Below are 72,089 nucleotides of genomic sequence, written 5' to 3'. Positions count from 1 at the left end.
TGGTGTTGATCATGCTTTGCCCGTGGAAGAGGTTTAGTCAGCGGGTCTGCTACATTCAGATCCGTGTGCACTTTGCATATATTTACGTCCTCCCCTTCGACGTAGTCGCGGATGAGGTTGAAGCGTCGCTTGATGTGTCTGGTCTTCTTGTGAAACCGTGGTTCCTTTGCTAAGGCAATGGCACCTGTGTTGTCACAGAACAAGGTTATTGGATTCAGTGCGCTTGGCACCACTCCAAGATCCGTCATGAACTGCTTCATCCAGACACCCTCCTTAGCCGCCTCCGAGGCAGCCATGTACTCCGCTTCACATGTAGAATCTGCTACGACGCTTTGCTTGGAACTGCACCAGCTTACCGCACCCCCATTAAGAATAAATACGTATCCGGTCTGTGACTTAGAGTCGTCTGGATCTGTGTCAAAGCTTGCATCGACGTAACCCTTTACGGTGAGCTCTTCGTCACCTCCATACACGAGAAACATCTCCTTAGTCCTTTTCAGGTCCTTCAGGATATTCTTGACCGCCGTCCAGTGATCCACTCCTGGATTACTCTGGAACCTGCCTGCCATACTTATGGCCAGGCTAACGTCCGGTCTAGTGCACATCATTGCATACATGATAGAACCTATGGCTGAAGCATAGGGGACGGTGCTCATATGCACGGAGTCTTACTCAATCTCGTACCTTGTAAAACTGGCAAGAACCCTTTCTTGGACTGTTCCATTTTGAACCTCTTCAAAACTTTATCAAGGTATGTGCTTTGTGAAAGTCCTATGAGGCGTTTCGATCTATCCCTGTAGATCTTAATGCCTAGAATGTAAGCAGCTTCTCCAGGTCCTTCATAGAGAAACTTTTATTCAAGTAATCCTTTATGCTCTCCAAAAACTCTACGTTGTTTCCAATCAGCAATAAGTCATCCACATATAATATTAGAAATGCCACAGAGCTCCCACTCAATTTCTTGTAAATACAAGATTCTCCAACCACTTGTATAAACCCAAATGCTTTGATCACCTCATCAAAGCGTTTGTTCCAACTCCGAAATGCTTGCACCAGTCCATAAATGGATCGCTGGAGCTTGCATACCTTGTTATTATTCTTAGGATCGACAAAACCTTCGGGTTGCATCATATACAACTATTCCTTAAGGAAACCGTTAAGGAACGCCGTTTTGACATCCATCTGCCAGATTTCATAATCGAAAAATGCAGCTATTGCTAACATGATTCTGACGGACTTAAGCATCGCTACGGGTGAGAATGTCTCATCGTAGTCAACTCCTTGAACTTGTGAAAAAACCCTTTGCCACAAGTCGAGCTTTATAAACGGTCACATTGCCGTCAACGTGTGTCTTCTTCTTAAAGATCCATTTGTTCTGAATAGCCTTGCGGCCCTCAGGTAGTACTTCCAAAGTCCACACTTTGTTTTCATACATGGATCCTATCTCGGACTTCATGGCCTCTAGCCAGTTGTTGGAATCTGGGCCCACCATTGCCTTCATAATTTGCAGGTTCATTGTTGTCTAACAACATGATTGACAAAACGGGATTACCGTACCACTCTGGAGAAGCACGTGGTCTCGTCGACCTGCGTGGTTCGACGGGAACTTGAACCGGAGTTTCATGATCATCATCATTAACTTCCTCCTCAAATGGTGTCACAACGACAGAGGTTTCCCCTTGCCCTGCGCCACCATCTAGAGGGATGAGAGGTTCGACAACCTCATCAAGTTCTATCTTCCTCCCACTCAATTCTCTCGAGAGAAACTCCTTCTCGAGAAAAGCTCCGTTTTTAGCAACAAACACTTTGCCCTCGGATTTGAGATAGAAGGTGTACCCAACTGTCTCTTTTGGGTAACCTATGAAGATGCACTTTTCCGCTTTGGGTTCCAGCTTTTCAGGCTGAAGCTTTTTGACATAAGCATCACATCCCCAAACTTTAAGAAACGGCAACTTTGGCATTTTTCCATACCACAGTTCGTATGGTGTCGTCTCAACGGACTTTGATGGTGCTCTATTTAAAGTGAATGCAGCTGTGTCTAATGCATAACCCCAAAACGATAACGGCAAATCGGTAAGAGACATCATAGATCGCACCATCTCTAATAAAGTACGATTACGACGTTCGGACACACCATTACGCTGTGGTCTTCCAGGCGGTGTCAACTGTGAAACAATTCCACATTGTCTTAAGTGAGCACCAAACTCGAAACTCAGATATTCACCCCCACGATCAGACCGTAGGAACTTGATCTTCTTGTTACGATGATTTTCAACTTCACTCTGAAATTGCTTGAACTTTTCAAATGTTTCATACTTGTGCTTCATTAAGTAGACATAACCATATCTACTCAAATCATCAGTGAAGGTGAGAAAATAACGATATCCGCCGCGTGCCTCTACGCTCATCGGACCGCACACATCGGTATGTATGATTTCCAACAAGTCACTGGCACGCTCCATTGTTCCGGGGAACGGAGTTTTAGTCATCTTGCCCATGAGGCATGGTTCGCACGTGTCAAGTGAATCAAAGTCAAGTGACTCCAAAAGTCCATCGGTATGGAGTTTCTTCATGCGTTTTACACCAATATGACTTAAGCGGCAGTGCCTCAAAAACATGGCGCTATCATTGTTAACTCTAACTGTTTCGGTCTCAATGTTATGTATATGTGTATCACTATCAAGATTCAATATGAACAATCCTCTCACATTGGGTGCATGACCATAAAAGATGTTACTCATAGAAATAGAACAACCATTATTCTCTGACTTAAAAGAGTAACCGTCTCGCAATAAACAAGATCCAGATATAATGTTCATGCTCAACGCAGGTACTAAATAACAATTATTCAAGTTCATAACTAATCCTGATGGTAACTGAAGTGAAACTGTGCCGATGGCGTTTGCATCAACCTTGGATCCATTTCCTACGCGCATCGTCACTTCATCTTTCGCCAGCCTTCGTCTATTCCGCAGTTCCTGTTTCGAGTTGCAAATATGAGCAACAGAACCGGTATCGAATACCCAGGCACTACTACGAGAGCCGGTTAAGTACACATCAATAACATGTATATCAAATATACCTGATTTTTCTTTGGCCGCCTTCTTATCAGCCAGATACTTGGGGCAGTTGCGCTTCCAGTGACCGATACCCTTGCAATAGTAGCACTCTGTTTTAGGCTTAGGTCCAGCTTTGGGTTTCTTCGTCGGATTGGCAATAGGCTTGCCGCTCTTCTTTGAATTACCCTTCTTGCCTTTGCCGTTTCTCTTGAAACTAGTGGTCTTATTCACCATCAACACTTGATGCTCTTTACGGAGTTCAGACTCTGCGACTTTTAGCATCGCAAACAACTCGCCGGGTGACTTGTTCATCCCTTGCATGTTGTAGTTCAACACAAAGCCCTTATAGCTTGGCGGCAGTGATTGAAGGATTCTGTCAGTGATAGCCTCTTGCGGGAGTTCAATCCCCAGCTCAGCTAGACGGTTTGAGTACCCAGACATTTTGAGCACATGTTCACTGACAGACGAATTCTCCTCCATCTTGCAAGCATAGAATTTATCGGAGGTCTCATACCTCTCGATCCGGGCGTTCTTCTGAAAGATAAACTTCAACTCCTGGAACATCTCATATGCTCCATGATGCTCAAAGCGACGTTGAAGTCCCGGTTCTAAGCCATACAAGACTGCACATTGAACTACTGAGTAGTCCTCCGTACGTGTTATCCAAGTGTTCTTAACATCCTGGTCAGCCGCAGCAGGTGGTTCATCTCCTAGCGCAGCATTAAGGACATAATCCTTCTTCCCAACTTGTAAGATTAGCTTAAGATTACGAGCCCAGTCTACAAAGTTGCTTCCATCATCTTTCAACTTAGCTTTCTCTAGGAACATATTAAAATTCAGGGTGACTGTTGCGTGAGCCATGATCTACAACACAAATATATTCAAAGTGGACTTAGAATATGTTCAAGATAATTAGAGTTTAACTTAATCAAATTACTTGCTAAACTCCCACTCAAAAAGTACATCTCTCTAGTCATTTGAGTGGTTCATGACCCACTTACACTAGCTCAAGTCCGATCATCACGTGAGTTGAGTATAGTTTCAGTGGTAAGCATCCCTATGCTAATCATATCATCTATATGATTCATGATCGACCTTTCGGTCTCATGTGTTCCGAGGCCATGTCTGCAGATGCTAGGCTCGTCAAGCTTAACCCGAGTGTTCCGCGTGTGCAACTGTTTTGCACCCGTTGTATGTGAACGTTGAGTCTATCACACCCGATCATCACGTGGTGTCTCGAAACAACGAACTGTAGCAACGGTGCACAGTTGGGGAGAACACAATTTCGTCTTGAAATTTTAGTGAGAGATCACCTCATAATGCTACCGTCGTTCTAAGCAAAATAAGGTGCATAAAAGGATTAACATCACATGCAATTCATAAGTGACATGATATGGCCATCATCACGTGCTCCTTGATCTCCATCACCAAAGCACCGGCACGATCTTCTTGTCACCGGCGCCACACCATGATCTCCATCAACGTGTCGCCATCGGGGTTGTCGTGCTACTCATGCTATTACTACTAAAGCTGCATCCTAGCAAAATAGTAAACGCATCTGCAAGCACAAACGTTAGTTATAAAGACAACCCTATGGCTCCTGCCGGTTGCCGTACCATCGACGTGCAAGTCGATATTATCTATTACAACATGATCATCTCATACATCCAATATATCACATCACATCGTTGGCCATATCACATCACAAGCATACCCTGCAAAAACAAGTTAGACGTCCTCTAATTTTGTTGTTGCATGTTTTACGTGGTGACCATGGGTATCTAGTAGGATCGCATCTTACTTACGCAAACACCACAACGGAGATATATGAATTGCTATTTAACCTCATCCAAGGACCTCCTCGGTCAATTCCGATTCAACTAAAGTTGGAGAAACTGACACACGCCGGTCATCTTTGAGCAACGGAGTTACTCGTAGCGATGAAACCAGTCTCTCGTAAGCGTACGAGTAATGTCGGTCTGAACCGCTTCGATCCAACAATACCGCGGAATCAAGAAAAGAATAAGGAGGGCAGCAAAACGCACATCACCGCCCACCAAAAACTTTTGTGTTCTACTCGAGAAGACATCTACGCATGAACCTAGCTCATGATGCCACTGTTGGGGAACGTCGCATGGGAAACAAAAATTTTCCTACGCGCACGAAGACCTATCATGGTGATGTCCATCTACGAGAGGGGATGTGTGATCTACGTACCCTTGTAGATCTACGTACCCGAGTGTTCCGCGTGTGCAACTGTTTTGCACCCGTTGTATGTGAACGTTGAGTCTATCACACCCGATCATCACGTGGTGTCTCGAAACGAAGAACTGTCGCAATGGTGCACAGTCGGGGAGAACACAATTTCGTCTTGAAATTTTAGTGAGAGATCACCTCATAATGGTACCGTCGTTCTAAGCAAGATAAGGTGCATAAAAGGATTAACATCACATGCAATTCATAAGTGACATGATATGGCCATCATCACGTGCTTCTAGATCTCCATCACCAAAGCACCGGCACAATCTTCTTGTCACCGGCGTCACACCATGATCTCCATCATCATGATCTCCATCAACGTGTCGCCATCGGGGTTGTCGTGCTACTCATGCTATTACTACTAAAGCTGCATCCTAGCAAAATAGTAAACGCATCTGCAAGCACAAATGTTAGTTATAAAGACAACCCTATGGCTCCTGCCGGTTGCCGTACCATCGACGTGCAAGTCGATATTATCTATTACAACATGATCATCTCATACATCCAATATATCACATCACATCGTTGGCCATATCACATCACAAGCATACCCTGCAAAAACAAGTTAGACGTCCTCTAATTTTGTTGTTGCATGTTTTACGTGGTGACCATGGGTATCTAGTAGGATCGCATCTTACTTACGCAAACACCACAACGAAGATATATGAATTTCTATTTAACCTTATACAAGGACCTCCTCGGTCAAATCCGATTCAACTAAAGTTGGAGAAACCGACACTTGCCAGTCATCTTTGAGCAACGGGGTTACTCGTAACGATGAAACCAGTCTCTCGTAAGCGTACGAGTAATGTCGGTCCAAGGCGCTTCAATCCAACAATACTGCGGAATCAAGAAAATACTAAGGAGGGCAGCAAAACGCACATCACCGCCCAGAAAAACTTTTGTGTTCTACTCGAGAAGACATCTACGCATGAACCTAGCTCATGATGCCACTGTTGGGGAACGTCGCATGGGAAACACAAATTTTCCTACGCGCACGAAGACCTATCATGGTGATGTCCATCCACGAGAGGGGATTTCCGATCTACGTACCCTTGTAGATCGCACAGCAGAAGCGTTAGTGAATGCGGTTGATGTAGTGGAACATCCTCACGTCCCTCGATCCGCCCCGCGAACCGTCCCGCGATCCGTCCCACGATCTAATGCCGAACGGACGGCACCTCCGCGTTCAGCACACGTACAGCTCGACGATGATCTCAGCCTTCTTGATCCAGCAAGAGAGACGGAGAGGTAGTTGAGTTCTCCGGCAGCGTGACGGCGCTCCGGAGGTTGGTGGTGATCTAATCTCAGCACGGCTCCGCCCGAGCTCCGCTGAAACGCGATCTAGAGGTAAAACCGTGGAGGTATGTGGTCGGGCTGCCATGGCAAAGTTGTCTCAAATCAACCCTAAAACCTCCGTATATATAGGTGGGAGAGGGGGGGACCTTGCCTTGAGGCTCAAGGAGCCCCAAGGGGGTCGGCCGAGCCAAGGGGGGAGTCCTCCCCTTCCAAACCGAATCCAACTAGGTTTGGAAGGAGGAGTCCTTCCCCTTTTTCCCACCTCCTCTTTTTTTTCTCTTTGATTTTTTTCCTATGGCGCATAGGGCCTTCTTGGGCTGTCCCACCAGCCCACCAAGGGCTGGTGCGCCACCCCCAAGGCCTATGGGCTTCCCCGGGGTGGGTTGCCCCCCCGGTGAACACCGGGAACCCATTCGTCATTCCCGGTACATTCCCGGCAACTCCAAAAACCTTCCGGTAATCAAATGAGGTCATCCTATATATCAATCTTCGTTTCCGGACCATTCCGGAAACCCTCGTGATGTCCGTGATCTCATTCGGGACTCCGAAAAACATTCGGTAACCAACCATATAACTCAAATACGCATAAAACAACGTCGAACCTTAAGTGTGCAGACCCTGCGGGTTCGAGAACTATGTAGACATGACCCGAGTGACTCCTCGGTCAATATCCAATAGCGGGACCTGGATGCCCATATTGGATCCCACATATTCTACGAAGATCTTATCGTTTGAACCTCAGTGCCAAGGATTCATATAATCCCGTACGTCATTCCCTTTGTCCTTCGGTATGTTACTTGCCCGAGATTCGATCGTCAGTATCCGCATACCTATTTCAATCTCGTTTACCGGCAAGTCTCTTTACTCGTTCCGTAATACAAGATCCCGCAACTTACATTAAGTCACATTGCTTGCAAGGCTTGTGTGTGATGTTGTATTACCGAGTGGGCCCCGAGATACCTCTCCGTCACACGGAGTGACAAATCCCAGTCTCGATCCATACTAACTCAACGAACACCTTCGGAGATATCTGTAGAGCATCTTTATAGTCACCCAGTTACGTTGCGACGTTTGATACACACAAAGCATTCCTCCGGTGTCAGTGAGTTATATGATCTCATGGTCATAGGAACAAATACTTGACACGCAGAAAACAGTAGCAACAAAATGACACGATCAACATGCTATGTCTATTAGTTTGGGTCTAGTTCATCACGTGATTCTCCTAATGACGTGATCCAGTTATCAAACAACAACACCTTGTATATAATCAGAAGACCCTGACTATCTTTGATCAACTGGCTAGCCAACTAGAGGCTTGCTAGGGACAGTGTTTTGTCTATGTATCCACACATGTATATAAGTCTTCATTCAATACAATTATAGCATGGATAATAAACGATTATCTTGATACAGGAATTATAATAATAACTATATTTATTATTGCCTCTAGGGCATAATTCCAACAAGATATAGGTTTTTGTAATCTGAAATTACAAAAACAGCAAGGTAACTAGTAACAAAAGTGAGCGCGAACGGTATTGCAATGCGTGGAAACAAGGCCTAGGGTTCATACTTTCACTAGTGAAGTTCTCTCAACAAAAATAACATAATTGGATCATATAACTAGCCCTCAACATGCAACAAAGAGTCACTCCAAAGTCACTAATAGCGGAGAACAAACGAACAGATTATTGTCGGGTACGAAACCACCACAAAGTTATTCTTTCTGATCGATCTATTCAAGAGTCCGTGGTAAAATAACACGAAGCTATTCTTTCCGTTCGATCCATCATAGAGTTCGTACAAGAATAACACCTTAAGATACATATCAACCAAGACCCTAATGTCACCTATATACTCCATTGTCACCTCAAATATCCGTGGGCTTGATTATACGATATGGATCACACAATCTCAGAATCATCTATTCAACCAACACATAGAACTTCAAAGAGTGCCCCGAAGTTTCTACCGGAGAGTCAAAACGTGTGCCAACCCCTATGCATAGGTTCCCAATGTCACGGACCCACAAGTTGATCACCAAAACATACATCGAGTACTCACATGAATCCACGTGTGCCAACCAATATGCATAGGTTCCCAATTGTCACAAACCCGCAAGTTGGTCACAACAGATAGACACGTGCAAGACATATATCAAGTGTTCTCAAAGACTCAATCCGATAAGATAACTTCAAAGGGGAAACTCAATTCATTACAAGAAGGTAGAGGGGGAAGAACATCATAAGATCCAACTATAGTAGCAAAGCCCACGGTACATCGAGATCAAGACATCTCTAGAACACGAGAGAGAGAGAGAGAGAGAGAGAGAGAGAGAGAGAGATCAAACACATAGCTACTGGTACATACCCTCAGCCCCGAGGGAGAACTACTCCCTCCTCATCATGGAGATCGCCGGGATGATGAAGATGGCCACCGGAGATGGATTCCCCCTCCGACAGGGTGCCAGAGCAGGCTCCAGATTGGTTTTTGGTGGCTACAGAGGCTTGCGGCAGTGGAACTCCCGATCTAGGTTTCTTTCTGAGGGTTTCTGAATTTATAGGAATTTATGGTGGTGGAATTGCGTCAGTTGGGCCAACAAGGAGGTCACAAGCCTGCATGGTGCGGCCTAGGGGGTGGTCGCGGCGTCAGGGCTTGTGACTCTCTCGTGGCTCTTCTGGCCTTCTTCCAAAGCTTCGGGGGTCTCTTTTGGTCAAAAAAATCATCGTAAAGTTTCATTCCATTTGGACTCCGTCTGAAAAAGGGTCAAAAACACGAAAAAAAACAAAAACTGGCACTTGGCACTGAGTTAATAGGTTAGTCCCAAAAAAGATATAAAATAGCAGATTCATGCATATAAAACATCCAAAGTTGACAAGATAACAACATGGAACCATAAAAAATTATAGATACGTTGGAGACGTATCAAGCATCCCCAAGCTTAACTCCTGCTCGTCCTCGAGTAGGGAAGTGAAAAAGAATGAATTTTTTATGTGGAATGCTACCTAGCATAGTTGTCCTTTGCAACTTCTTTCACGTGACATGAATGTTCAGATCCGTAAGATTCAAAGCAATAGTTTGCTATTGACGTGGAGACAATAATACTTCAAGCAAACTAGTAAGGTAATCATGAACTTTCAAAATAACAAGGCCAAAAGAAAGTTATCTCTACAAAATCATATAGTCTGGCTATGCTCTATCATCCTTGCACAACGAATTTAAATCATGCACAACCTCGGTATTGGCCAAGTAATTGTTTTCACACCTTTACTTTCTCAAACCTTTTCAACTCTCATGCAATACATGAGCGTGAGCCATGGTTATAGCACTATATGTGGAATGGAGTGGTGGAGGTTGTGAGACAAAAAAGGAGAAGATGGTCACATTGACTAGGCTTATCAATGAGCTATGGAGATGCTTATCAATAGATATCAATGTGAATGAGTAGGGATTTCCATGCAAGAGATGCACTAGAGCTATGAGTATGTGAAAGCTCTTAAGGAAAACTAGTGGGTGTGCATCCAACTTGCTTGCTCACGAAGACTGTTGGGGATATTATCTGCGGTGTGACCCGCCCTAGTTGGTCCGGGTCGCCAAGTGGGCGACTTATCCCTTGACGATTTAAGCTTTGGCCCAATAGGCCCGGGAGCTGGATGGCGGTTCAAGATCCTCGTGGAGAACCAATTATTGGGGAGTACTCCAGTCTTGGAAAGCATGACGACTTAGAGATAGAAAGAATCATGACTTGCGTGATGGCAAGGACTCTTGTAAACCCTAAGGGCTTGACCTATATATAAAGGCGAGTCCCAGGGAAGGAGGGGTAGGTTAGAAATCATTGAGTACTAGGTCTGCCGACTTACGCCCTCCTTGTAATCGAAACACCATCAATACAACACAAAGCAAGACGTAGGCTTTTACCTCCTCACGAGGGGCCGAACCTGGGTAAATCTCTGTCTCGCTCCCGTTCAACCCCTTTGAGTCACCACCAAGGTGCGATGGCTCCAACACTAAGTCCTTTCACGAGGACATCTGCCGTGACAAAACCACGACAGTTGGCGCCCACCATGGGGCCTGCGCACGGTGGAGTTGAGTTCTCAAAGGGATCCCTACCAGGGTCAGGGAGCTACGCAGCGGGGCTCATGACTCGAAGCCGCCGCGGGAAGTACTACATCAATAACTTGTTGTGGGGTCTCGAGGCCGATTCAATCGAATCCGGCTATAGAATCCCCTTCGGCAAGATCAACATCTTTGTCGGCCTGGCTGGATCGCCTATGCCTGAGCCGGACATCTTCACCGACATCGTCGAGCTGGCCAGGTATGTCTACCCTGTTGCGATGCCAAATCTAACCGCCCGGTCTTTGTTGGTTTCACACAGGGATCTGAGGAACCAGAACGATCGGCGACTCAAGAGACCACGCCGATCAATACTGATGACGAATCATCCATGGGCGACTCAGATTCAATTCAGTCTCTACATGGGGGCTGCCTCGGAGGCCCGTCATTAGCAATGGACCCCGAGATTCTCGACCGGACCAGCCGTCAGATCGCCATTTACATGGGAGGGGCGACTCAGCCGCTGCCAAACCCGACAAGTAACGACGGGACTGGCGAAACATCCAGGAGCCCAGCTGCAATCTTGGTGGATTTGGCGGCAGAGATAACAAGGCTCTTGGCGACCCCTGTAACAGCAGAAAACCAGGACACGCTAAATGCTGAGTTGACAAAGCTGAGAGATGGGGTGGCAAAGGCTCAGCAAGACGCTGAAATAGAAGCCGCCAGGATCGAGACCCGGCAAGCTGAAATCACCGTTGTGGCAACCCGCTTGAACACCGAAAACCGGCGGCTCGAGAGGCATCAGCGCGCATCTGGCGCTGTCCATCAGCGGAGGCACCAGGGGCGTTTACCCCCTGATCTCAACCCGACCCGCCTATTCGACATTCCATGTACTCCCGGGGAAGGAGACGCTCCGGGAGGAGGGCCGGGCCAGCCACCAAACCCGCTGCTTCAGCCATCTGTTGATCACGTCCCTCGATTCCACACACCTCGAGGTCACTTTTCCAACCCGGTGGACAACGTGCTCGCCGCAACTCGCCATCTAGAATCCCTTCCGATTCATGGCAACACTCTGGCCGAAATAGAAGCAAGGAACGCCATTGAGATGTTGAAGACGGCGGTGGTTCAAAACGCCCAGTTCTCGCACAGCCTCAATCGGCTGCACTCCACCCCCAGGCAAGCCGCACCAGGAGCCGGCCAGAGGACCAGCCCGCCATAACCAGCAAACCGCGACCCCCTCCCCAGGTTAACCCGCCTGATCATCGGGACCTGCCGGGTCGGGATCACCCGGACATCCAAACCGGCCCAGCACTGCTTGTTGGAGGCGGCAGGCAGGTAGGGGTGCCATGCTTGGCCCCCGCCCTTCGCAATGAGCGAATGCCGAAGGATTTTAAGGGACCAAGAAAGGTTCCTAACTACACCCCGGACCTTGAGCCGGCGACATGGTTGAGAGTTACGAAATCGCCATGGACATGCTCGATGTAAGTGAAGCAATCTGCGCCAGGTACTTCACAATGATGCTCGAGGGAATGACGCGTACTTGGTTGAAAAACCTGCCCCCCCCCCCAACTCTATCCAAACTTGGGCTGAATTGAAGAGCGTTTCATCAAAAACTTCCGGAGAACTTGCAAGCGCCCAATGACAATAGTCGATTTACAGCACTGCGTTCAGCGCCCTGATGAGTCGGCTCACCACTGGAGGCGGCAGGTCGCGGAAATCATTCACTCATCGGACGGTATCATGGCGGCTCGGGCTGTGCTGATCTTGGAGCAAAATTGCCACTATGAGCCCTTGGTACAGAAGTTGGGGCGACTCAAGCGAAAGGTCCAGGATATGGGGGAACTAATGGACACCCTCACTAGGTACACCGAGGCGGACGATACCAAAGATCCAGGAGAGGATGGCGGCAAGGCCAACTCGCCAAGGAAAGGCGGGTCATCCAAAACTCATACCCGGTTTCAGGGACGCTCCCACCATAATCACGGAGGGAACGACAAGAAAAGGCAACAGGAAGAATCCACGGACTTCATCGCCAACACCAATGCCAACAACGGCAACCAGCGCCAGAAGAAGAGTGGTTACAGTGGCAAGAAGCCGTGCAATTATAACGAGATACTCAAGGGCCCCTGCCCGCACCACGCCATGGCGGACGGACCGGCGACTCACTCCTCGGAGGACTGCTACGTGATGCGGGAATTTCGGGCGGAGGCGATCAAAAAAGGATAAAACGGTGACCCGGACCAACGGCAGGAATAGTTTGGTGCACCTAATCAATGCCAGAACCCGTTCGGTGGCTTCCCCGAACCGGGGGCTCCGGGCGGCTCGCAGCCAAGCAGCGGCCAGTATCCAATGCATAACCAATGGCGGTATAACCCGCCCGGGGTTTTTCAACAGCCACCCCCACAGGGGGCTCCACAGGGGCAAGATGATCATGGCGGGTTCCGCAACAATCCCAAACAATTAAGAAACGGGCAATACCACGTCTTTACCACCAATGCCTCCAGGCGTGATAAAAAGGTGAATCACCGAGCGTACAGCGTATCTGAGCCGACACTCCCTAGGTACCCCCACTGGTCCGAGCAGATTATATCGTGGAGTAGGGAAGATCACCCGCCCAGAGTTGACAACCCCGACGTCTTAGCGTTGGTCGTGGCTCCTCAAGTCAGGGGATATACCTTATCAAAGGTACTGATGGATGGTGGTAGCAGCATCAACATACTATACTTCGACACTTTTTGAAGGATGAACCTGCTGGAGAAAGATTTAATGCCGTCAACCACGGTATTCCATGGAATTGTCCCAGGTAAATCGGCATACCCCATAGGCCGGGTTAAACTCACGGTTGCATTTGGAACATCATCCAATTACAGGAGTGAGTCGCTTATGTTTGAGGTGGTCAAGTTAAAGAGCCCCTATCATGCGTTGTTTGGGCGACTGGCTTACGCCCGCTTCATGGCTCGCCCTTGCTATGTTTACCTTAAGCTCAAGATGCCCGGTCCTAAGGGGCCCATCACGGTTGATGGTGACAGGAGGATAGCAAGAGAGTGTGAGGAAGGGGATGCGGCTTATGCAGAAGTCGCCTGCGCTGCGGAAGAGCTCAAATATCACTAGGCCAATGTTGATCCAGCGGATATGTCACCTCCAAAGAAGCCAACAACAGACGCTGAGCCGCCCCTCAAGTTCAAACCAACAGATGACACTAAAATAGTGGATTTTGTCCCTGGCGACTCAACCAAGCAGTTCATTATCGGGGCGGGTCTGGACCCCAAATAGGAAAGCGCGCTCATCGAATTCATCCGTGAGAATCGGGACATCTTCGCATGGAAACCTTCTGACATGCCTGGTGTACCGAGAGAATTCGCTGAGCACCATCTTAATGTTGACCCGAAAGCAAAGCCGATTCAACAATATCTTCGCAGGTTCAATGAGGAACGACACAAGGCAATCGGAGAAGAAGTCGCCCGTCTTTTGGCCGCCGGATTCATCGTAGAGGTCTTCCACCCAAAATGGTTGTCTAACCCGGTCCTGGTGCTCAAGAAGAATGACACTCTCCGCATGTGCATTGATTACAGAAATCTTAATAGAGCTTGTCCAAAGGACCCTTTCGCCCTTCCCCGTATCGATCAAATCATTGATCCAGTGGCGGGCTACGAGCGTTTATGTTTCCTGGACGCTTATTCCGGATATCACCAAATTCAGATGGCTGTGGAAGATCAGGAGAAGACAGCTTTTATAACCCCCTTCAGGGCTTTTTGCTATGTGTCCATGTCGTTTGGGCTCAAAAGCGCTGGGGCGACTTACCAGCGCTGCATCCAAATTTGTCTCTGTGGCCAAATCGGATGCAACGTCCACGCTTACGTTGACAACATTGTGGTCAAAACTCATAGGAAGGAGACGCTCTTGGAAGATTTAAAGGAAACTTTTGACAACCTGTGTGTATACCAGATGAAACTTAATCCCACCAAGTGTGTCTTTGGCGTTCCCGCAGGAAAGTTCCTAGGTTTCCTGGTGTCTGAGCGCGGCATTGAAGCCAACCCGGACAAAATCGAGGCGATTACTTCGCTTGGGAAACCAGCAAATATCAATCAAGTTCAACGGATGGCGGGTCATATCGCGGCTTTAAGTCGCTTCATAAGCCGCCTGGGAGAAAAGGCTATTCCCCTTTATCAGTTGCTTAAGAAATTTGACCGTTTTGTTTGGACAGACGAGGCCAATGAAGCTTTTGAAGCCTTGAAGCAGCAGCTGGTCAACCCGCCGGTTTTGGCCGCCCCGACTGAAAAGGAGCCTATGCTTCTTTACGTTGCGGCAAACTCCAAGGCGGTGAGCGTGGCAGTGGTCGTTGAAAGTAAGGAAGAAGGGAAGGAATATCCGGTGCAACGCCTGGTGTACTTCATCAGTGAGGTCTTAACTCTCTCCAAGCAACGATACCCGCACTCACAGAAGCTGGTCTATGGGGTCTTTATGGCGAGTCGAAAGCTCAAACACTATTTCCAAGAGCATCCTATCACGGTGGTTAGCTCCGCTCCTCTCGGGGACATCTTCCGAAACCGAGAAGCTTCAGGGCGAATCGCCAAATGGGCGATCGAACTTGGGCCACACCACGTACGATACACCCCCCGCACGGCTATCAAGTCTCAGGCCTTGGTTGATTTTGTCAACGATTGGACCGAACTACAGATTCCGGAAGACAGGCCCGACCTCACATACTGGACTATTTACTTTGACGGGTCTAGGCAATTGGAAGGCTCGGGGGCTGGCGTGGTGTTGGTTTTGCCCCAGGGGGATAAATTCTGTTATGTTCTCCGACTCATGTTTCCATGCACCAACAATGCTGCAGAGTACAAAGCCTTGCTTCATGGTTTGCGACTCACCAAGGAGATGAACCTCACGCGGGTGAGATGTCTCGGCGACTCCGATCTGGTGGCTCAGTAAGTGTCAGGTACTTGGGATTCTCGGGACCCCCTGATGGTGGTTTACAGAAGGGCTGTGTCTAATGTGGCGGGTCACTTCCATTGCTATCAAGTTGATCATATCGACCGGCGCCTTAACGAAGCAGTTGATGCCCTTTCACATCTCGGCTCACAGCGTAAGCCGGTTCCTCCCAATGTCTTTCTGGATATTTTGCATAATCCTTCCGTAAAGTTGCCCTCAGAAGAGGAGTTGGCAATACCAGACCCCGAGTCCTAGTTTGTGGCGGCTCTTCGTGTTACGCCGGATTGGGTTCTTCCGTATCTGGCATATCTCGCCCGAGGCGAGTTACCTTCGGATGAGGTGTTGGCTCGCCAAATTGTTCGTCGAAGCAAATCCATGGTCATCATCAATGGCGAATTGTATAAACGAAGTACTTCTGGGGTACTCCAACGATGCGTTTCTTCCGAAGAAGGATGCGTGATTCTGAACGACATCCATGCCGGAGATTGTGGGCATCATGTCGGGTCACGCTCCCTCGTTTCAAAGGCGTTCCGTCACGGTTTCTTTTGGTTGACGGCTCATGCAGATGCAGAAGAGATAGTTCATCGATGTGATGGTTGCCAGCGTTACGGACGACAAGCTCATGTGCCGGCTCAAGAACTAAGGATGATACCTATTACTTGGCCTTTTGTGATCTAGGGGCTAGACATGGTTGGCCCTTTAAGATGTCGTCCAACAAAAAAACTCATCTGCTGGTGGCAGTTGATAAATTTACCAAGTGGGTCGAAGCAGAACCTGTTGGTGCTTGTGACGCGGAGACAGCAGTGAAGTTCTTGAAAAAACTGATCTTCCGGTTCGGATATCCACACAACATTATTACTGATAATGGTACTAATCTATCACAAGGTGCGATGCAAGAGTTTTGCCATCGTGAGCACATCCGGCTTGATGTCTCTGCAGTGGCTCATCCACAATCTAACGGGCAGGCCGAACGAGCGAATCAGGAAGTATTGCGAGGAATCAAACCCCGACTTATGGTTCCCCTCGAACGCACCCTAGGGTGTTGGGTTGAGGAGTTGCCTTCAGTACTATGGAGCATCCGGACCACCCCAAACCATTCTACGGGTTTTACTCCCTTTTTCCTGGTATACGGAGCAGAAGCTGTTCTTCCCACTGACATTAGGCATGACTCGCCCAGAGTTGCTTCTTATGTGGAACAGGACAACGAGTTGGCGCATCAAGATTCTTTGTACGCTTTGGAGGAAGCACGCGACTTGGGTGCCGCCCGATCGACTATTTATTAGCAGGACTTGTGGCGTTACCACAGCCGTCGGGGTCAAGAGCCAAACTTTTCAGGAGGGCGACTTAGTGCTTCGATTGATCCAAGATCGCACTGGCATGCATAAGTTATCACCACCATGGGAAGGACCGTTCATCCTCAGCAAAAGCCTTCGCAACGGGTCGTACTATCTGGTGGATCTTCGGCCTGATCGGCCAACCACGGAGGCTGAGTCAACTCGCCCCTGGAAGATATCCCACTTGCGGCCTTATTACACTTGAGCTATTAGCTCTGTTTTTTTGTAAGTTTTTCATTTTTATGAAGCAATAAAATTGATGCCCACCAACTTGGGGGCTTTCCTGCTATTTCATCTTATTGAAAGTATGGATCTTTTATTTTGCTCCTCAACAAGTCGCCCAAGCATGGACGCTATCCATACCATAGGGCATAAGTCGCCATGATGCACTTATTACAACACTGGGTATCGATAAGCCAAAGAGGATCAAGTCGCTACAAGCGCCTGATTCAAACATAGGCACCTTACATGATTCTGTGGATTAGGCCGGCTTACTTGGGGGCTATTTGTTCCCAAGTCGTTTTGTGGTAATAGCGTATACGCTTCTACAATCCTATGACCAGTCTTTCCCCTAATCATAGGTCACTTGGGGGCTTCCTCTCACTGAGATCAGCCTTACTATCCATTTGGCCTGCGAAAAATTACCGCATTACAAATGGTTATACTGGACTGTGTGTTGGACGAATCGCCATATGGACCCATGAACTCTTGGTTAAAACATGTTTGGTACCGGCTAGCGCCCCACATGGAAAATAGAGAAACCATTGGTTCACTGAACCTGCTTCATTGAAGCTTGACTTGTGCCTGATCAGCCGGTCTAAATACTTGAGCTTTTTATACAAAAAGTCTCCCTCGGGTAGCACTTGAGTTTATATAACTCGTCCTATCCTGTCGCGACTTGAATGAGCCGCCGAAATTCTTATTTTTCACCTTCACTCGCACTGCCACAAGGTTTTTCAAATTTTTCCGACTCACCCTAACATCTTGAGTCGGTTATTATTTATTATCATCATTACTCACTGAGGTGGTTTGATGTATGTTTTTAAGCCTAACGGGTTGATGATCAAAATTATTATTGCCATGGCGGGTCAAGCATCATAAGACGTCCTGAGGGCGACACAAGGGTTTTTAGGAAATCACAGAACAAGGATGTTTTCTACAAATGACCTATTACATGGCTCTGATGGCCAAATCCATGAAGAACTACTCTCTTGATGACCCCGGGTCAGCCTGCTTTGAGCTTTGACCGACTTCAATTTGCAAGTCGCCCAGTACCCAATTACACTTGGATAAGGCGGTAAATTCATCTTCATCATTTAGAAATGATGAGAGATCCGCCTCCAAATCATAAGGGTTCTTGGGTCGACGCGGATTCAAGCTGGTTGTCACAAGGGTTGGCGGATTTACTTTCTTATTCTTGTCATCATAAGCAGCTTGATACTTTGATAAATCCAAGCTTGCTGCAAGCTGAGTCGCCGCCAAGCGGGATTCTTTGACAACGCGCTGGTAATCCTCTTGAGCGAATTCTGACCCGTCGTCCTTGAGTTGGGGAAAGCCTGTTGCTACTTCTTCGGGTTTTAACTCTGGAGCGTACGCTAAGCACCGACTCAACGTAGTCAGTACCCCTTTTCGGGCAGCTGACCGGGTTAGCTCACCAATCCGAGGCAAAAGGGTAGATAAGCAGCCAAGCATCTTTTTTATTGATGTTATGGGTTCCTTGGCACCCATCACTGCCTTCACGGTCAGCACGCTTCCGGTATACAATTGCTTTGTTAATGTGTAAATCGCCTTCAGCATCAGGACACAATCATTCTGAAGGTTGGTGGCTCTCGGACCTATATAAGGGATATTGATGGTCAGTAACTTCATACTAAGTTATTTATTTACAAAGTGCAAGACCAGGGTTTTGCTTCTTACCAAAGATAGCATGTGCCATGTTGGAGATATGTTGCTTTAAGCCGGCCAGCTCTTGTTGCACGGTTTCCAATTTGTCTTCAGCTTTCTCCGCTCGCTTTACCACGGCGTCTTGATCAGCTTGAGCCTTTTTGAGGGCGGCCTTCAGTTTCTCCATCTCAGATAAGATTGTCTGATATTTTTCTTCTGATTTTGCCCATGCATCTTGCTGATCAGCTAAATTTTTCTTTAAGTCACCAAATGCCGACTCAGCTTGGGCAAGAGATTCTTGTCAAAATATATTATCAAGGGACAAGTCTCAAAATTATTGCAAGCAACATCTCTGACACTTGGGGGCTAATGTATAATTTTTTAGACAAAATTATACAGTATCAAGACCCGGCTCATCTTTCAACAAAATGACCGGCCCTTGGGGGTTACAGGTCGAAAGATTTTTTCTAATAACAAGACCCGACTCATCTTTCAACAAGATGACCCGACCCTTGGGGGTTACAGGTCAAAATATTTTTTTCTACTATCAAGACCCGGTTCATCTTTTAACAGATGACCCGGCCCTTGGGGGTTACAGGTCGAAAGATTTTTCTATTATCAAGACCCGGTTCATCTTTTAATAGATGACCCGGCCCTTGGGGGTTACAGCTCGAAAGATTTTTCTACTATCAAGACCCGGCTCATCTTTTAACACATGACCCGGCCCTTGGGGGTTAATGAGGATAATATAGTATGCAGTAAGGCGTACCTCATGTCTGTTCTTCATCATAAGGAGCAGACTCTTTTCCATTTCATAACTCGCCTCCAGGCGACTTACAAAGCCGGAGCAGAGTTCTTTAAATTCAAGATTTTCATATTGGGATAGCTTGGCCTTGGAAATTTCATGTTCAATAGAAGGCTGAGCTGATGATGATACGTGCTTCGACAAGACTACCGAAGCCGGCTTAGAAAAGCGAGTGCCAGTGATGATCACAACATCTGGGTCCTGTGCCGTTTTCAACGGACTCAGCGGATTGGGCGTTTCCATACCTTCCTTGGGCGAATTCGGGAGATCCGCTTGATCTTCAGATTTATCCTTGACCGGGTTATCCTGAGTCGGCGTCGGTTTTTCAATAGGCTCCGGAGCTGTAGTTGAAGTTGACCCGCCAGTTTTCCTCTTCTTCGCTTGTGCCCTAAAAGAGAAGGGGGTGCGCTTAAAAACAGACATCATCATTGTCAGGACAATGTAAGTATTATAAGATCTTACCCTGGAACGCGGATCATCGACGGAAGGGCTGACATCACTGAGTCGCGTGACGAAGGAGGAGAATTCTGCAAAAGTAATACCTCAAGATGTGAGCGAGTTATGAATATGATCCAAAAGGAAACGAAAGGGGACGTTGTTAAAAGGATACCTCATTCCGCCTCTTCTTACTAGGAGTTTTGTTGGTAACCCGGACACTAAGTCTCCAGAATGACTCCGAGTCTTCCGATTGGAAGCATATTGTGTTTTCTTCAAAAGGAAATTAGGATCCAAACAAGCATTTGGGTGAGACATGGGAACCTTCCGACAAATCCGCCTGGCCGGCTTAGGCGGAGGAGAAGATGAGTCGGAGGAAACAAAAATTACCTCTACAGAATCTTCTTGGCTGTCGTTGCCCTCATTCTACGCAAGAGATACAGAGAGGTAAACACAAACTACAACAATAAACGGGAGTAAAAGAAGATAGAATTTTACCTCTGAAAGTACATCGCCGACTTGGGATTCGTCTGCATGAGACGGCTCAGTAACGGCGGCTTTGCCTTTGCCCTTGGATTTCTTCTTTGGGGGCGGCCTGGCTTGCTTCAGGGCCATCTTTTTTGGCCTCTTGGACCAGAATTTGTCACCTTTCTGAAGTGGCATTTTTATTATGAGAATCATAATTCACGTAAGTCGGAAGGAATAAAGTAAAGGCGGTTTAAGTTATTTACCTTTGGCGCCGGGTTGATCTTGCAGAATGGCTTAAGACCTATTTGGCCACACTTGGCCAAGGGCTCGCTGGTCAGCTTCTTGATGATGGATACAATGTCGTTTTCTGTCAGTGCTGTACGGAAGTAGCACTGCGGATGGTCCAAGGTGCCATCGAACTCACACATTAAGCCGTCTCGGCGACTTAAGGGGAGGATGCGCCATTCAACCCAGCAGCGGATCAAATCGATCCCAGTAAGACCGTTGTTTGTCACAGATCTTAACTCGGATAGCACTGGGATAAAATCTGACTCCTCTTCTTCAGTAAGCTTGTCTGGAAGTTTGAAGTTTGTCGGAAGGCGTTCCTCCCTATAGCCAAGGAGCTTGTTTTCACCCTCAGGAGAAGTTTCCTGGCAGTAAAACCAAGACTCGCCCCAGCCTTTGGGATGGCTTGGAATGGCGAGTGATGGGAATGGGCTGTCCCTGCGGTGTTGAACGTTGACACCTCCAAGTTCCAAGCTAGGGCCATTGGAAAATTCTGTCTGGCGATTCAAATGAAAGAAATACCAGAACAAAGGAACTGAAGGTTCCATCCGCAAGTAGGCTTCACAGAACACTTGGAACTGACATAAGTTGCTAATCGAGTTAGGTCCTAAGTATTGGAGGCGGACGTTCATGAAAGTCATGGCATCTCTGAGGAATTTTGATCCTGGCGGCTTAAACCCCCGTTCGAGGTGCTCAGCGAAGACGACTATTTCCCCTTCCTTCGGGTTGGAAATTTCTTCTCCAAACCCAGATCGCCATCCGATAACTTCTTGCGGGTCAAGATTTCCCGTCTTCACACAGTCGTTGAGAAAAGCTTCATCAACTTTGGTCGGGAGCCAATCGTCTTCGAAAACGGTACCCATGCTACAAAGGGAGAGATTACGGGTAAATTAACTCGCCAAGCGCTTACTGAGTGGTTAAAAGATCAATTAACTCGCCGAACATTTGTCACGTGACTAAGGGAGTTTGTTGACTCGCCAACAAGGGGCTGGGTCAGAATACCAGGGCAATTTATGAATTTCGTACTGCTTAAGAGAGATGGCTCAGAGCTTCAGAGATGTTCGCTAAAATGGTGAAGTATGAATCTACAAACAGGTTTTATACAACAGGCAGTAACATATAGATCTACAGAGCAGGCAAAAATGAACGAAAAAAGCCTGGATAAAGAAGAACAGCCTATGGCTAGGGTAAGGACAGTGAAGCTGATTTGACCAAAGCCTTTCTAGATCTTCAAACCGAAGCTAGTCAACTAAGGATATGGTCGATGCTACTGTGCCTACTGTTATCATCATGAACTTATCAGCGATTATGGAGGCATTCAAGGTGTTCTAAGAAACGGCAGGTAATGAACCTCGAAGAGCTAAGATCTACCTCTAATGGCGGAAGACTGACCTGGTGATGGCGACCGGAGGCGACCGAGGAAGATCCGCGATGACTGCTGCGCGTTCAGCTGGCGTCGGGATGCGTCGGATGCGGTGTCCGGAGACGGAGGTCTTCGGGCGGCGACGGAGCTCTCGGTACAGTCGCAAGGAAGAAGGGGACGACAAGATGGGTAGGTGGAAATGTTCCCTGTCCCTTCCCCCATCCTATTTATTAGGTCGGGCGCTGGAATCAAGGCGCCTCGCGCGGGAACTGCCGATGGGATAAAGATTCGCTATGATGGCGCCCAAATTTTCGGGGTATCTGTGCCGAAGGATCCGTTGGGGATTGCGTCATTATCTCTTCAGAGATTAAAGGGATAAGATGATGCCAACAAGAAGTGGTTCGGCGACTTGGGTATCTCCACAACAAATGGCGGTTTAAGCGTATGATGCGTAAAAGGAGCAGAATGAGTCGCCCCTAACTAGGTAAGAGTATTGGCATGAATAGGTTCAAGTCAATCTGGGGCCTAATGTTGGGGATATTATCTGCGGTGTGACCCGCCCTAATTGGGCCGGGTCACCAAGTGGGTGACTTATCCCTTGACGATTTAAGCTTTGGCCCAATAGGCCCAGGAGCTGGATGGCGGTTCAAGATCCTCGTGGAGAACCAATTATCGGGGAGTACTCCAGTCTTGGAAAGCACGACGACTTAGAGATAGAAAGAATCATGACTTGCGTGATGTCAAGTACTCTTGTAAACCCTAAGGGCTTGACCTATATATAAAGGCGAGTCCCAGGGAAGGAGGGGTAGGTTAGAAATCATCGAGTACTAGGTCTGGAGACTTACGCCCTCCTTGTAATCGAAACACCATCAATACAACACAAAGCATGATGTAGGCTTTTACCTCCTCACGAGGGGCCGAACCTGGGTAAATCTCTGTCTCACTGCCGTTCAACCCCTTTGAGTCGCCACCAAGGTGCGATGCTCCAACACTAAGTCCTTTCACGAGGACATTTGCCGTGACAAAACCACGACAAAGACCTAGGGCAATTTTGAGGAAGCCCATCATAGGAATATACAAGCCAAGTTATATAATGAAAATTTCCCACTAGCTATATGGTGGTGACAAAGCAAGAAGCTCTCAATCATGAAGAACATGGTGCTAACATGAAGCAAAAGTCTGGAAAAGATAGTAGCATTGTCCCTTCTCTCTTTTTCTCTCATTTCTTTTTTTTGGGCTCTTAGGCCTCTTTTTTTTGGTGGGCATCTTTGGCCTCTTTTTCTAAATGGGCTTCGCTGGCCTCTTTTATTTCCTCACATGGGGCAATGCTCCATCAATGATGATCATCACACTTACAACTCAAAACTTAGAGCAATGACGACTCTATATGGAATGCCTTCGGTAGTGTACCGTGACAATGATCTAGCATGGCATAATCATCAATGGAAACATCATGCTAGCTATCTTATGATCATGCAATGGCAATGTAGAAGCTGTGGCACATGTCATGGTGGTAGTTGCATGGCAATATATCTCGGATTGGCTTTGAAAAAGCCATAGTAGGTAGGTATGGTGGCTGTTTTGAGGGAGGCTAATGGTGGGTTTTATGCACCAGCGAAAGTTGCACGGCACTAAAGAAGATAGTGATGGTGGAAGGTGAAAGTGCATCTAAACCATGGACTCAATATTAGTCATGAAGAACTCATATACTTGTTGCAAAAAATTTAGTAGTAATCGAAACAAAGCATTCAACGCATACTCCTAGGGGAAGGGTTGGTAGGTATAAACCATCGCGCGATCCCGACCGCTACACAAAGGATGACAATCAATAAACTAATCATGCTCAAACTTCATCACATAGCGGTTCACCATACGTGCATGCTACGGGAATCACTAACTTCAACACAAGTATCTCTAGATTCACAACACCATACTAACATAATTTAAATATTACCATAACCACATCTCAAAACTAATTGAGAGGAATCAAGCTTCTCTTTCTACTCAATGCACATGAAGATGGATGTTTTCGCAACCCTTTGGATAACTACCACTTTTGGGACTACATTCATAGCATAAGCCAACTACCAAGCCACGCACCGCTGTGCTCTAAAAGATATAAGTGAAGCACATAGAGCAAGATCAACTAGCTCTAAAGATAAAAGTGAAACACATGTGAGCTGAATTAACTAACTCAAAGGATATAAGTGAAGCTCGACAAAATCACGGTGAGTGCATGTCTCTCTCTCTAGGTGTGCAGTAAGGAAGATTGTGACACAACAAAAATAAAATACTCCTACGATACAAGACGCTCCAAGCAAAACACATATCATGTGGTGAATAAAAATATAGCTCCAAGTAACATTACCGATGGATTGAAGATGAAAGAGGGGATGCCTTCCCGGGGCATCCCCAAGCTTAGGCTTTTGAGGCATCCTTGAATCAACTTGGGGTTCCTTGGGCATTCCCAAGCTTGAGCTCTTGCCACTCTTTATCTCTTTGTTCATAAGAACTTCACCCAGAACTTGAAAACTTCACAACACAAAACTTAAACAGAAACTCGTGATATCATTAGTATAAGAAAGCAAATCACCACTTCCTTAGGTACTGTAGCAAACTTAAATTCTACTCATGTTGGTGTTGGGTTTCTGTATTTTCACTTTTCCATGGCTAATACCCTCCGATACTATCCATAGTTTCATCAAAATAAGCAACCAACTCAACAAAAACAGAATTTGTTAACAGCAGACCAGTCTGTAGCAATCTGTATACTTCGTATACTTATGGTACTTCAAAAACTCTGACAAATTACAACAGTCTGAAGAAGTTGCATAGACATCAGAAGCCAAAAGAATCAACTCAAAAGCTCTTACAGAATAAAAATGAAAATTCTTTTCCTGAGAAGAAAGTTTCTGTCTTTTTCCAGCATGATCAAACAATCATCACCAAGACTAATCATAACGGTTTAGCTTGGCACAAACACAAAAAGAAACACAAAAGACACAATCATAACAGAATTATTATGGTATGGAGAAAACAAAACAGGAAGCAAAAAAGCAAAGAAAAATTTATTCATTGGGTTGCCTCCCAACAAGCGCTATCGTTTAACGCCCTTAGCTAGGCATTGATTTCAATGATGCTCACATAAAAGGTAAGGATTGAAACACAACGAGAGCATCATGGAGCAAATGGCTAGCACATTTAAGTCTAACCCACTTCCTATGCATAGGGATTTTGTCATCAAACAATTTATTGGAGCAAGAATCAACTAGCATAGGAAGGCAAAACAAGCATAGCTTCAAAAATTTCAACATATGGAGAGGAATCTTGATACTATTGGAATAAGTAGAAGCATATGATCCTCTCTCATAGTAATTTTCAGTAGCATCATGAATGAATTCAACAATATAACCAGCACCTAAGGCTTTCTTTTCATGATCTACAAGCATAGGAATTTTACTACTCTCCACATAAGGAAATCTATTCTCAAGAATAGTAGTGGGAGTATCGTAAAAGACTTGAGCACTACAAATTGTGTCCACAATGAAAAATCAAGGTTTAGCAAAGGGGTTTTCAAAAGTACGACAAGTTTTATCATCCCTCTTCTTCAAAGCATAATTATCCTCACAATAATCATCATAGATAGGGGGTATGCTTTCATCAAAATGATTTTGATCATTCAAAGTGGAAGAACTAAAAAGATCATCTTCATCAAATATAGCATCCCCAAGCTTGTGGCTTTGCATATAATTAGCATCATGGATATTCAAAGAATTCATGCTAAAAACATTGCAATCATGCTCATCCTTCACATATTCTATGCCAAGCATTCTATGTAATTCCTCTTTCAGCACTTGAGCACAACTTTCCTTCCCATCATGCTCACGAAAGACATTGAAAAGATGGAGCATATGAGGCATCCTCAATTCCAATTTTTTTTTGTAGTTTTCTAGCGAAAGAACAAGAAACAAAAAGATTCGATTGCAAGATCTAAAGATATACCTTCAAGCGCTAACCTCCCCGGCAACGGCGCCAGAAAAGAGCTTGATGTCTACTACGCAACCTTCTCCTTGTAGACGTTGTTGGGCCTCCAAGTGCAGAGGTTTGTAGGACAGTAGCAATTTTCCCTCAAGTGGGTGACCTAAGGTTTATCAATCCGTGGGAGGCATAGGATGAAGATGGTCTCTCTCAAGCAACCCTGCAACCAAATAACAAAGAGTCTCTTGTGTCTCCAACACACCCAATACAATGGTAAATTGTATAGGTGCACTAGTTCGGCGAAGAGATGGTGATACAAGTGCAATATGGATGGTAGATATAGGTTTTTGTAATCTGAAATTACAAAAACAGCAAGGTAACTAGTAACAAAAGTGAGCACGAATGGTATTGCAATGCGTGGAAACAAGGCCTAGGGTTCATACTTTCACTAGTGAAGTTCTCTCAACAAAGATAACATAATTGGATCATATAACTAGCCCTCAACATGCAAGAAAGAGTCACTCCAAAGTCACTAATAGCGGAGAACAAACGAAGAGATTATTGTCGGGTACGAAACCACCACAAAGTTATTCTTTCTGATCGATCAATTCAAGAGTCTGTAGTAAAATAACACGAAGCTATTCTTTCCGTTCAATCCATCATAGAGTTCGTACTAGAATAACACCTTAAGATACATATCAACCAAGACCCTAATGTCACCTAGATACTCCATTGTCACCACAAGTATCCGTGGGCATGATTATACGATATGCATCACACAATCTCAGAATCATCTATTCAACAAACACACAGAACTTCAAAGAGTGCCCCGAAGTTTCTACCGGAGAGTCAAAACGTGTGCCAACCCCTATGCATAGGTTCCCAATGTCAAGAACCCGTAAGTTGGTCACCAAAACATACATCGAGTACTTACATGAATCCACGTGTGCCAACCCATATACATAGGTTCCCAATTGTCACAAACCCGCAAGTTGATCACAACAGATAGACACGTGCAAGACATACATCAAGTGTTCTCAAAGACTCAATCCGATAAGATAACTTCAAAGGGGAAACTCAATTCATTACAAGAAGGGAGAGGGGGAAGAACATTATAAGATCCAAATATAGTAGCAAAGCCCACGGTACATCGAGATCAAGACATCTCAAGAACACGAGAGAGAGAGAGAGAGAGAGAGAGAGAGATCGAACACATAGCTACTGGTACATACCCTCAGTCCCGAGGGAGAACTACTCCATCCTCGTCATGTAGATCACCGGGATGATGAAGATGGCCACCCGAGATGGATCCCCCTCCGGCAGGGTGCCGGAGCGGGCTCCAGATTGGTTTTTGGTGGCTACAGAGGCTTGCGGCGGCGGAACTCCTGATCTAGGTTTCTTTCTGGGGGTTTCTGAATTTATAGGAATTTATGGCGGTGGAATTGCGTCAGTTGGGCCAACGAGGAGGTCACAAGCCTGCACGGTGCGGCCTGGGGGGTGGCCGCGGCGTCAAGGCTTGTGACTCCCTCGTGGCTCTTCTGGCCTTCTTCCAAAGCTTCGGGGGTCTCGTTTGGTCCAAAAAAATCATCGTAAAGTTTCATTCCATTTGGACTCCATCTGAAAAGGGTCAAAAACACGGGAAAAACAGAAACTGGCACTTGGCAGTGAGTTAATAGGTTAGTCCCCAAAAAGATATAAAATAGCATATTCATGCATATAAAACATCCAAAGTTGACAAGATAATAACATGGAACTATAAAAAATTATAGATACGTTGGAGACGTATCACTCATGAGATTATTCATGAAGTCAAACGATCCAAGACTGAGGGCCTTGTGCTCAAATTAGATTATGAAAAAGCTTATGATAGAGTTAGTTGGAAATTCCTCTTTGAGATGTTGAAATCTAGGGGCTTTGGGTATAAGTGGATCTCTTGGATTAAGAGTATTCTTTTGAAAGGTACGTTTAGTGTGTATATTAATGATGTGATTGGCCCATACTTTGTTGGGGGTAAAGGTCTTAAGCAAGGGGACCCACTCTCTCCCCTCCTCTTTAATCTGGTTGCTGACGTTTTTTCTAAAATGCTGGCTAAAGCACCTCATCAGAATCTTATCTCTGGGCTTCTACCTCATGTGATTAAAGGGGGGATTACTAGTTTACAATATGCTGATGATACTCTCCTCTTCCTTGAAAACTCTTGTGAGAAAGCAATTTTTTTTTAAATGGACCCTGTATTGTTTTGAAAATCTTTCTGTTATGATTTGCTTACTATTAACATTGGGGAGGAGGAGACCAAAATCTTTGCCCAATTTTTTAGTTGTAAAGTGGGTTCTTTCCCTATTAAATATCTCGGAGTACCTCTGCACTATGACAAGTTGTGTAGGGAAGACCTCCCACCTATAATTGACAGGATCATTACATGTATCTCTGGGTGGTTAGGCAAACATCTTACCTACAAGCGGAAGCTAATTCTTCTGTGTGCTTGCATTGTTAGTATTCCTGCCTACCTTATGGTGTGATTGCTGGGGAACGTCGCATGGGAAACAAAAAATTTCCTACGCGCACGAAGACCTATCATGGTGATGTCCATCTACGAGAGGGGATGTGTGATCTACGTACCCTTGTAGATCGTACAGCAGAAGTGTTAGTGAACGCGGTTGATGTAGTGGAACGTCCTCACGTCCCTCGATCCGCCCCGCGAACTATCCCGCGATCAGTCCCACGATCTGGTGCCGAACGGACGGCACCTCCGCGTTCCGCACACGTACAGCTCGACGATGATCTCGGCCTTCTTGATCCAGCAAGAGAGACGGAGAGGTAGATGAGTTCTCCGGCAGCGTGAAGGCGCTCCGGAGGTTGGTGATGATCTCGTCTCAGCAGGGCTCCGCCCGAGCTCCGCAAAAACGCGATCTAGAGGTAAAACCGTGGAGATATGTGGTCGGGCTGCCGTGGCAAAAGTTGTCTCAAATCAGCCCTAAAACCCCACTATATATAGGAGGGAGAGGGGGGAGCCTTGCCTTGGGGTCCAAGAACCCCCAAGGGGTCGGCCGAGCCAAGGGGGGAAGGTCTCCCCTCCCAAACCGAGTCCTACTTGGTTTGGAAGGTGGAGTCCTTCTTCCCTTTCCCACCTCCTCCTTTTTTTTCTTTTTTCTCTTTGATTTTCTTCCCAATGCGCATAGGCCCCTTTTGGGCTTGTCCCACCAGCCCACTAAGGGCTGGTGCGGCACCCCCAATACCTATGGGCTTCCCCGGGGTGGGTGGCCCCCCCCCCCCCCGGTGAACTCCCGGAACCCATTCGTCATTCCCGGTAACTCCAAAAACCTTCCGGTAATCAAATGAGGTCATCCTATATATCAATCTTCGTTTCCGGACCATTCTGGAAACCCTCGTGACGTTCGTGATCTCATCCGGGATTCCGAACAACATTCGGTAACCAACCATATAACTCAAATACGCATAAAACAACGTCGAACCTTAAGTGTGCAGATCCTGCGGGTTCGAGAACTATGTAGACATGACCCGAGAGACTCCTCGGTCAATATCCAATAGCGGGACCTGGATACCCATATTGGATCCTACATATTCTACGAAGATCTCATCGTTTGAACCTCAGTGCCAAGGATTCATATAATCCCGTATGTCATTCCCTTTGTCCTTCGGTATGTTACTTGCCCGAGATTCGATCGTCAGTATCCGCATACCTATTTCAATCTCGTTTACCGGCAAGTCTCTTTACTCGTTCCGTAATACAAGATCCCGTAACTTACACTAAGTCACATTGCTTGCAAGGCTTGTGTGTGATGTTGTATTACCGAGTGGGCCCCGAGATACCTCTCCGTCACACGGAGTGACAAATCCCAGTCTCGATCCATACTAACTCAACGAACACCTTCGGAGATACCTGTAGAGCATCTTTATAGTCACCCAGTTACGTTGCAACGTTTGATACACACAAAGCATTCCTCCGGTGTCCGTGAGTTATATGATCTCATGGTCATAGGAACAAATACTTGACACGCAGAAAACAGTAGCAACAAAATGACACGATCAACATGCTACGTCTATTAGTTTGGGTCTAGTCCATCACGTGATTCTCCTAATGATGTGATCCCGTTATCAAGTGACAACACTTGCCTATGGCCAGGAAACCTTGACCATCTTTGATCAACGAGCTAGTCAACTAGAGGCTTACTAGGGACAGTGTTTTGTCTATGTATCCACACAAGTATTGTGTTTCCAATTAATACAATTATAGCATGGATAATAAACGATTATCATGAACTAAGAAATATAATAATAACTAATTTATTATTGCCTCTAGGACATATTTCCAACAGTCTCCCACTTGCACTAGAGTTAATAATCTAGTTCACATCACCATGTGATTCCAACGAATCCAACACCCATATAGTTATGGGGTCTGATCACGTCTTGCTCGTGAGAGAGGTTTTTTCTAGGGGGACATGGGGGACCAACACAAATACCATCTTGCTAATTGGGGATTGATTACTAGGAAGAAGGCTTTTGGGGGCTTAGGTGTGCCTAACCTTAAGGAGTTTAATATGGCTTTATTGGCCTCATGGGGGAAAAGATTCTTTGACAGCCAAAATAAAGACTGTAAAGATCTCATTTCCTTTAAATATGACATTGAATCTCCCAATATCCTGTGGTCCAAACCTGAAAATGGATCCTCCTTTTGGAAGAGTGTAACTTGGGCCCTTAATGCCTCTAAGACATTTTATAGGTGTCTCGCAAAAAAAAAGACATTTTATAGGTGGAAAATTGGTAATGGCAATAACGTTAAATTCTGGCATGACACTTGGGTTGGGGATTGTTCCCTAAAGGTGCAATTTTGGGAATTATTTCACATTTGTAACCAGCCTGACTGCACCATCTCTCAGGTTTGGGATGGGGCAGAGCTTAAGTTGTCATTTAGAAGATGTGTTGACATTAGAGGGGTAAATAGATGGAACCAATTACTTGATACTATCAAAAAAATCCCTTTATCTGATTCACGTGATATCCCTGTTTGGATGCTGGAAACAAAAGGGGTTTATTCTGTTAAGTCTTTTTTATAGTGCTATTAACTATGGAGGAGTGGCTTCTGTCATTGGTGACAAACTTTGGAAAATTTTATGTCCACAGAATATTCATGTCTTCCTTTGGCTATGTGTGTATAACAAAGTTCTTACCAGAGATAAGTTAGCTAAAAGGAGAAATGTGGAGGATCCTTCTTGTTTATTCTGTTCTGAGCTGAAATCAGTACAACATCTTTTCTTTGATTGTGTTGTGGCTAAATGCATATGGAAAATATTTGATGAGTGCTTTCAAATTACAATTTCCTGTTTCAACGATATCTGTGCCTTGTGGCTGATCTGTAAGAAGAAACCTATTCATAACATGGTTGTGGCAGCCTCCTTATGGAGTATCTGGCGACTAAGAAACAGATTTTGTTTCCAGGGTCGAACATGGAAAGGTATGGACTGCGTGCTGGTGAAGCTACAAAATTTTCTACGACAATGGTCCGTTCTTCGCGACGCCACACAGGAGCTGGTGTTGCGTCAATTCATCTCTAAGCAGGACAAATCTAGAGGAGAACTCTTGCGCATCGCGTGGAGAAGCTGAAAAGAAATCGCTGCATGTGTTGTTGATCTACTACTATTTAGGTGTGTTTCTCTGTTTTAGCTGAACTTGTGTTTGAGATGCTTTTCGACCTATGTTGGTCCTGTTTTGTTTAGTCGGAGTATTGTAAAACTGGTGACCGTATTGCTTCATTAATAAAATAGAGCAGGGGAGGCCCTTTCTTTCAAAAAAAAAAACTTTGACCCGAACAAATATAAGTTTTATTAACATTTCTATGTTAAGATTGTCCAATATAAATATCATAAAAATCGGGATTTTTGTTTGGGAAGTTTCGTGACAATTCAGCGAGATAGCAGAGCAAAGATTGTACTTTTTTTCTCTTCAGGCAAGTGACGACTGGCGACATAGTATCTCTTAGAAACTGCACGCGGAAAACGGGCAGCGCTATCTTGGACTTTTCTTTCTCTTGGACTTGGATAGTTTATACAGATAAGGATATGGATTCTCACTAGGACTGGCTACATCAGTACAGCCTGGACCGGCTGCTTGTGAAGCTGGAGATAATGGGGCGATCAGGTTGGTGAGATGATGTTCCCAAATCATCCCAAGTTGTCTGCATGGACTGTTTAGGGAAGAAAAATCTCTGGATATGGTGGGAAGGTTCAGACAATCCAGACAAACGGCACCAGCCAGCGACCAGTTAAGTGGAATAGTATAATGCAAGAAAAATCAACGGAGAAAATAATAGCTTCTTACTATGCAGTGCGCACAGGAAAAAAAAACATTCCTCCATAACAATATGCCTATATATATAGCTCCTTACTATGCAGACTGCACTACCAACGTGGAAGCTCAATATACCAACACTCTAACAGCAAGCAACCATGGCTTCTTATGACCAACAATTCAAGGTTCTCGAGGTACCTCCGATCGTGCAAGAGCTGGTAGGCGCCGGCGTGAAGGAGCCACCGAGCCAGTACGTGCTTCCGGAGCAAGACCGTCCCGCTGCGGCGGCTGTCTCCGAGATGCCCGAGCCCATCCCCATCATCGACCTCAGCCGGCTGTCTGCCGGCAGCCCCGAAGAGTTCGCCAAGTTGCGGTCCGCCTTGGAGAACTGGAACCTCTTCCTGGTAATTAAACTTCTTTATTGCGTTTTCATTTGTTTCATTTCATGAGATGAAGCTAGCTAGTGGTCATCTCATCTCCGGCCCATCTCTCTGCAGGCTGTTGGACATGGAATGGAGCCTAGCTTTCTTGCCGAGGCGATGAAGGCCACCAGAGAGTTCTTCAACCTCCCACTAGAAGAGAAACAAAAGTACTCAAACATTGTCAACGGCGAGAAGATGGGCATGGATGGATATGGTAATGACATGGTCGTAAAAGAGAATCAGGTCCTTGACTGGAACGACCGGCTCAATCTCCTAGTGGAACCCGAGTCCCTAAGAACCTACAGACTCTGGCCAACACAACCCCCTTCTTTCAGGTACTTACCGTCTAGCTCTCGGTTTTTACCATACACATATAGATCAACCGGCAGGTGATGACTAACCCAGTACAATTTTCAAACTGATACCCCGACAGTTGATGAGTAACTCAGTACAATTTTCTTAATTATCATCCGTATATAATTGTGCAGAGACATCCTGTGTGAGTACACGGTCAGGTGCAAGGCGGCGGCTAACCTTGTCTTTCGAAACATGGCCAAGATGCTCAATTTACAAGAGGACCACCTGGTAAACATGATCGGCAACAACTCCATCACCCAAGCTATATTCAACTACTACCCTCAGTGTCCAAGGCCGGACCACGTCTTGGGACTTAAGGCCCATACCGATGGCTCGATAATCACAGTCAACTTCGCCGATGCCGAGGGGCTCCAGCTTGAGAGAAACGGCGTGTGGTACAACGTGCCCATCGTTCCAAATGCATTGGTTATGAACATAGGAGATATAATGGAGGTACTGTGTCTACAGCCAGCTACATGTATAATTGTTTGACCTTGTTTTCTGGATTGTCTAGATGAGATATAATACATCTCTCTATTTCATCCTTATACATGCAGATTTTGAGCAATGGGTTTTTCAAAAGCTTGGTGCATAGGGTTGTCACCAACGCGGAGAAAGAGCGCTTGTCGTTGGTGCTGGTCTATACGTTGGAGCTAGAGACACAACTTGAGCCGGTGTCAGAGCTGGTGGATGACAAGAGACCTGCCCGATACATGAAGATCAAGCTCAACGACTACATGGAAAAATACCATGACACTTATGCCACTGGGACACTAGCCATAGACGGCGTGAAGATCTGAATATGATTCCGATGTATGCAAGCTCGCTGAGTAAGATCTATGGTGAAGTATCTTCCGTTGACCAGTTTGTAACGAGTTTATGTTTTTACCTATTTCCCAGATTTTTGTGTGTGTACTCCTCATGTAAAATGTTGGGCAGCTTGTGTGGTCGCATTAAACCCTATTATAAAACTTATCCGCTGTGGGCAACATACGGATGCAAAGGATGGAATAAAACTTATCGATTGTGTGCAACATGCGGATGCAAGGATAGTTTTTCCTGTTAGTATGTATCATTGATAAGTACCATTGTGCCTCCGTTTCAAGAAATTAAGAGACCATTGTGCCATGAAAAATGTGGGTTAACAGTCAGAATTTCATGTGTATCTTTCCTGAAAAATAGACACCCACTACTATAGAGTGTGACATAAATAGACACCCACTACTATAGAGTGTGACATGTCAATAGCTTCTCGTCGGTGATTACGATGTTAGCATTAACTAGTCACACTACTAGGAAAAACCTTATAGGAAGGACATGAGTAGTAGCGCTAGAAAAAAGAAAACGCTGCTGCTAATTAGCAGTAGCGCTGAGCCAGCTGCATACACCTTAGCAGTAGCGCTGCTAATTAAAAAGGCGCTACTACTATGTGGAACCAGACGATGCCACTGACGGTAGCTGTAGTAGCAGCGTTGCCCAAAATCCAGCGCTACTACTAAGTATTTAGCGGTAGCGCTTTGTTTTGCAGCATCGCTGCTGCTAGTTGGCTCCACTTAGTCGTAGCGCTCGATGGTGTGCAGTGCTACTACTAATAGAATAGCAGCAGCGCTCTCTGTTATCCAGCGCTACTGCTAGTTGCGGCTGCCACCTCCCCCCCCCCCCCCCCCCCCTCCCCTCCCCACTTTCACCTCTCCCCCCCTCCTCCCCCTCTCCACACTCTCCACACCATTGTTGCTCTTCTTCTATCTTCCTCCTACCTCTCTTCTCTCCTCATTAATGCCAAACTTCACCATAACTCTCCTTCATAAATGACTTCTCTCACATCTCTTTTTGTCCCACCTCTCTTCCTCTTCCCATTATATTACTTCCCCCCTCCACCATAACTCCCTCTCCATTAGTTAGATAGCTAGATTCACTTAAAGAATGGGAATATGTGTGTGAATGAGAATATGCGTGTTTAGGATATATATATATGGAGAGATTTGTGCGAGTGTGACATGCCCTCCGATCGAGTTGCTTATCTTTTGTCGAAATGTCGATTTATTTCCGTTTCAGTGAATTTCGAGCAAACTCAGTATTCCTATTTTTAGGCAAGGTCATGCCAAAATTTTATATGACTTTGAAGCATGCATGCATTATTTATTTTATAACCCTTTTGCTTGTTATACCGTGTAGTCGGTCATGAATGTGAGTGGATGGAAGGTAGAGCGGTACATGCAATCCGCGGTGATGGACATGCATGCAAATAATCGAACTAGGATTAGATGTCCGTGTGCAAGATGCAAGGAAGGAGTCCTTTTTGACCCTTTTGATCATGGCACTTTGAAGGCGCACCTGCAGATGAATGGTTTCATGGATGGCTATACTCGGTGGATAAGTGAAGAAGATGATGTTGATGAAGACATCCAAATGGGGGAATAACGACATGTGGCTAGACGAAGAGATGACCGGTCGACACGAAGACGATGGTGCCGGACATGGCGGCGGGGAAGATTCCGGAAATGACGGCGGCGGAGAAGATTCCGGACACGGCGAAGAAGAGTCCAAACATGGCGGAGAAGAGGCAGTGGTCAAGCCGCAGTCTTCAATGCTACTAAGTGCAGTCATGCAAGACCCTCATGTTCAAGACCTCCTTCACAAGAGTACGACTAGCGAGAGAGCTGCTTCTAGAGAGGAGGCCAAGCTGGCTCAACTTGAAGTGGACTCGAGGACTCCATTGTATGACGGTTGCGATCCCGAGGTGACCCGCTTGAGTTTCATGCTCGAACTTCTAAAGGCGAAGGCCAAAAAAAAAATGGACAGACAAATGTCCACATCGCCGTTGAGCCGATTCTACCTGCCAAAGCGCTAGATCACATACTGAACAATGATCTAAAGAGACTCCATGAAGATGTGCCAGCCAGAGAGAAAAACCTTCTCGCCGCAAAACATCCAGGATACCCGCTTTACGCGGCTCATGTGTCGGGTGGGAAGATGTACGTCGATACCTGGCCCGCCAATCAGTTCCTCCTGCGATTTGACTACATCTACAACATGTTCCACATGACCAAGCTGGATTTCCAGTTCATCCGCATGTATGCATTGTATCTCAACTCCATCATCAATATGGAGAGCATCAAATGTATCTGCGTCGCGGACCCATACTATAAGCACGAGGACTTATTGGAAGTTTGCAAAGAGCACCGTGACTATGCGAGCAAGTACCTCAGCGATTTCATGATCGCTAATAAGGACAAGGAAGCGATTCCCCTGCCTTATCATCCCTCGTAAGTCATCCACGCATATCCTTCTGTACATGTTTCATTCCTTTGCAAGCGGGGGCGGCGTCGTCCTCATTGTTTTGTACCCAGAATACTCCCATGCTATCTACTTGGACTTGTCGAAGAACCTCAAGAAAAAGGATTACACGCACGTAAAGAGTGTTCTCGACTCTACCCTGTGCACCTTCAGCCTGACTGGTGGATATATCAAGGTGAAAAAGACCAGGAATAAAGCACCGGCTTTCGGCCATAAGACCGACTTCTGCTGCATCCAGCAACCGCACAACACTACGGCTGATGGATTCTACCTCATGCATCACCTGATGGAGTTCAGAAGGGATAATCAACGCCTTCGCATGTCAGCTACTACCGAAGATGACGAGATTGTCAGCTGGGCCACAAGCATAGGAACGACACCGGATCATCGAATCCGAGCTGAGTTTTATCACGTACAGTGTGAACTAGCCCAAGTGATCATGAAGCAAGTCCTCGAACCAACGGGGATCTTCTACATAGGAGCAATCACGCGGGTTAATGTCCGAGCACTGCTAGTCGCTCAGCATCTAGACATGAAGCCTTTCACGAAGCTCGGGTGCGTCCTCGCTGACTATGAAGATTGGGACGAGGACTGATTGTCAATGACAATGTGATGTAACTAAACTGTGGTCCTGAACTAGCGTGCCTTATCACTACTGTCTTTCTATGGCAAAACTTTGAAATTATGCACGGTGAAACTATGTGATGTAACTAAACCGTGGTCCTGAACAGCGTAGATCGTTCTAGTTAATTAGTTTGGGTATGAGGAACTTTGTCATTTATGTTTACTATTGGTTGCTTTTATTTTGCTAATCATGCCTCTTTGTTTTCTTAAGTACATTATGTTGCACATTATCGTTCAAATCAACAACTCACGATGCAGGTACCTAGATCAGAGATGGCGAAGGACTACTACGTCGTGTACGTTGGGAGGGTTCCAGGAGTCTATGACCACTGACGAGCCGCTCAGGCCCAGGTGCACAGGTACCCGGGTGCTACCCACAGAGGGTTCGACACCAAAGCCGAAGTGGAAAGTAGTTACTTCAGGTGGACACTCCAGCATGAGCAGGGGCGGGACCGCTGGTACTACATAGTCGCGCTCTTCCTCATGTTGATCGCTCTTCTCTTCTACATCATGTTGTAGATAGAGATGATGAAACTTGTGGGTGTGCCATGACCATGCAGTTGCACTTATTTGAGACATGACATGATCGCACTTATATATCGCTATTTTCGAGATTATGTGATGATATTTTGTGTTGAATGATGATGATGATGATGGTATGACGAGACTATTGTATGTCTATGATATGTGAGAATGGTGTATGTTTAATATGATATGATGAAACTATTGTATAGAATCTGTATAAATACATCACAAATACGTAGAGGGTGCAAAGCTGTGAGAGAGGTAAAATTTAGCAGTAGCGCTGGTAAATACTTACCAGTAGCGCTGCTTTGCAGCAGCGCTTACTATGGGCAAACGCTACTAGTATAGTTAGCAGTAGCGGTGGATAGGGAAGCGCTACTGCTAATACTACTTACGAGTAGCGCTGCCCATACCTGAGCTACTACTAGGTTTTTGCTGTAGCGCGATAGCAGTAGCGCTCGATCCAGCGCTACTGCTACGCATATTTCCAGCGCTACTCCTAGGGTTTTCCCTAGTAGTGTCACAACAAACTCTCTCGTCGGCTGGTGCTTCCAGTCGTCAACGGAAGTATGTTCACGAACTCCTGGATCATTCTGGTCTTAGTGAGGCTCCCATTGCTGAACTCCTTGCGGCCTTAGCTCAAGCTTCGTGCTACCGATCAAGATCCCAAGGAAAAAAACAGCAAAATGATCATAATAAAACATAAAATTCAATATATTTCTTGCATGACATTAAGGATATATACGTGCTGTCAGCACAAAAATAATTAATCTTGAGTACATCTTTAACTGGCATCAACGTGTAATGACGGTGTAGGCATCAATAAGGGATGATAGGTTGGGGCTTGGTTTTGTGACTGGAACGGTGTCTTTCAATTAAGTATATCGAAAACCATTACATAACATCATGAATAGATAAATGACCAAATAAATACAAGTTCATCATCACATTAAAACCTAATTAGAGTTGTTATTACTGCAAAAATAAATACATAAAGTTCATACATAGTTCTCATAAAACAAGATACAACTATGTAATACATTTAAATGCAACAATAAATGCGATCAAAATCGCAAATAGATGAAGTTGCTAACCTTTTAGAACACTTGGATAGTTGATGCAGAGCCAAATCTAGGGGGAAATGAAGCTTGGAGGTCGAGCTTGGAGGAAGCGAGAAAGCTTAAGTGTGGCTCGGGCATTTCATCGAACACCTCATGTGCGCATATAGGCAGAACAGAGCAGCAGCACACACCTCCACCTTCTATGGCATAAAAGGAGAAGATCGAGGGGCGCAGGGGTATATATAGGCATTTTATTAGTCCCGGTTGGTGCCTAAAACCGGGACTGAAGACAAACCTTTCGCCCTGGTTGGAGACAACAACCGGGACTAAAGGTGTTGCGCCAAGAGCGAAGCCCTTTAGTCACGGTTGGTGTCTGGAACCGGGACTAAATGTTCGATTCAAACCAGGGCTGATGACCGTCGAGGCCCTCCTGGCGTCCTAGCCGCTCAAATCGGGACTGATGCCAACATTAGTCCTGGTTCGTAACAAGACCGGAACTAATGCTCTGATCTGGCCAGAACCGAAGCCTTGTTTTGCACTAGTGACTTGAATCTCCTTTTCTAAAGAGGAGATTGATCATGTAATCAAGGATATGTGTGCTGATAAATCACCTGGGCTTGATGGATTAAATGTTGCTTTCTTAAAAAAATTGCACCAGATTTCAACAAGTTGATTCATGACTTTCATCAAGGATCTCCCAAACTTGCAGAGCATTAAATATTCCTTCATCACACTGATTCCTAAAACGGATTCATCATCCATTCTCGCAAAATTCAGGCCTATCTCCCTCGTCAACTGCACACTCAAGATCCTCACTAAGCTGCTGTCCAATAGATTACAGAAAGTTATCCTCAAGATGGTACATAAGAACCAATGTGGCTTTCTCAGTAACAGATGTAGCGAAGACTGACTCGCGTGGGCATATGAATATATCAATCAATTTCAACAATTAAAAAAAGAATTAGTACTGCTAAAATTGGATTTTGAAAAGGCATTTGATACGCTTAATCATGACACCCTCATTGATATTCTAGAAGGCAAGTGATTTGGAGACAAAATTAATTGGATCAAAATGATCTATGGCACTAGGTTTTCCTCTCTTGATCAATGGTAGGCCTAGTATACAGTTTCTCTGCAAAAAGGGTGCCGGGAAAGGAGGCCCACTTTCCCCATTGATCTTTGTATTAGCTGCTGACCTACTTCAGACTATGCTAGATGAGGCTATGACTAATGCACTAGTTCATCACTTCAACATAACTCGAGCCCTGATTATCCAATCATTCAGTAGGCAGATGATACCATTCTTGTGGATAAAGTAGAGGTTCTTCAGCTCTCACACATCAAAAATGTCCTGCTTCATTGTGCTGCCTATACTGGTTTTAAAGTAAGTCCATTAATATCTCCATCAACACACCTGTTGCGAAGATGGATTCATTATTTTCTCTACTTAGTTGTAAGATTGGAACTTTGTCACACACACACATACCTTGTTCTCCCTCTCAGCACATCTAAGCCCAAAATAGAAGACTATGTTCCCATGATGAAGAAGATTGAAAAAAGATTACTCAGTCGCTCCACTCTCCTCTCTACAGGAGACAACCTCACCCTAATCAAGTATGTCTTCACTACTATACCAACTTTTTTCATGTGCTCCTTGACAATCCCAAAACTATTCTCAAGGAGATCAACATCTATCTTAAGAAAATTTTCTGGAGAAAATATGGTACCCTTGAGACTGGAGTTGCACTTATCTCATAGAATAAAGTGTGTAAACCTAAACAATATGGGGGACTGGGAGTGCTGGACATTGCTACACATAATCAGCCCTTCTTATGAAATTTCTGCATAAATTCCTTAACACAGAAGACATCCCTTGGGTTAACATTATCTGGGAGACATAATATCAAACAAATTTACCAGGTGATAGACAATTGGGCTCATTTTGCTCAACAGAAGTTACCAAACTCATTCCAAGGTTTAAGCAACATGTTGTTTGCAAGTCTGACAAACGAGACACTACTATATTTTGGACTGATAATTGGACTGGACAACCACTTTCACTTAAATATCACGAGCTTCACTCCTTTGCTATTAATATCCATTTCATTGTCCAATGTGATGGAACAATAGGACATCATACAACTCTTCAACGGACTATTATCACTCCAGGCCTCCCAGCAATTCAACTCGATGCATGAGATAATTGTCAGCAGAGGGGCAAATTATAATCAAGATAGATGGCACTACACATGTACTAACTCTCAATATAGTGCAATAAACATGTACAAGTTACTCATGACATCTAGCCATACTCATAGTATATTCAAGCTACTATGAAGCACACCATGTAGACTCAGACACAAGATTTTCTTCTCGATATTGCTTCATGATAGGCTGAACTTAAGGAACCTACGCAATAAAATGAACTTGGATGACTATAATTGTGTTCTTTGTGGAGACAAGGTTGACGAAACAATCCTTCATCTATGTCTGGATTGCCCATTTACCCTTAGAAGTTGGGATTTTCTCTTCCCACATTAACAAAGAGGTATAACAGCATCCGATGAAACCATCTTATCAATGTCACAACTTCGAGGTGATATTTTACTCGATATCATTATCATGGGATGCTGGGGTATATGGTCAGTCAGAAATAACAAAAAATTTAGATCAACATCTCCTCATTTTAACAATTGTAAATTCTACCTCAAAGAGGTTCTACGGGCTATAGAACTCGAACCAAAGTAGAGCAAAGCTGAAAAGATCCAGAAATATGTAGCCCCGATACCATGCAACGTAGCTATGATTTTTTCTCTCATTTTCCTAAAACGGGCATTGGTTGAAGTTTTGTATTTTTTGTATCCCATTACTTTAATTAATGAAAATACCATAGAATGATTGTTCTATGGTCTCAGCGAAAAAACTAAGTTTAGCACATGTTAGGTTAGTTTAGCGGCACTTAGCTTGAGTCCTAGAGTTCAAAAACCACCTTACACCATTTTATCCACCAAAACCATCTTCATTTCCATTATCATAATTTCGGCATACCAATTCCATCACGTCCTTCACTTCTCTCTAGTTTCAAAACATTGTTTTCAAAAACATTCCTACCTCCAACTACAATATCATTTGCTTTCAAAAACTTTTTTATCAACATCACTCTTGAGCAATAAATGTCTCCCAAGAGGTTTACAAATAGTTTTGGAGAGTGCCCAAATTTTCCCCAAGTATGAGCCATAGGGTTACAAGGACTAGGTATCCTTATATCATATATATACTTAAGAGAGTGATCCTCAGTAACTTACTTATCTCAAGAGAGCATGCAACATCACCATTTAATTTTGGATGGAATAAGATCCACCTCAACATGCAATCATGCATGAAAAAGACCCACCACTACATGCAACCATGTGTGGGAAAATATTTTGCATTCTACTGTATTCTGCTTATATTCAACACACATTTTACCAATATACATAATGAAATATAATCAGTTGTATGTTTTTTTTACTTTTGGTTCACGTGTTATTAAGCTAAATATTTCTATTCCACACAATCAAATCAAAAAATGTTCGTCGATTTAAAAAATGTTCACCAATTTCAAAAAATGTTCCCGAATTTCAGAAAAATCACAAATCTGAAAAGTGTTCACAAATTTCAAGAAATATTGGTCACTTCATAATTGTTTGAAAAACAGTTATTGATTCAATAAATGTTCATGAATTTGAAAAATTATTCCTGAATTTTCAAAAAATCAAGAATTCATAAATATTCATGAATTTCAAAAATTCTTCCAAATTTAAAATGGAAAAAAAATGGAAGAGTAAACAAAAAACGAAAGAAATAAAGAACAAAAATAAAAAACACATCAAAGTGTTCATGAATTAAAAAATACAAAAAACTGAAAAGAGCAAGCTGATTTTTTTCGGTTGTGTAAAACGGGTTCAAGAAAATGACACAAAAAACCCCTGTAATGGGTCGAACAATGTAGCATGTGTACGCACAGGGTGCGGGTTTTGCCAGTATCCATTGGCATGCATGTTAAATAGAACCCGTCATTTTATTAGCAGGTCGGTCCTCATTAAAATCATTGGAAGTTAGAGATCACACTACACATTTTTGCCGTTGGAGAGGGTTGGGTGGGTGCATCGAGGTGGGTACGGCGGTCGAGCAAATACAGCCGCGGTCGCGTATCTGGAATGTATTTGACTAGAACATTGCCATTTTAGAGTGAAAAACTATATTTTTAGGGATTATACACTTTAGGGGATTTGCTAGATAGGCCTTAAGCCCCTTAAACTCCCTTTTACTCCTCAAATTTGAGTTTTAGGGGATCTACTAGAGATGCCATAACCTCATAACATAGGGCAACCAACACGCGGGCAAGCAAACTATTTGCACAACATGAATTTTTTGCTTGTATAATCTTAGGCAGGCTCTACTCAGCTACAGATGTAGGGACGCAAAAACAAATGGTGCATGTATCCAAAGATGCCCTTGAAGCTCCATGTTGTATGGCAGCCGCGTGGGTAGCGTGGCCCTTTTTAATAATCGTAGTTTGAAGTTTCAACCAAATCTGTATCTGACCATTTAGCTGAAAGCGCAAGCCATTTTGGTGTTGAACTTCACCACACCAACCCGCTACGCCGCATACTGGGTAAGAAAAACCTTAGAATTTATGAGGAAACGACGGTTTTGTGGTCCAACGCGACTGAACTTAGCCACACCAGCGCCACGCTTACTAGCGTTAAGAAAAACATACTCCCTTCGTCAGGAAATACTTATTCTAAGAATGGGTGTATCTAGATTTATTTTAGTTATAAATACATCTATTTTATTCATTTCTAGAATAAATATTTTCAGACGGAGGGAGTAGCATTTTAGCGGAGAAATGACAATTCGTTGTTCAATGACATCAGTTCCAACGCATATTCTTTGGTACATGTGCTTCATTTGACCAATTAGAAGCTTGTACATACAAGGGGTGGTCCTTGAATCGCAGCTCTTCCATTTTGCTGAACCTGCGCGGTCGTAGTTGAACGGCTTGAAATTGGATTGGACACCATTGGAAAGGAACCGTACGTCTTTGGATGTCTCCAGCACCCTGTTAATCTGCATTCATGGAGTGAATTGCAAGAAATCACCACACTTGGGGCATCCTTTGCGAAAAACAATGGGGTTCATAATGTTTTGCAAAACGCACCATTGTTTGGATGATTAAACCCGTTTGATCACTTTCTAACAAGTGGGACCTGGTTGTAAGGAGTTGACTCAGCAAATAATTAACACATACACACCTATATAGGAAAAAGAAAAGCAATCAACCCCTCCACACGCGCCGGCCGAGGCAAGCCGCACGACCCCACCGTCCGGCCTTCGGCGCCGCCGTCCCTCCCAGCAATCAGCAGGCGACTCCCCTACCTCTAGGGCTCCACCCGATGTCGGCGAGCAGCAGCAGCTCCACCCTGACTGCCATGTGCCGACCGAGCCACGAGCAGTAGCAGCTCCACCAACTATGGCGCGAGTGTACAACGCGTCGCCCTACCGGACCTCCGGCGGCGCAACCACCGGGAGCAACAGCTCTACCTTGTGTGGAGGACGAGGCTGCTTCATCGGCATCTAGGTGAGACGCGTGGTAGTCCTCGGTGTGGATGTGCAACCTCCTAGCGCCGCCCCACACTCGTCCCTCTTCGTCATCGTTCCTGTTCGTCGATGCACGACCCCGGCGGCACCCCGGCAGCACACCTAAGCATGACCAGATGAGGTCGGGATCAGGGTCTCCCTCCTCCTACAGCCCCGACGAGTGTGGCGGGGCGACCCCCCCAAGGCGTAGGGGCGAGCAGGTGAAGAGCAACAACAGCAGGGCCAACAGAGCTTCGGCAGCACAGCGGCAGGGCCATGGTCATGAGCTCGTGGCTAGGGGCGAGCCGTCGGCCAGCTGCGACGGCCAGAGAGGAGGGAGGCCGCACCGCCCCGCTAGCAAGACTAGGGGGAGGGAAGTCATCTCGCCGGAGGCCACCTCAAGGTGGCCCGCCACCATCTCGGAGGAGGCAGGCGACATGGGTGGGAGGGGGCTGGTTGCTTTTTCATTTTCTGAATATAGATGTCTTTGAAATCGAGGGAGTTGTATATCAATTTTTATCAACTCTTCTCCTTACAATCTCATCCCACTTCCCACAAAGTGATCAACCAGGCTAAATCACCTGATTAGTGAAATTTCAAAAAAAAATAGCGAATCCACAATGCGTTTTACAAAAAATGAAGGACCACATAGTTTTCCACAAAGGAAGCCCCAAATGTGGTGGTTTCTCATGCAATTCACTCGCATTCATGCATGTGTTCAATGCTAAAATGGTTGATGCCAAACAAAATTATCAGATTTAGTTAAACTGGATAGGATTGAATCGTCAGCACAAGAACAATTCTTGTTTGTGCATCCCACCGCTAGGAAGGCAGATGACGGTCTAGAACTTAATTACTCCCTCCCTTCCTAAATATAAACATAAGTCTTTTTGAGGATTCTAATATGGACTACATATGAAGTAAAATGAGTGAATCTATACTTTAAAATATGTCAATTACATCCGTATCTATTTCATACTATTTTTTTTTAAGAAGACTTACGTTTCGAAACAGATGAAATATTTTTTTTCATATCACTTTTGTACATGGAAACACTTTCGGGTTAATAGAGAGGAAATTTGACCCGAACAAATATAAGTTTTATTATTTTTTCTATTTTACGATTGTCAAATATAACTATAAATATTTGGGATTTTTGTTGGGAAGTTCCGTGACAATATTGTACGTACTTCTTTTCTCTTTTGGCAAGTGGCGCCACGGGGAGAACGAGCAGCGCATCTTCAGCAGCAAGATTGTACAGTTCCTGGACCACACGTTGGACTTTTCTTTCTCTTGGACAGTTCATACAGATACGGATATGGATTCTCGCATCGGTACAGTTAGTGGACCGGTTGCTTGTTAAGCTGGAGATAATGGGGCGATCTTCGTATTATATATGTTCCCAAATCTTCCCTCGTTGTCTGCATGGGGGATAAATAATAGCTCCTCACTGCGCAGTGCGTACAAAAAAAAAACCCTCCTTGTGCTAATAATATGCCTATATATAGACCGAACTAGCAACGTGGAAGCTCAAAACTAACAGCAAGCAACCATGGCTTCTTACGACCAACAATTCAAGATTCTCGAGGTACCTCCAATCGTGCAAGAGCTTGTGGGCGCCGGCGTGAAGGAGCCACCGAGCCAGTACGTGCTTCCCGAGCAATACCGTCCCGCTGCGGCGGCGGTCTCCGAGATGCCCGAGCCCATCCCCATCATCGACCTCAGCCGGCTCTCTGCCGGCAGCGCCGAGGAGTTCGACAAGCTGCGGTCCGCGTTGGAGAACTGGAACCTCTTCCTGGTAATTAAACTTCTTTATTGCGTTTTCATTTGTTTCATTTCATGAGATGAAGCTAGCTAGTGGTCATCTCATCTCCGGCCCATCTCTCTGCAGGCTGTTGGACATGGAATGGAGCCTAGCTTTCTTGCCGAGGCGATGAAGGCCACCAGAGAGTTCTTCAACCTCTCAATAGAAGAGAAACAAAAGTACTCAAACATTGTCGGCGGCGAGAAGATGGGCATGGATGGATATGGTAACGACATGGTCGTAAAAGAGAATCAGGTCCTTGACTGGAACGACCGGCTCAATCTCCTAGTGGAACCCGAGTCCCTAAGAACCTACAGACTCTGGCCAACACAACCCCCTTCTTTCAGGTACTTACCGTCTAGCTCTAGGTTTTTATCATCTATACATGGTACATGCTGCTGGAGATTCTGCTATCATGCACTAGTATATGGTACAATTGTCTTAATTATCATTCATAACTGTGCAGAGACGTCCTGTGTGAGTACACGGTCAGGTGCAAAGCGGCGACCAACATTGTCCTTCGAAACATGGCCAAGATGCTCAATTTACAAGAGGAACACCTCGTAAACATGATCGGCGACAACTCCATCACCCAAGCTATATTCAACTACTACCCTCAGTGTCCAAGGCCTGACCACGTCTTGGGACTTAAGGCCCATACAGATGGCTCGATAATCACAGTCAACTTCGCCGATGCCGAGGGGCTCCAGCTTGAGAGAAACGGCGTGTGGTACAACGTGCCCATTGTTCCAAATGCATTGGTTATGAACATAGGAGATATAATGGAGGTACTGTGTCTACAGCCAGCTACATGTATAATTGTTTGACCATGTTCTGTGGATTGTTAAGCTCAGATTTAATACATCTCTCTATTTTATCCTTATGCATGCAGATTTTGAGCAATGGGTTTTTCAAGAGCCTGGTGCATAGGGTTGTCACCAACGCGGAGAAAGAGCGCTTGTCGTTGGTGCTGGTCTATACGTTGGAGCTAGAGACACAACTTGAGCCGGTGTCAGAGCTGGTGGATGACAAGAGACCTGCCCGATACATGAAGATCAAGCTCAACGACTACATGGAAAAATACCATGACACTTATGCCACTGGGACACTAGCCATAGACGGCGTGAAGATCTGAATATGATTCCGATGTATGCAAGCTCGCTGAGTAAGATCTATGGTGAAGTATCTTCCGTTGACCAGTTTGTAACGAGTTTACGTTTTTACCTATTTCCCAGATTTTTGTGTGTGTACTCCTCATGTAAAATGTTGGGCAGCTTGTGTGGTCGCATTAAACCCTAATATAAAACTTATCCGATGTGGGCAACATACGGATGTAAAGGATGGAATAAAACTTATCGATTGTGTGCAACATGGGGATGCAAGGATAGTTTTTCCTGTTGGTATGTATCATTGATAAGTACCATTGTGCCTCCTTTTCAAGAAATTAAGAGACCATTGTGCCATGAAAAATGTGGGTTAACAATCAGAATTTCATGTGTATCTTTCCTGAAAAATAGACACCCACTACTATAGAGTGTGACATGTCAGTACCTTCTCGTGGGTGATTACGATGTTAGCATTCACCAGTCACACTACTAGGAAAAAACCTTATAGGGAGGACCTTAGTAGTAGCGTTGGAAAAAAGAAAACGCTGGTGCTAATTAGCAGTAGCGCTGAGCCAGTAAAGCGCTACTGCTAACACCTTAGCAGTAGTGCTGCTAATTAAAAAGGCGCTACTACTATGTGGAACCAAATGATGCCACCGACGGTAGCTGTAGTAGCAGCGTTGCCCAAAATCCAGCGTTACTGCTAAGTATTTAGCGGTAGCGCTTTGTTTTGCAGCATCGCTGCTGCTAGTTGGCCCCACTTAGTCGTAGCGTCCGATGGTGTGCAGCGCTACTACTAATAGAATAGCAGCAGCGCTCTCTGTTATCCGGCGCTACTGCTAGTTGCGGCTGCCACCTTTTTACCCCCCCCCCTCCCCTCCCCACTTTCACCTCTCTCCCCCTCCTCTCCCCTCTCCACACTCTCCACACCATTGTTGCTCTTCTTCTCTCTTCCTCCTACCTCTCTTCTCTCCTCATTAATGTCCCCCTCCACCATAACTCTCCTTCATAAATGACTTCTCTCACATCTCTCTTTGTCCAACCTCTCTTCCTCTCCCCATTATATGAAATTCCCCCTTCACCATAACTCCCTCTCCATTAGTTAGAAGATTCACCTCTCCTCCCCAACAACAAGATCTAGCTAGCTATTTAGCCATCGACGCGTGCTCTTTTGATCGGTCTCCCTCATCATCTCACTCGATCGGTCTCTCTCGGGAGATATATCGGTGAGTAAAAAGTTGTTCACTTAAAGAATGGGAATATGTGTGTGAATGAGAATATGTGTGTTTGGGATATATATATATATATATATATATATGTATATATATATATATATATATATATGTATATATATATATATATATATATATATATGGAGAGATTTGTGCGAGTGTGACATGCCCTTCGATTGAGTTGCTTCTGTTTTGCCGAAATGTCGATTTATTTCCATTTCGGTGAATTTCGAGCAAACTCAGTATTCCTATTTTTAGGCAAGGTCATGCCAAAATTTTATATGACTTTGAAGCATGCATGCATTATTTATTTTATAACCCTTTTGCTTGTTATACCTTGCAGTCGGTCATGAAGGTGAGTGGATGCAAGGTAGAGCGGTACATGCAATCCGCGATGATGGACATGCATGCAAATAATCGGACTAGGATTAGATGTCCGTGTGCAAGATGCAAGGAAGGAGTCCTTTTTGACCCTTTTGATCGTGGCACTTTGAAAGCGCACCTGCTGATGAATGGTTTCATGGATGGCTATACTCGGTGGATAAGTGAAGAAGCTGTTGATGAAAAGGACGTCCAAATGGCAGGGAATAACGACATGGGGCTAGACGAAGAGATGATCGGTCGACACGAAGACGATGGTGCCGGACATGGTGGCGGGGAAGATTCCGGAAATGACGGCGGCGGAGAAGATTCCGGACAGGGCGAAGAAGAGTCCGGACATGGAGGAGAAGAGGCGGTGGGGTCACGCCGCAGTCTTCGATGCTACTAAGTGCAGTCATGCAAGACCCTCATGTTCTAGACCTCCTTCGCAAGAGTACGACTAGCGAGAGAGCTGCTTCTAGAGAGGAGGCCAAGCTGGCTCAACTTGAAGTGGACTCGAGGACTCCATTGTATGACGGTTGCGATCTCGAGGTGACCCGCTTGAGTTTCACGCTCGAACTTCTAAAGACGAAGGCCAAAGACAAATGGATAGACAAATGTACACATCGCCGGCGAGCTGATCCCACCTGCCAAAGTGCTAGATCACATACTGAACAATGATCTAAAGAGACTCCATGAAGATGTGCTGTCCAGAGAGAAAAACCTTCTCGCCGCAAAACATCCAGGATGCCCGCTTTACGCGGCTCATGTGTCAGGTGGGAAGATGTACGTCGATACCTGGCCCCGCGAATCAGTTCCTCCTGTGATTTGACAACATCTACAACATGTTCCACATGACCAAGCAGGATTTTCAGTTCATCTGCATGTATGCACTGTATCTCAACTCCATCATCAGATGGAGCGCATCAAATATATCTGCGTCACGGACCCATATTATATGCACGAGGACTTCTTGGAAGTTTGCAAAGAGCACCGTGACTATGCGAGCAAGTACCTCGACGATTTCATGATCGCTAATAAGGACAAGGAAGTGATTCTCCTGCCTTATCATCCCTCGTAAGTCATCCACGCATATCCTTTCGTACATGTTTCATTCCTTTGCAAGCATGGAGGCTAATTTGAGATGTACTTAATTTGCACAGCGGGGGCTGCGCCGTTCTCATCGTTCTGTACCCGGAATACTCCCATGCTATCTACTTGGACTCGTCGAAGAACCTCAAGAAAAAGGATTGCACGCACGTAAAGAGTGTTCTAGACTCTGCCCTGTGGACCTTCAGCCTGACTCATGGATATATCAAGGTGAAAAAGACCAGGAATAAATCACCGGCTTTCGGCCATAAGACCGACTTCTGCTGCATCCAGCAACCGCACAACAGTACGGCTGATGGATTCTACCTCATGCATCACCTGATGGAGTTCAGAAGGGATAATCAACGCCTTCGCATGTCAGCTACTACCGAAGATGCCGAGATTGTCAGCTGGGCCACAAGCATAGGAACGACAACGGATCATCGAATCCGAGCTGAGTTTTATCGCGTACAGTGTGAACTAGCCCAAGTGATCATGAAGCAAGTCCTCGAACCAACGGGGATGTTCAACATTGGGGCAATCACGTGGGTTGATGTCCGAGCATTGCTAGTCGCTCAGCGTCTGGACATGAAGCCTTTCACGAAGCTCGGGTGCGTCCTCGCTAACTATGAAGATTGGGACGAGGACCTGAACGACTCATTGTTAATGATAATGTGATGTAACTAAACCGTGGTCCTGAACTAGCGTGCCTTATCACTGCTGTATTTCTATGGCAAAACTTTGAAATTATGCACGGCGAAACTATGTGATGTAACTAAACCATGGTCCAGAACTAGCGTAGATCGTTCTAGTTAATTAGTTTGGGTATGAGGAACTTCGTCATTTATGTTTACTATTGTTGCTTTTATTTTGCTAATCATGCCTCTTTGTTTTCTTAAGTACATTATGTTGCATATTGTCGTTCAAATCAATAACTCACGATGCAGGTACCTAGATCAGAGATGGCGAAAGACTACTACGTCGTGTACGTTGGGAGGGTTCTAGGAGTCTACGACCACTGGCCAGCCGCTCAGGCCCAGGTGCACAGGTACCCGGGTGCCACCCAGAGAGGGTTCGGCACCAGAGACGAAGTTGAAAGTAGTTACTTTAGATGGACACTCCAGCATGAGCAGGGGCGGGACCGCTGGTACTATATAGTCACACTCTTCCTCATGCTGATCGCTCTTCTCATCTATATCATGTTGTAGATAGAGATGATGAAACTTGTGGGTGTTCCATGACCATGCAGTTGCACTTATTCGAGACATGGCATGGTCGCACTTATGTATCGCTATTTTTGAGATTATGTGATGATATTTTGTGTTGAATGATGATGATGATGATGGTATGACGAGATTATTGTATGTCTATGATATGTGAGAATGGTGTATGTTTAATATGATGTGATGAAACTATTGTATAGAATCTGTATAAATACATCACAAATACGTAGAGGGTGCAAAGCTGTGAGAGCGGTAAAATTTAGGAGTAGCGCTGGTAAATACTTACCAGTAGCGCTGCTTACCAGCAGCGCTTACTATGGGAAAACGCTACTACTATAGTTAGCAGTAGCGCTGAGCAGGGAAGCGCTACTGCTAATACTACGAGTAGCGCTGCCCATACCTGCGCTACTACTAGGTTTTAGCTGTAGTGCGATAGCAGTAGCGCTCGACCCAGCGCTACTGCTACGCATATTTCCAACGCTACTCCTAGGGTTTTCCCTAGTAGTGTCACAGCAAACTCTCTCATCGACTCGTGCTTCCAGTCGTGAACAGAAGTATGTTCAGGAACTCCTGGATCATTCTGGTCTTAGTGAGGCTCCCATTGCTGAACTCCTTGCGGCCTTAGCTCAAGCTTCGTGCTACCGATCAAGATCCCAAGGAAAAAAACAGCAAAATGATCATAATAAAACATAAAATTCAATATATTTCTTGCATGACATTAAGGATATATACGTGCTGTCAGCACAAAAATAATTAATCTTGAGTACATCTTTAACTGGCATCAACGTGTAATGACGGTGTAGGCATCAATAAGGGATGATAGGTTGGGGCTTGGTTTTGTGACTGGAACGGTGTCTTTCAATTAAGTATATCGAAAACCATTACATAACATCATGAATAGAGAAATGGCCAAATAAATACAAGTTCATCACCACATTAAAACCTAATTAGAGTTGTTATTACTACAAAAATAAATACATAAAGTAGTTCTCATAAAACAAGATACAACTATGTAAAACATTTAAATGCAACAACAAATGCGATCGAAATCGCAAATAGATGAAGTTGCCAACCTTTTAGAACACTTGGATAGTTGATGCAGAGCCAAATCTAGGGGGAAATGGAGCTTGGAGGTCGAGCTTGGAGGAAGCGAGAAAGCTTAAGTGTGGCTCGGGCATTTCATCGTACACCTCATATGCGCATATAGGCAGAACAGAGCAGCAGCACACACCTCCACCTTCTATGGCAAAAAGGAGAAGAACGAGGGGCGCACGGGTATATATAGGCATTTTATTAGTCCCGGTTGCTGTCTAAAACCGAGACTCAAGACAGACCTTTCGCCCTGGTTGGAGACACCAACCGGGACTAAAGGTGTTGCGCCAAGAGCGAAGCCCTTTAGTCACGGTTGGTGTCTGGAACCGGGACTAAACGTTTGATTCGAACCAGGACTGATGACTGTCGAGGCCCTCCTGGCGTCCTAGCCGCTCAAATTGGGACTGATGCAAACATTAGTCTCGGTTCGTAACAAGACCGGAACTAATGCTCTAATCTGGCCAGAACCAAAGCCTTGTTTTGCACTGGTGACTTGAATCTCCTTTTCTAAAGAGGAGATTGATCATGTAATCAAGGATATGTGTGCTGATAAATCACCTGGGCTTGATGGATTCAATGTTGCTTTCTTATAAAAATTGTTGAGATATTGTTGCACCACATTTTAACAAGTTGATTCATGATTTTCATTAAGGATCTGTCAACTTGCAAAGCATTAAATATTCCTTCATCACACTGATTCCTAAAACGGATTCATCATCCATTCCTGCAAAATTCAGGCCTATCTCCCTTGTCAACTGCACACTCAAGATCCTAACTAAGCTGATGTCCAATAGATTACAAAAATTTATCTTCAAGATGGTACATAAGAACCAATGTGTCTTTCTCACTAATAGATGTAGCAAAGAGTGACTCACATGGGCATATGAATATATCTATCAACTTCAACAATTAAGAAAAGAATTAGTACCGCTAAAATTGGATTTTGAAAAGGCATTTGATATGCTTAATCATGACACCCTCATTGATATTCTAGAAGCCAAGGGATTTGGGGACAAAATTAATTTGATAAAGATGATCTATGGCACTGGGTTTTCCTCTCTTGATCAATGGTAGGCCTAGTATAGAGTTTCTCTGCTAAAAGGGTGCCGGGCAAGGAGACCCACTTTCCCCATTGATCTTTGTATTAGCTGTTGACCTACTTCAGACTATGCTAGATGAGGCTATGACTAATGCACTAGTTCATCGCTTCAGCATAACTCGAGCCCTGATTATCCAATCATTGAGTAGGCAGATGATACCATTCTTGTGGCTAAAGTAGAGGTTCTTCAGCTCTCACACATTAAAAATCTCCTGCTTCATTGTGCTGCCTATACTGGTCTTAAAGTAAGTCCATTATGATCTCCATCAACACAGTTGTAGCGAAGATGGATTCATTATTGGCTCTACTTGGTTGTAAGATTGGAACTTTGTCACACACACATACCTTGTTCTCCCTCTTAGCACATCCAAGATCAAAATAGAAACTATGTTCCCATGATGAAGAAGATTGAAAAAAGATTACTCAGTTGCTCTACTCTCCTCTCTACATGAGACAACCTCACCCTAATCAAGTATGTCTTCACTAGTATACCAACTTTCTTCATGTTCTCCTTGAAAATTCCAAAAACTATTCTCAAGCACATCAACATCTATCTTAAGAAAAAATTTCTGGAGGAAATATGGTACCCTTGAGACTGGAGCATCACTTATCTCATAGAATAAAGTGTGTAAACCTAAACAATATGGGGGACTGGGAGTGCTGGACATTGCTACACATAATCAGCCCTTCTTATGAAATTTCTGCATAAATTCCTTAACACAGAAGGCATCCCTTGGGTTAACATTATCTGGGAGACATAATATCAAACAAATTTACCAGGTCATAGACAGTTGGCCTCATTTTGCTCGACAGAAGTTACCAAACTCATTCCAAGGTTTAAGCAACATGTTGTTTGCAAGTCTGGCAAAGGAGACGCTACTATATTCTGGACTGATAATTGGACTAGACAACCACTTTCACATAAATATCACGAGCTTCACTCCTTTGCTATTAACATCCATTTCATTGTCCAATGTGATGGAACAATAGGACATCATACAACTCATCAACGGACTATTATCACTCCAGGCCTACCAGCAATTCAACTCGATGCATGAGATAATTGTCAGCAGAGGGGCAAATTATAATCAAGATAGATGGCACTACACATGTACTAACTCTCAACATAGTGCAATAAAGATGTACAAGTTACTCATGACATCTAGCCATACTCATAGTATATTCAAGCTACCATGAAGCACACCATGTAGACTCAGACACAAGATTTTATTCCCGATATTGCTTCATGATAGGCTGAACTTAAGGAACCTACGCAATAAAATGAACTTGGATGACTATAATTATGTTCTATGTGCAGACAAGGTTGACGAAACAATCCTTCATCTATGTCTGGATTGCCCATTTACCCTCAGAAGTTGGGATTTTCTCTTCCCACATTAACAAAGAGGTATAACAGCATCCGATGAAACCATCTTATCAATGTCACAACTTTGAGGTGATATTTTACTCGATATCATTATCATGGGGTGCTGGGGTATATGGTCAGTCAGAAATAACAAAAAAATTAGATCAGCATCTACTCATTTTAACAATTGGATATTCTACCTCAAAGAGGTTCTATGGGCTATAGAACTCTAACCGAAGTAGAGCAAAGCTGAAAAGATCCAGAATTATGTAGCCCTGATACCATGCAATGTAGCTATGATTTTTTCTCTCATTTTCTTCCAACAGGCATTGGTTGAAATTTTGTATTTTTTGTATCCCATTACTTTAATTAATGAAAATACCATAGAACGATTGTTCTATGGTCTCAACGAAAAAAACTAAGTTTAGCACATGTTAGGTTAGTTTAGTGGCACTTAGCTTGAGTCCTAGAGTTGAAAAAACACCTTACACCATTTTATCCACCAAAACCATATTCATTTCCATCATCATAATTTCGGTATACCGATTCCATCACGTCCTTCACTTCTCTCTAGTTTCAAAACATTGTTTTCAAAAACATTCCTACCTCCAACTACAATATCATTTGCTTTCGAAAACTTTTTTATCAACATCACTCTTGAGCAATAAATGTCTCCCAAGAGGTTTATAAATAGTTTTGGAGAGTGCCCAAATTTGCTCCAAGTATGAGCCATAGGGTTACAAGGACTAGGTATCCTTATATCCTATATATACTTAAGAGAGTGATCCTCGGTAACTTATTTATCTCAAGAGAGCATGCAACATCACCATTTAATTTTGGATGGAATAAGATCCACCTCAACATGCAATCATGCATGAAAAAGACCCACCACTACATGCAACCATGTGTGGGAAAATATTTTGCATTCTATTGTATTCTACTTATATTCAACTAACATTTTACCAATATACATAATGAAATATAATCAGTTGTATGTGTTTTTTTACTTTTGGTTCACGTGTTATTAAGCTAAGTATTTTTATTCCACACAATCAAATCAAAAAATGTTCGTCGATTTAAAAAATGTTCACCAATTTCAAAAAATGTTCCCGAATTTCAGAAAAATCACGAATCTGAAAAGTGTTCACAAATTTCAAGAAATGTTGGTCACTTCATAATTGTTTGAAAAACAATTATTGATTCAATAAACGTTCATGAATTTGAAAAATTATACCTGAATTTTCAAAAAGATCAAGAATTCAGAAATATTCACGAATTTCAAAAATTCTTCCAAATTTAATATGGAAAAAATGGAAGAGTAAACAAAAAAGAAATAAATAAAGAACAAAAATAAAAAACACATCAAAGTGTTCATGAATTAAAAAATACAAAAAACTGAAAAGAGAAAGCTGATTTTTTTGGTTGTGTAAAACGGGTTCAAGAAAATCACACAGAAAACCCGTGTAATGGGTCGAACAATGTAGCATGTGTACGCACAGGGTGCGGGTTTTGCTAGTATCCATTGGCATGCACGTTAAATAGAACCCGTATAAATCATTTGAAGTTAGAGATCACACTACACATTTTCGCCGTTGGAGAGGGTTGGGTGGGTGCATCGACGTGGGTACATCGGTCGAGCAAATACAGCCACGGTCGCGTATCTGGAATGTATTTGACTAGAACATTGCCGTTTTAGAGTGAAAAACTATATTTTTAGGGATTATACACCTTAGGAGATTTGCTAGATAGGCCTTAAGCCCCTTAAACTCCCTTTTACTCCTCAAATTAGAATTTTAGGGGATCTACTAGAGATGCCATAACCTCATAACATAGGACAACCAACACGCGGGCAAGCAAATTATGTGCACAACATGATTTTTTTGCTAGTACAATCTTAACCAGGCTCTACTCAGCTACAGATGTAGGGACGCAAAAACAAATGGTGCATGTATCCAAAGATGCCCTTGAAGCTCCATGTTGTATGGCAGCCGCGTGGGCAGCGTGGCCCTTTTTAATAATCGTAGTTTGAAGTTTCAACCAAATCTGTATCTGACCATTTTGCTGAGAGCGCCAGCCATTTTGGTGTTGAACTTCACCACACCAACCCGCTACGCTGCATACTGGGTAAGAAAAACCTTAGAATTTTATGAGGAAACGACGATTTTGTGGTCCAACACCACTGAACTTAGAGGGTGTTTGTTTCGAGGGACTTATTGGTTTAGGGAGTTAAAAAAGTCCCTACAAGTCCCATCTAAACCAAACATGGGAGACTTATAGGGACTTATAGTGGTCATTTGGGACTTATCAAAAAAGACTCTCAGGGAGGAACTTATTGGGACTTATCGATCGGCCCGCACCTACCCCGCCTCGCTTGTTCCCCGCCTCCTCGCCTCGCTCCTTCCCCGCCTCGCTCGAATCGCCGCCGCTGCCGGCACCCTCAACCGCCGCCGCCATGGCCGATGATGATGAGGACCAGATCCCCTTCTTCTCTCAGTTCTCCTCGCATCAACAGGCAACCCAAGGCTCATCCGCCGGCGGAAATCTCGGGAGGGAATGGGTTTCTTGGATCTCAACAGCAACGTCAATGTCTTCCCGGAGTTGGGTTCGTACCAGCAACTCCTCTTCGACCAGTCGGCCGGTCATGGCCTTCCTCCGGTTGGACCTGGTCGTGGGAGGCCCTTTGTCACGCCCAAGATGCGACCCTCTCCTCAATTTGGCACGAGGGCCTCGTCAGGGATAGAAGCGCATCTCGTCGTGTCGCAAGAATGGATATCGTTACAAGTACATTTACTGAAAAGAAGAGATATATATATAGAATTGGCTTACACTCGCCACAAGCTACATCAGAGTCATAGCAGTACAATACATAATCATCATGAAGAAGAGCAGGGTCCGACTACGGACAAAAACAAACAAGAAAAGGAGAACGACGTCCATCCTTGCTATCTCAGGCTGCCGGCCTGGAACCCATCCTAGATCGATGAAGAAGAAGAAGAAGAAGAAGAAGAAGAAGAAGAAACTCCAAATGAACAATCAACGCGTTCGAGTCAAGTAACCTTTATCTGTACCTGCAACTGGTGTTGTAGTAATCTATGAGCCACAGGGGACTCATCAATCTCATTTCCAAAGGTATCAAGACTAGCAAAGCTTAATGGGTGGGGTAAGGTTAAGTGGTGAGGTTGCAGCAGCGACTAAGCATATATAAGGTGGCTAAACTTACGAGTACAAGAAATAAGAGAGGGATGATCTACGCATAACGGACGTGGACTACTAATGATCAAATGAATGATCCTGAACACCTACCTACGCCAGACATAACACCACCGTGTCCTCGATCGGAGAAGGAACTCACGAAAGAGACAGTCACGGTTACGCACACAGTTGGCATGTTTTAATTAAGTTAACTTCAAGTTATCTAGAACCAGTGTTAAACAAAGCTTCCATGTTGCCACATAACCGCGGGCACGATTTTCCAAAAAGATTTTACCCTGCAGAGGTGCTCCAACTTGTCCATCACAAATTACCACAAGCCGCATAGAAATCCTCGATCACGAAGCTCGCAATCTCGTCGGACTCCTTAGTGGAAAACCTCAACTCTGAGATTACCCAAAGCATCACCGGAATCCCGATGCACAAGATATTTCGTCAAAGGTAAAACTAATCCAGCAAGGCCGCCCGACGTGTCGACGATCCCGATAGGAGCCGCGTATCTCGTTCTCAGGACACGACGGATGGAAAAGCCTACAGGGACCAAACCTCGAGTTGCCCCGTGGTGGCCCCGCGGTCTGTCCATTTTGGACCAACACTCATGAGGAGCACTGGCCCGGGGGTTGATTAAATTTCCTCGGGTTAATTACTCCCTATGCAATGCATTAGTTATTACGTAAATGTAGTATCAAAGTTGGGCCTTGTTGGAAATATGCCCTAGAGGCAATAATAAATTAGTTATTATTATATTTCTTAGTTCATGATAATCGTTTATTATCCATGTTATAATTGTATTGATTGGAAACACAATACTTGTGTGGATACATAGACAAAACACTGTCCCTAGTAAGCCTCTAGTTGACTAGCTCGTTGATCAAAGATGGTCAAGGTTTCCTGGCCATAGGCAAGTGTTGTCACTTGATAATGGGATCACATCATTAGGAGAATCATGTGATGGACTAGACCCAAACTAATAGACGTAGCATGTTGATCGTGTCATTTTGTTGCTACTGTTTTCTGCGTGTCAAGTATTTGTTCCTATGACCATGAGATCATATAACTCACGGACACCGGAGGAATTCTTTGTGTGTATCAAACGTCGCAACGTAACTGGGTGACTATAAAGATGCTCTACAGGTATCTCCGAAGGTGTTCGTTGAGTTAGTATGGATCGAGACTGGGATTTTTCACTCCGTGTAACGGAGAGGTATCTCGGGGCCCACTCGGTAATACAACATCACACACAAGCCTTGCAAGCAATGTGACTTAGTGTAAGTCACGGGATCTTGTATTACGGAACGAGTAAAGAGACTTTTCGATAAACGAGATTGAAATAGGTATGCGGATACTGACGATCGAATCTCGGGCAAGTAACATACCGAAGGACAAAGGGAATGACATACGGGATTATATGAATCCTTGGCACTGAGGTTCAAACGATAAGATCTTCGTAGAATATGTAGGATCTAATATGGGCATCCAGGTCCCGCTATTGGATATTGACCGAGGAGTCTCTCGGGTCATGTCTACATAGTTCTCGAACCCGCAGGGTCTGCACACTTAAGGTTCGACGTTGTTTTATGCGTATTTGAGTTATATGGTTGGTTACCGAATGTTGTTCGGAGTCCCGGATGAGATCATGGATGTCACGAGGGTTTCCGGAATGGTCCGGAAACGAAGATTGATATATAGGATGACCTCATTTGATTACCGGAAGGTTTTCGGAGTTACCGGGAATGTACCGGGAATGACGAATGGGTTCCGGGAGTTCACCGGGGGGGGGGGCCACCCACCCCGGGGAAGCCCATGGGTGTTTGGGGTGCCGCACCAGCCCTTAGTGGGCTGGTGAGACAGCCCAAGAGAGGCCTATGCGCATAGGAAAGAAAATCAAAGAGGAAAGGAAAAAAAAGAAGGAGGTGGGAAAGGGAAGAAGGACTCCACCTTCCAAACCAAGTGGATTTCGGTTTGGGAGGGGGAGACCTTCCCCCTTGGCTCGGCCGACTCCCTTGGGAGTCCTTGGACCCCAAGGCAAGTCTCCCCCTCCTCCTCCTATATATAGTGGGGTTTTAGGGCTGATTTGAGACGACTTTTTCAGGGCAGCCCGACCACATACCTCCACGGTTTTTCCTCTAGATCGCGTTTCTGCGGAGCTCGGGCGGAGCCCTGCTGAGACAAGGTCATCACCAACCTCCGGAGCGCCGTCACGCTGCCGGAGAACTCTTCTACCTCTCCATCTCTCTTGCTGGATCAAGAAGGCCGAGATCATCGTCGAGCTGTACGTGTGCTGAACGCGGAGGTGCCGTCCGTTCGGTACTAGATCGTGGGACTGATCGCGGGATTGTTCGCGGGGCGGATCGAGGGACGTGAGGACGTTCCACTACATCAACCGCGTTCACTAACGCTTCTGCTGTACGATCTACAAGGGTACGTAGATAACTCATCCCCTCTCGTAGATGGACATCACCATGATAGGTCTTCGTGCGCGTAGGAAAATTTTTGTTTCCCATGCGACGTTCCCCAACAGGCCTTGCCAGACCAGCTTTAATCTAAAACAAATTATCAAAGGGGTCCCCATAACAACCCCGATCGTGTTAGGAGCGCTCAAATATGGAACATAACACCGGTAACCGAAAACTAAGGGGGCAAAGGTGGAACAAAACACCAGGCTAGAAAAGGTCGAGCCTTCCACCTTTTACCAAGTATATAGGTGCATTAAATTAAATAGCATTTTAATATGGTGATATGACAAGGAACCCATGTTATCACATGGAAGCAACTACACCTGCAACTAGCAACGCTAACAACATGGTTAAGCAAGTAGTAACATAGCCAATCAGTGGTTTGCTAGGTCGAACGGGTTAAAGTTTATCATGGCATTGTAGAGAGGCTGATATTTAACATGTAGTAGGCAACGAGACATAAACGATAGAAGCGGTAAAACTAGCATGGCAATGATAGTATTGATATCCGGGGAAATGGTCATCTTGCCTGAGATCCCGCTGAGAAGAAGAATGACTCCGTGAAGTCGGTGAACCAACGTAGTCAAACGGGTCCTCACATTCCGATCGCTTGCGGAACTCTATCGAGACGGAGCAAACCGAAAACAAACATCAACACAGATATTCACCGCTCGATGCACAACAGGATGCACAACCTAATATGATGCATGAACAGATCATCATGCAAGGGATGGCATGGCAATTCACCTCACACAAACTCTACACATTAAGTGAAGCTCGATATGCAACGAGTTACATATCGACAAAACTCCATGTTTAATTATTTAATTCACTCCCGATTATTTACACGACAATATCAAATGTTGTTTAACATGGCAAGGGGTGAAGCGATGATCCTACCTGTCATCCTAGTCGCTTAACACGCGGAGCATAGAACGGAGCTACGTACAAGAGACATGCAACACAAGATATATGCCATGAATGTGTCATGCATGCAAGTTACAACAACACGGGCAAGAAGAGAAAGAAGCATATGTCGCCACGGCAAGCGAAAGGGGAACCAAAACGGAAACGATGCCACGGCAACATTCCTATCCCGATAACTCATCGAGATATCATGCCAACGTATAGGAAGCATGTGCGGGAACGCTAAATAAAGATGGGGTGATCCCGCTACCGGGTTCCCATGTGTCGAGGGCGCGACGAAAGAGAGACAACGTGCAACGGGCAACCATACGCGCAAACATACGGTACATCTCATACATCATTTGCACACGGTCACGACAACGTCCCATCGGTATACCTTCGAAGCGTGCATATTGGAGCGGATTGGTTCGGTGAAGGAGAACAACGATCGTCATGGACGTCATGGAAGTCGTGGTACTCGGGTCTCGTCGACGGTAGTCGAACTCTTGGCGTCGGTACACGGTCTTCACATCGGTAGTCGAACACATTTCGGGGGTCGTCGAGGACGTAGTTGACTCGACGAACTTGTCAATTCCATGGCGGCGGGGATAGTGCACGCGGCGACGGCAAGCGACAGCACAAGCAAGCAACACGGCAAGCAAGCAACTAAATCTATCTGGCAGCTACAGCTAGCATGGCAAGCAAGCATCTACAAGCAGCTACGCCAGCAGGCAACGCTAGCAACTAACTAGCAGCTAACAGCTACAGCTATAGCATGCAGCCAACAACTACATGCACCGGCTGGCAGGGCAAGCACAGGCAGCAGCTAAGCTCGGCAGCAAGCTAGCTTAGCAGGCCACGGCAGCAGCAAGCAGCGCGCACGCAGGCAGGCAGCAAGCAGCAAGTTGCCAGCAAGCAGGCAAACAGCTCGGCAGCATGCAAGAGCTAGCGGCAGGCAAAGCACAACATCAGCAACTATCTGCAGCCAACATCGGCTAAGCAGCCACAAACAGCAGCAAGCAAGAGCAAAACGGCGGCAGGCAAGCTCGAGGCGGCCCGGCACCGGCGAGCGGACAACGCCAGCGAGGGGCGCACGGCTCCGGCGACCAGCAAGCCGGCGCGGGCATGGGGGCTCGCGGCACCTCGGGCATGGAGGCGAGCGCGCGGAGAGAGGAGAGGGCGAGGGAGGTGGCCACGGCGGCGGGAGGCGAGCCACGGGACTCCGGCGAGAGGAGCTGGGCAGCGAGGTCGAGGCCAGCGCGGCGCGCAGGGGCGGGAAGAGAACGGCGGCCTGGAGCTAGCAGCGCGGGGGAGGGGGCTCGGGAGACCAGGGGCGCAGGAGAGGGAGGCGGCGACGGCGGGGCGCGCGCGGGAGACGGTGGCTGCGGCGAGGAACGGCGGCGAGCAAGGCGGCGCGGGGTGCACACGGGAGAACGAGGTCGGAGGGGATCGGGCATGGGAAACAGGATGACGGCGCGGGGGAAAGACGAGGAAGGACCGGGACGAGGGGGCTGAGGAGGGTGTCGCTAGGGTTGGACAGGCAGCTGGGCCTTGGGCCGGCTGGGCCGCTCCTCTTCTCCCTCTTGCCTTGGTGTTTTTTTCCTATTTTTTAAAGCAGGAAAACTCAAACAAAAAAAGGGTTTCAACAACAATAAAAGAAATATTTTTTACTCCTTTAAAACAAACCCCAACTATAAAATAGATTGGGCCTCTTTTTTTAAAAGAAATAAAATGAAACCCTTTTTAAAGAATAAAATAAAACCCTTTTAACAAGAGAATAAAATAAACTCCTTTTATCAATAAAATGAGACTCTAGTTTTGAAATAAAACAAAAGAAAAAAATAAAGGAAACCCAAGGGGTTGCCTCCACATTTAATAAAAGGGTTTTTTAAAAGAAGACGAACCTATTTAAAATAGGGGTTAAAACGGAAACTTTAGCAAAACCACAAAAATGAAATATGAGGGAGAGAAGGTTTTAGGTCCGCGGTGCAACAGGATTTTAGGTGGCTCTCACGCACCCACTCTCATCACTCCAACAAAACAACGCCACTCACAAAGCACTAACACCCAACAACACGAAGCACAAGCAACACCGATAAAACACAGTTGACATGATGTCATTCATGATGCGATGATACAAACTAAATGAAGAGGCCACAAAATAAAATAACCACACGACGAAAACGGAAATAAAGGGGAATCTTCTGGGCGTCGGCATCGGGCTGTCACACCCTTGCAACAGAAACAAAGAAAAATCATTATGGCTTGCATTGCACTCCACAATTTTATTAGACAAAGTCAATTCGCCGATAAAGATTTCGACTTGTGTGATCAAGATGAAAATTATGTACCATTGTCTATGCCAACGACTACAACAAATGATTCAACAAATGAGATGGACAGTGCTGCTATAAATCAATTCAGAGCTTGGGTCGCTGATGGGTTGTGGTCCTTGAAACAACAATGATATGAACAAGTGTTCTTCGCTTATGTAATTTGTGTTATCTCGGTTGTTATGTACTCTCTCTTATTTTGATTTTTATGAACAAGTGTTAATTCGTTTGTATGAACAAGTGTTATTTTGGTTGTCACTATTGTGTAATTCGTTTGTATGAACAAGGGTTATTTAAACAAGTGTTTTATTATTAGGGGTAATATGGACTTATAAGTCCCTGTAAACAAACAGGTAGGGACTCGGGACTTATAAATCCCTGTAAACAAACAGGTAGGAAATCGGGACTTATAAGTCTGTGTAAACAAACAGGTACAGACTCGGGACTTATAAGTTGGGACTTAAAAAAGTCCTATGACTTACGAAACAAATAGGGCCTTAGCCACACCAGCGCCACACTTACTCACATTAAGAAAAACATACTCTCTCTGTCTCAAAATAACTGTCTTAACTTTGTACTAACTCTAATATAAATTTATACTAAGTTTAAAACACTTATTTTGAAACGGAGAGAGTAGCTTTTTAACGGGAAATGACAACTCGCTGTTTAAGGACATCAGTTCCAACGCATATTCTTTGGTACATGTGTTTCATTTGACCAATTAGAAGCTTGTACATACAAGGGATGGTCCGTGAATCGCAGCTCTTCCATTTTGTTGAACCTGCGCGGTCGTAGTTGGACGGCTTGAAATTGGATTGGACACCATTGCAAACGAACCGTACGTCTTTGGATGTCTCGAGCACCCTGTTAATCTCCATTCATGGAGTGAATTGCAAGAAATCACCACACTTGGGGCATCCTTTGCGAAAAACAATGGGGTTCTTAATATTTTGCAAAACGCACCGTTGTTTGGATGATTAAAACCCGTTTGATCACTTTCTAACAAGTGGGACCTGGTTGTAAGGAGCTGACTCAGCAAACAATTAACACATACACCCCTATATCGGAAAAAGAAAAGCAATCAACCTATTCACACGTGCCGGCGGAGGCAAGCCGCACGACCCCACCGTCCGGCCTTCGGTGCCGCCGTCCCTCCCGACAATCAGCAGGCGACTCCCCTACCTCTACTCCGCCCGATGTCGGCGAGCAGCAGCAGCTCCACCGTGTCTGTCCTGTGTCGTCCGAACCACGAGCAGCAGCAGCTCCACTAGCTATGGCACGAGTGTACACCGCGTCGCCCTACCCAACCTCCGGCGACGCAACCATCGGGAGCAACAGCTCTACCGCGTGTGGAGGACGGGGCTGCTTCATCGGCGTCTAGGTGAGACGTGTGGTGGTCCTCGGTGTGGATGTGCAACCTCCTAGCGCCGCCCCACACATGTCCCTCTTCGTCGTCGTTCCTGTTCGTCGATGCACGACCTCAGCGGCGCCCCAACGGCGCACCTAAGCATTAACAGGCGAGGTCGGGATCAGGGTCTCCCTCCTCCCGCAGCCCCGACGAGCGCGGCGGGGCGACTCCCCTAAGGCGTAGGGGCGAGCAGGTGAAGAGAAACAACGGCAAGGCCGACAGAGCTTCGGCAGCACAACGGTAGGGCCGGAGCCATGAGCTCGTGGCTAGGGCGAGCCACCGGCCAGCTGCGACGGCCAGGGAGGTGGGAGGCCGCACCATCCCGTTAGCAAGACTAGGGGGAGGGAGATCATCTCGCCGGAGGCCACCTCAAGGTGGCCCGCCACCATCTCGGAGGAGGCAGGCGACGCGGGTGGGAGGGGGCTAGTTGCTTTTTCATTTTCTGAATATGGACGTCTTTGTGAAATCCAGGGAGTAGTGTATATCATTTTTTATCAAATCATCTCCTTACAATCTCACCCCACTTCTCAGAAAGTGATCAACCAGGCTAAATCACCTGGTTAGTGAAATTTGCAAAAAAAAATGTTGTGAATCTACTATGTGTTTTACAAAAAACGAAGGACCACGTAGTTTTCCACAAACGAAGCCACAAATGTGGTGGTTTCTCATGCAATTCACTCGCATTGATGTATGTGTTCAACACTGAAATGGTTGATGCCAAACAAAATGATCAGATTTTATTAAACTGGATAGGATTGAATCCTCGGCACAAGAACAATTTCTTGTTTGTGCATCCCACGGCTAGGAAGGCAGATGACAGGGTCTAGAACTTAATTACTCCCTTCCTTCCTAAATATAAACATAAGTCTTTTTAAGGATTCTAATATGGACTACATATGAAGTAAAATGAATGAATCTATATATTAAAATATGTCAATATAAATTCGTATGTAGTTTATACTAAAAATTTAAAGAAGACTTATGTTTTTTGTATATGAAAAAACTTTCGTGTTAATAGAGAGAAATTTGACCCGAACAAATATAAGTTTTATTATTTTTTCTATTTTACGATTGTGAAATCTCCCCTAATAATAAAGTGCGCAATGCTTCTGTCGCCCGTCGTCGGTCATTTTGCAGAAAAGCCCTCACAGTTTCAGTTAATTAACCCGCAGTCCAACTTTAAGTCAGAACGAACCTAACCGTTTTTTGCATTTTATAGAAAACTCCCTGATGTTTCAGGTAATCAACCCGCCGTCCCTATTTAAGTCAACCGAAACTTTTTTTGTTTTAACAAAAAAAAAACCTGACTTTTCAGTTAATCAATCCATATTTTATCTAAAACAAAATTATCCATATCTTTTAAACCGTAACTCCGATTTTAACATGTTATATATGAATTTTGATTGAAAAAATGTGTAGAATCTAAATAGGATGTTATTTTTAGCTGTTAAATACTTCTTAAATATTATTTTTGATTCAAACTTAATCTGTAGTGCACGGTCTTTTTTTCTCTCTTTCCGACGACCATACGAATTTGCAATAAATATTCATTAAATTAAAACCAAATTGAGAGGAAAGAAAACATCGTTAATCACACATGCACACCTTTGGAAAATCTCGTGGGAAGAAACAACATATTTCTCATCTTATTCCGAGTGATTGTACATTCAAACGCGTTTTCGTTGTGTGAGCACTGAGGTCATTGTCGACAACACAAATGTTATGCCATGTGAAAATATATTACGTTTAAAGCGTGTGTTATTTTCTCTTCCGTTGCAACGCACGAGTTTTTTATATTATATAACTATAAAGATTTGGGATTTTTGTTGGGAAGTTCCGTGACAATATTGTACGTACTAATTTTCTCTTTGGGCAAGTGGCTCCATATCTCTTAAAAACCACGCGGAGAACGAGCAGCGGATCTTCAGCAGCAAGATTGTACTTCCACACGTTGGACTTTTCTTTCTCTTGGACTGTTCATACAGATACGGATACGGATTCTCACTAACTCATTGGTCTTGGACAGTTCGTACGGAGGAAAAAGTCCAATTTCAACCTTTAATATGTGAACCATTTTATAAAATCTCTCAAAAATAGAAAACGTGATTTTTTTTCAAAATCGGAACATTTTTCAAATTCGAAAATATTTTTTGGATGCGCGAACATTTTTTCTTGTAGTTGTGGAGTGATGCATGCATTTGTTCTTATAGTTGTGAGTATATTAAGACTGTAGCTTAAGCTCTACCTGGTCAGCATTTTTTTAAATTTGTTAATATTTTTCAAAAATGACGAACCTTTTTTCAAATATTTCTTACAGTGTGTTGGGACAAATCCGGTCAGGCGATGAACGTCGAATAGCCTACAGGTACGCATAATACACACCATGACAACCCACACATACACGTACATCCACACGTAATATACAATAAATATTTCGACTACATACAATGAACTCTATATAATATAAGTGAAAATAAACAGGAACAAAAAAAGAAAAAAAGAAATCAAAAAATAAAAAGTATAAAATATAAATTGAAACAGAAAATAAAATTCGTGAACTTTTTTTCTCACTTTTTTTAATTCCGTAAATATTGTGATGTTCCATAGCGAGATGGGCCTGACTGGTCTGGGCCAGTCTTTTTCGCGCGTGCGCAGCTCAATCCCGGTCAAGTCAGCAATCCTAGTTTGTCAAAAGAATCCAGGGTTCTTTTTAGACAAGGATTACATAGTTTAGGGTGCAATCGACAGGGATTTCGAGTTGAAGGTTCATTTCGTCGAACCTCTACAAATTCAGGGTTTAAAATGAACTTTTTCCTTCATACGGATACGGATTCTCACTAACCACAGGCTACATCGGTACAGCTCCTGGACCGGCTGCTTGTTAAGCTGGGGATAATGGGGCGATCAGATTGGTGAGAGCATCTTCATATTATGTTCCCAAATCTTCCCTCGTTGTCTGCATGGGGGAAATATTAATACAAGAAACATTCAAAGAAAAAAAATCAACGGAGAAATAATAGCTCCTCACTGCGCAGTGCGTACAAAAAAAACCATCCTTGTGCTAATAATATGCCTATATATAGACCGAACTAGCAACGTGCAAGCTCAAAACTAACAGCAAGCAACCATGGCTTTTTATGACCAACAATTCAAGATTCTCGAGGTACCTCCAATCGTGCAAGAGCTTGTGGGCGCCGGCGTGAAGGAGCCACCGAGCCAGTACGTGCTTCCCGAGCAATACCGTCCCGCTGCGGCGGCGGTCTCCGAGATGCCCGAGCCCATCCCCATCATCGACCTCAGCCGGCTCTCTGCCGGCAGCGCCGAGGAGTTCGACAAGCTGCGGTCCGCGTTGGAGAACTGGAACCTCTTCCTGGTAATTAAACTTCTTTTCCCATTTTCATTTCGGTTGTGTGATGAAGTGGTCATCTCGATCTCATCTCCGGCCGATCTTTCTCCAGGCTGTTGGACATGGAATGGAGCCTAGCTTTCTTGCCGAGGCGATGAAGGCCACCAGAGAGTTTTTCAACCTCCCAATAGAAGAGAAACAAAAGTACTCGAACATTGTCGACGGCGAGAAGATGAGCATGGATGGATACGGTAATGACATGGTCGTAAAAGAGAATCAGGTCCTTGACTGGAACGACCGGCTTAATCTCCTCGTGGAACCTGAATCCCTAAGAACCTACAGACTCTGGCCAACGCAACCCCCTTCTTTCAGGTACTTATTTACCGTCTAGCTGTAGGTTTTTACAGTCTATATACGGTACGCATGCTGCTGCAGGCTCTGCTATCATGCATGCCCTATTTTTAAGCTGATACGTCAGTAGTCTGGCAGTTGATGATTACTACTCCACAATTGTGCAGAGACGTCCTGTCTGAATACACGGTCAGGTGCAAAGCGGCGACCAACATTGTCCTTCGAAACATGGCCAAGATGCTCAATTTACAAGAGGAACACCTCGTAAACATGATCGGCGACAACTCCATCACCCTAGCTATATTCAACTACTACCCTCAGTGTCCAAGGCCAGACCACGTCTTGGGCCTCAAGGCCCACACCGACGGCTCAATAATCACCATCAACTTCGCCGATGCCGAGGGGCTCCAGCTTGAGAACAACGGCGTCTGGTACAACGTGCCCATTGTTCCAAATGCATTGGTTATGAACATAGGAGATATAATGGAGGTACTTGTGTCTACAGCCAGCTACATGTATAATAGTTTGACCTTGTTTTGTGGATTGTCAAGCTGAGATATAATACATCTCTCTATTTCATCCTTATGCATGCAGATTTTGAGCAATGGGGTTTTCAAGAGCCTGGTGCATAGGGTTGTCACCAACGCGGAGAAAGAGCGCTTGTCGGTGGTGCTGGTTTATACGTTGGAGCTAGAGACACAACTTGAGCCGGTGTCAGAGCTAGTGGATGACAAGAGACCTGCACGATACATGAAGATCAAGCTCAACGACTACATGGAAAAATTCCTTGACACTTATGCCACTGGGACACTAGCCATCGACGGCGTGAAGATCCGAATATGATTCCGTTGTATGCAAAAGCTCGCTGAGTAAGATCTATGATGAAGTATCTTCCGTTGACCAGTTTTTAACGAGTTTATATTTTCACATATTTTCAAGATTTTTGTGTGTGTACTCCTCATGTAAAATGTTGGGCAGCTTGTGTGGCCGCATTAAACCCTAATATAAAACGTATCCGCTGTGGGCAACGTACGGATGCAAAGGATGGAATAAAACTTATCGATTGTGTGCAACATGCGGATGCAAGGATAGTTTCCTGTTGGTATGTATCATTGATAAGTACCACTGTGCCTCCTTTTCAAGAAATTAAGAGACCGTTGTGCCATGAAAAATTGTGGGTTAACAGTCAGAATTTCATGTGTATCTTTCCTGAAATATAGACACCCGCTACTATAGAATGTGACATGTTAGTAGTTTCTTGTCGGTGATTACGATGTTAGCATTAACCAGTCACAACAAACTCTCTCGCCGACCGGTGCTTCCAGTCGTCAACGGAAGTATGTTCAGGAACTCCTGGATCATTCTGGTCTTAGTGAGGCAGCCAGAACTTTTGTGAAGCCTGGGCGAGATTGAGCTAAGTGTCTAATTTGGAAATCAAAATCGAGTGTTCTGATACACAATATATAAAATAGCCCTAAACTTCGGAAACCAAAATCCACAATAATAATGAAGTGAAAATATGAACAAATGTATTTTTTAAGTGAGCTAGTATATGATATATCAGTATTCAGTTTTATGTAGAAGTCTCTTGCCAAACCGTCCTAGGAGTTACCAGTTATTGTCATGTGACGTCATAAGTTATAAAACAAGGACATGCATAGAACTGAACTTTCCATGTTACCAGTAAAAGTATAGCTATCAAAATCAGCATCCAAACATCCAAGAAGGCACTAGAAGATTACATAAATGAATTTTCTATTGCACAATAATTAAGTGTTGTGATTTGTGAACATATTCAAAATATACAACTTGTATGAAAAGAGCCAAACATATACTAAAATTTATCACGAATGTGCTTAAGGTGGTGTTTCTTTTCAGGGACTTTTTGGTATAGGGCTAAAAAAAGTCCCTTTTAGTCCCATGTGAAACAAACAGGAGGGACATTTAGAGACTAAAATGGGGTATTTGAGACTAAAGGAAGAAGTCCCTATGGAAGGGACTTTTTTGGACTTTTTGACATTTTTTCCAACAGTGCCCCTACTTTTAGCATGTCATTTAATAACTTCTAATACATTACTATGGGTAACATGGTCTTTTTGCATGTCATTTAATGACCTCTAGTCCATGTTTAGTTCTTGAAAAAAACAGGTATGGACTAGAGACTTTTTAGTTGGGACTAAAGAAAGTCCTAGGACTTTTTAAAGAAACAAGGCCTAAGAAAATCATGAGCCAAATGCCCCACCACGTGACCTCAAAATTTAGCACTACATATATCAATCTTTAAATTTATTAGTAGCAATCTTACCTAATCACGAGAAAAGGCACCGGACAATGAGAATATAAGCCATTTATAGAGATGGATCCGCTTCGCCCCACTCGCAGAGATAGATCCGCCTCCGGATTCGCTGGCCGTCGGTCCGTCTCCACGATACTCCTACATGAGAAACGAACAGCCGAAGTGTTGTAGCGCCGATCAGCCTTGTGACTTTCCTCTCGAGTAATTGTTTTGGATGACAAGGCAGACTACGCTTGATAGGCCTAGTTAATTAGCATATCACTTAAATGTTAGCTGAACTCCTGATAGTACACTGCTGTCCGGGTAAACCATCATGCATAGCAGCTTTTTCTCCATTGTTTAGTAAATGTGTACGCTGTCCTGTGGCTCTCGAGCCCGGACAAGTGCCCGGGGTGGCCGGGCGCTGGCTCCGCCATCTCATTGTTGAACTGTTTGCAGTCTTAGAGTATTTTAGTAGAGCCCTCAAACTCTTAAACCTTTAAAAATAACCGTTTTTTTATAGTTTTCATCGGAAAAACGACGTAGACTAGAACCCTTAAACCCTTAAACCCGTAAAAAAATTTAGAGGTACAACCTTCAAGCCCCTTTCCAGCCTGTAGAAGTGAGGGTTGGAAGGGAAAACTGTCCCCAACCCGCACTCCACTTCCCACCTCGCGCGGGAGGCAGTTGGTACCCCGCGCGCGCGAGAGAAGTTGCCTCGGCCGCCGCCGCCCCGCCTCCCCCCGCGCACCGGCCGCCGCCCCGCGCCCCGGCCGTCGCGTCCCCGCGCCCGCCCCGCCCGCCCCGGCCGCCGCGTCAGCCGCCCCGCCCGCCCAGGCCGCCGTCCCGCCCCGCCCGCCCCAGCCGCCGTGCCAACCGCCCCGCCCGCCCCGGCCGCCGCGCCAGCCGCCCCGGCTGCCGTCGCCATGGCCTCCATTTCCGCCGCCGCCAAGGCCACCTCCGCCGCCTTCGCCCACAAGGTCCCCTCCCCTTCCCTCTCCCTGCTGGAGAAACTTTTCATATTGTGATAAAATATTGGTTTTTGAACAGGCTATCTCT

At 45.0% G+C, this 72,089-nt stretch overlaps 3 protein-coding genes across 3 annotated transcripts; all 3 read left to right on the top strand.

The window, feature by feature from the left end:
* The first annotated feature begins 32,523 nt into the window (after positions 1–32,523).
* Positions 32,524–34,279, top strand: LOC123404492 (protein SRG1-like). Its single transcript, XM_045098425.1, has 4 exons — positions 32,524–32,870; positions 32,964–33,223; positions 33,377–33,698; positions 33,803–34,279. The coding sequence occupies exons 1-4, from the start codon at positions 32,625–32,627 to the stop codon at positions 34,043–34,045; spliced, it is 1,071 nt and encodes a 356-aa protein (XP_044954360.1). The 5' UTR covers positions 32,524–32,624; the 3' UTR covers positions 34,046–34,279.
* An 11,615-nt stretch (positions 34,280–45,894) lies between these two features.
* On the top strand, positions 45,895–47,547 carry LOC123404491 (protein SRG1-like). The gene is made up of 4 exons (XM_045098424.1): positions 45,895–46,172; positions 46,266–46,525; positions 46,645–46,966; positions 47,071–47,547. The coding sequence occupies exons 1-4, from the start codon at positions 45,927–45,929 to the stop codon at positions 47,311–47,313; spliced, it is 1,071 nt and encodes a 356-aa protein (XP_044954359.1). The 5' UTR covers positions 45,895–45,926; the 3' UTR covers positions 47,314–47,547.
* A 20,623-nt stretch (positions 47,548–68,170) lies between these two features.
* LOC123404490 (protein SRG1-like) lies at positions 68,171–69,684 on the top strand. The gene is made up of 4 exons (XM_045098423.1): positions 68,171–68,431; positions 68,517–68,776; positions 68,923–69,244; positions 69,350–69,684. Exons 1-4 carry the CDS (start codon positions 68,186–68,188, stop codon positions 69,596–69,598), a joined length of 1,077 nt encoding a protein of 358 aa, XP_044954358.1. The 5' UTR covers positions 68,171–68,185; the 3' UTR covers positions 69,599–69,684.
* Positions 69,685–72,089: the final 2,405 nt, after the last annotated feature.

This window comes from Hordeum vulgare, chromosome 6H, assembly GCF_904849725.1.
Source record: "Hordeum vulgare subsp. vulgare chromosome 6H, MorexV3_pseudomolecules_assembly, whole genome shotgun sequence".
Taxonomy (NCBI): Eukaryota; Viridiplantae; Streptophyta; class Magnoliopsida; order Poales; family Poaceae; genus Hordeum; species Hordeum vulgare.
This window is presented reverse-complemented; position numbering and strand designations above follow the sequence as displayed.

Coding starts and splice junctions, on each gene's coding strand:
- LOC123404492 (XM_045098425.1), top strand. CDS start 32,625: ATGGCTTCTTATGACCAACAATTCAAGGTTCTCGAGGTACCTCCGATC. Junction 33,224..33,376: donor ACACAACCCCCTTCTTTCAG/GTACTTACCGTC, acceptor ATAATTGTGCAG/AGACATCCTGTGTGAGTACA. Junction 33,699..33,802: donor ACATAGGAGATATAATGGAG/GTACTGTGTCTA, acceptor TTATACATGCAG/ATTTTGAGCAATGGGTTTTT.
- LOC123404491 (XM_045098424.1), top strand. CDS start 45,927: ATGGCTTCTTACGACCAACAATTCAAGATTCTCGAGGTACCTCCAATC. Junction 46,526..46,644: donor ACACAACCCCCTTCTTTCAG/GTACTTACCGTC, acceptor ATAACTGTGCAG/AGACGTCCTGTGTGAGTACA. Junction 46,967..47,070: donor ACATAGGAGATATAATGGAG/GTACTGTGTCTA, acceptor TTATGCATGCAG/ATTTTGAGCAATGGGTTTTT.
- LOC123404490 (XM_045098423.1), top strand. CDS start 68,186: ATGGCTTTTTATGACCAACAATTCAAGATTCTCGAGGTACCTCCAATC. Junction 68,432..68,516: donor AGAACTGGAACCTCTTCCTG/GTAATTAAACTT, acceptor ATCTTTCTCCAG/GCTGTTGGACATGGAATGGA. Junction 68,777..68,922: donor ACGCAACCCCCTTCTTTCAG/GTACTTATTTAC, acceptor ACAATTGTGCAG/AGACGTCCTGTCTGAATACA.